This window comes from Nasonia vitripennis, assembly GCF_009193385.2.
Source record: "Nasonia vitripennis strain AsymCx chromosome 4 unlocalized genomic scaffold, Nvit_psr_1.1 chr4_random0004, whole genome shotgun sequence".
Taxonomy (NCBI): Eukaryota; Metazoa; Arthropoda; class Insecta; order Hymenoptera; family Pteromalidae; genus Nasonia; species Nasonia vitripennis.
The window spans coordinates 67,285-139,373 of record NW_022279639.1 but is presented as its reverse complement, the minus strand read 5'-3'; the positions used below and the strand labels follow the sequence as shown (position 1 = coordinate 139,373).

At 37.5% G+C, this 72,089-nt stretch overlaps 1 protein-coding gene and 2 pseudogenes across 1 annotated transcript; 2 read left to right on the top strand and 1 right to left on the bottom strand.

Annotated features, from left to right (window-relative positions):
• Positions 1 to 37,772: 37,772 nt before the first annotated feature.
• On the top strand, positions 37,773 to 41,230 carry LOC116417062 (annotated as a pseudogene).
• A 15,571-nt stretch (positions 41,231 to 56,801) lies between these two features.
• LOC116417061 lies at positions 56,802 to 58,328 on the bottom strand (annotated as a pseudogene).
• Positions 58,329 to 61,139: 2,811 nt separating this feature from the next.
• LOC116417073 lies at positions 61,140 to 65,516 on the top strand. The gene is made up of 4 exons (XM_031928174.1): positions 61,140 to 61,721; positions 62,771 to 62,923; positions 63,349 to 64,043; positions 64,704 to 65,516. The coding sequence occupies exons 1-4, from the start codon at positions 61,679 to 61,681 to the stop codon at positions 65,514 to 65,516; spliced, it is 1,704 nt and encodes a 567-aa protein (XP_031784034.1). The 5' UTR covers positions 61,140 to 61,678.
• The last annotated feature ends 6,573 nt before the right edge of the window (positions 65,517 to 72,089 follow it).

Here is a 72,089-nt window from a genome sequence, read left to right as displayed (position 1 = left end):
GTACTTCGCTTTTTACATTGTCGCAATATGTTAGTTTTAAGTCTTTAGTCTTGTACAAATATTTCAAGATGCTCATGGCATATTTATAATATGTTTGGTCATAGCAACTTTGATAACGACTTAAATAATTAACACTATAATAAGATATATCTGGCCTTGTGTCTGTACTTATATATAGTAATTCGCCAATTAAATTTCTATATTTTATATTTTCATCTATTTTGCTTGCTTGGCCTAATTTTAAATTTGATTCCATTGGAGTATCATATAGTTTGGCATTTTCGACATTATATTTTACAGCAAAAGATTTGATATATTTGGTTTGACTTAACCAGACTCGAGAGTCGAAGTAGAAGATAAATAATTAGTAAGGTTACACACCTGCGTTACTCACGTTTCAGACGTGTAGTTGCCCTGTTGTTCATTTGAATTGTCACCTCTGGGTTGACCTTGTTCTCTGTCTCGACCACGACCTCTGTAGAATCCACCTCTGTTGTTGCCTCTATGATAACCTCTTTGATGATCTTGTTGACCTTGATTGTTTTGAGCACCTCTTCCCCGGCTGCTCTGCTGCTGTGGTCTTGTATACTCATTTTTGAAGTGGCCAAATTTTCCACAGTTGAAACATTTGCCTTTGGTTTGGGCCGCAAAGGTACTGACGTTGGTTTATGTTCATACTCTCGTTGAATCGTGTTTTTCATTTTGATCTTGAATTAAACGTAGTCGATCGTTCGTTGGTCTTCTAGAATAACGGCAATAAAATCCCCAATGTAACTGCAGCTTGGTGGCAAGGCTCTAATCAGATATCTCATCTTTTCTGATTCATCAATTTTTCCACCAGCTACTTTGAATTCATTTGTTACTTTTTCAAATTTGGCCAAAAAATTCAACTGTTTTATAATTATTTAACTTTATTTCTTCGATTTTACCTCTACATATTATTTGTAGAGCTGTTGATTGTGTTAGATACATTTTATCAAACTTTTATATCATCTCAAATGCCGTTGTGCATTCACCAACGTATTCAAATTGTTTATCCGAGATAGTAATAAGTATCATTGTTTTTGCTTTTAGGTTATCTTATTCTAATCTGCTTCTTCATCTTTATAAGTCTCAGTTATCGTACTGACTGCTGGATCTTGCACTCTTTATATTCTAATAAAATTATAAATCTGATTTTCCAGCTCGTATAATTTGCACGATCAAAAACAGGTATCAAAATATCTTCAATTTTTGCTTGTTTAGCCATTTTTATGTTTTCTTCTTGTTTAACACTTATATTTTCATGTATTTGATTTTTATTAATTGATTGTTTACTTAATGCAACTTCTTCGGTTGCTATTTCCAGTTTTACTTTAATCTTATTTTCTTGACTCATTTATACATAATTTTAACCTCAAACTAGCTACGTGCTCTATACTAGCACTTCACCACGTGTCTCACTCGCCGAGTTTAATCCACTAAAATCGCTCTTAAATTTTGGTTAATTTTTAAATATTTTTTTTTCTCGTTTAGTACCTGACGACTTTATCTTCGTCACTGAGTATATATTTGTTTGATTTCAACCCTTTTTGACCGGTTAATAAAAGGTCGGCGATGAAGATAAACCCAGCAACTTATGCAAGTGCCTAAACACGTTGAAAGAGCTTATAGCAGCAAAAAACTATGTTCCTTCAGGATAGCTAGAATAGGTGAACTTACGGACACACCTCCTAGAAGAGCTTTAGTACAGAAACTTAAGGACGTGTTTTAAAACGTTAATATAGCGATAACATCTTGCTATAGAACGTGCAGAGTACTAGCTCCGGAGTATCGTCTAGCCGTGTTAGAGAATTGTCACAGCAGTCTATTTGGAGGACACAGAGGAATGGGTAAGACGTATACACGCGTCCGTGAGCGGTATCAGTGGAAAGGAATGAAATAGGACATAAATGACTATGTCCGAAAGTGTGAAAAATGTCAAGTACAAAAATTGGTTCGAAGAAAAACCCGAGAACCCATGGGTATCACTGATACGCCTTCGGAGGTTTTCCATAAAGTAGCCATCGACGCAGTTGGTCAGCTGTGTAAAATAACTGAAGGGAATATGCACATCCTCACTATGCAATGTAAATTTTCCAAGTTCTGCATAGCTGTACCTATTCTAAATATAAAAACTATCGCTATTGCAAACGCTTTAACAAGGTACTTGTTTGCCCAACACGGAGTACCCCGTATTATATTAAGCGATAGTGGCAGAATTTTTCAAAATAAACTACTGTTAGAGTTGTCCGAAATTTATCAGTTTAAGCTGAATACTACAACTGCATATCATCCGCAGTCGAACGGATCGTTAGAGCGAAGTCACGCTGTCCTAGCGGATTTCTTACGGAATAAAGCATCCTGCAAACAAGATTGAGACAAAGTGATTCCATTTGCTATGCATGAATATAACACATCTATACATGCATCAACAGGCTTTACACCGTTCGAGCTAGTATACGGGTGCCCAGCGAGAGCACCACATCGATTGCTAGACGAATTCGAGCTTGAAACCTACAACGATTACGTACAAGAGCTAACAGAAATGCAAAGCATAGCCAGAAACAACTTGATAAATTCTAAATTTAAAAACAAAGAATACTACGATAAAAAGGCCAGACTCTTAATATAGAGGTAAGCGACAGTTAGAGTTCTAAAAAAACTAAAATACGGAAAATTAGATGAATATTATAATGGACAGTTTATAGTAAAAGAAATTAGAGAAACCAATAACGTAGTAGTAGAATCATCAAATGGAAAACTAATTGTCAAACATAAAGATAAATTAGAAAATTTTATGAAAATGATTAAAATGTTCGACACCTGTAAAGAGAAGCTATTGAGTAGTACGTAGAACTGATTCCAACGCACAAGTTCATAGAGTATTTAAAATTACTAAAGTCTTTAAAATTAGACATTAATGTATTTTTTACAAATCCAGCAGCTGACGCACTTACTCGACTTTCACCATACTCACACGCCCTTGCACAACAAGGAGCCCCGCTAGAATTTGTTAGTTGGGTCAGCAGGCAACTTTTTGGACTATGGACGCGGGAGACGTACATAGATCAACTAAATCAAGACATCGATGCTTTGTACCAGAGGACAGCCAACATATCAGCTCTCGCTGCCAAACAAACACATATAATAAAGTCCGATCTATCCAACTAGATACGGGTCTCGTTGATAAATATACGCGAAGGCGGCCGCAACAGGCTCGTCGCGAAGTTACCTGCGCGACATAAAGGCGAGTCCGCAAGACGCGAAGTGAGCGCGCGCGCAACGACAAGACGGCGAGTCCCGACTTACTTCCTGGCTGACAGAGGCAGGACCTCTAGCGTTGATTCAATAAATAGAGGTATAAGACCATTGCCAATTCAGGGAACATCAATGTAGTACGAGATACGGACAAACGGACTAATCCGCGGGAGAGACATACTGGGACGTGGAGACGACAGTAGACAGTCAACGAGAGACGGACTTACAGTACAACGAGGACGGTCCACGTAACGTACCTCGCGGACAAATGGGACATCTCGGACATCCGGACGTCCGGGAGGACTAAAATGATAAGGTAGGTGGAGAATTTTTAAGTTATAGTAATCTAGTACACATATTTTTATGTAAAAATTAGTAATAATATATTTATTTTTATAAATCGTATAACAAATGTAAAATTATGAAAAGAGACAACATTTAAAATAGTATTTAAAGCAGTTATAACTAAATTTGACAGTGCGACAGACGAACTTTGGGACGAAAGACTTCGGGATGTCCTCAACGATTGGCGGTTCAAGGGTTGACGGTATATCGTGAAGCGACAAATATACGGACCGAGGAGGTCTTGGAATACCTCGACCTACACTGCAAAGCGTTCAGCAGAAATGAACCGGAACTCCTCTAACAAAAATAATCAGTCTATATGCCAATCGTAGAAAGAGATGTCAAAGCAAACCTACAGCCTCTCGTTCATGTAGCGATTATCAGCCCGACAAACCCGCAACGTACTCCACTGCGAGAACTACGAATAACGAAAATAAATTATCAATAAATGCACGTTTGGTCTAGAATCGTCTTTACGCGTTCCCACCTTCCACCTGGACAGAATCTATTGTAACGACGACCGACCCATAGTAATAAATACAAGTAACTTTATGTCCAACCAGATCAAGGTGCGAATTGCGACTGTTGTGAAGAGCAAAAAATCAGAAATTCGGAAAGAACTTTACTGAATAGACAAAAATCATTGGACTCAGCATTGTAATAAGAAACCTCCAGGAGCGTACGGATTAAAATGAATAGCGCAGGACATGAATAATTCCCACTTGTTAACAAATTGAATTTATAGTAAATATAGGGTGTACTCCCCCTGCTCGCTTCGCTCGCCAACGTTCGTTGCAAATTGGTGTGCCAGTGTCTTCGAGGATAACGCGTTTTTTATGATAAAAAAAGTTTTAAATATATATTAAGGAAGCTAATGTTTGTATGTATTTTAACGTCGAAAACGAATTGATTGGTCTCCACGAACAAAAAGGAAAGAAAAGGTTACAATTTAAATGTTTGAAACAACAATCGTATTGAAATAAAAGTGCGTTTCGACCCGAATCTCTCGTTGGACTCGCCAGTCAGATGACGAGAGATTCTATCTTAGACGCAACATGGTAAACCAAAAAGGGAATATATTTATGGAATTTACTAAGAAGAATCACTAGAAGACGAGAAAAGGGTTACTGTCCACCTAGCGGCATTGAGGTAGAACTAATATGTCGTAAGACGACGTAAGATGTCTTGTCATTTTATTATTATTATTATTATTATTATTACTATGAAGGGAGGACCACCAAGATCCCTGGCACTTAGGCTGTAAACCCATTGTACCACCCTTCGTCATGGCATCCCCTACGCAGGTAAGCCTGCCCTTCTCCAGAAGGTCAATATGGCTCCCGCGTCGAGTGCCCTAATCTCTTCATACATGGGGAAAAGCTCCCCCAAGCACTGATGTCTGAGCTGCGCACATTTTGGGCAAACAGTCAGTACATGGGTAGGCGTTTCTTCCGCCCCCTCGCACCACCTGCATATACCCGTAGCCCCCTTCCCCATCTTCAGACCGTGGTACCTTAAGCGGATGTGCCCGGTCACTATCTGTGTCAGGAGTCGGGAGTTATTTCTGCTGCCTCCTGCGATGCACTTGGTCCAGCCGACATCGGTGGCCTGTCCCATTACCGCTTTGGCTTATCTGCATCCTTGCCATTCTTTAGTATGCTCCCTCTCAACCCAGCCCCGGATTTCGCCCGTTAGCAGGCACCTTGCGGTGCCTGTGTAGGGCTCCGGCCCGATTGGAGGGTGTTTAGCTCCCAAAGCTGCAAGTCTATCTGCTATTTCGTTACCCCTGATCCCGGTGTGCCTTGGGCCCAGAGCAGACTGACTTTGTTGTTGTGAGCGGTCAGCTGATTTACAACCACTTTGCATTCCCAGACCAGTCTGGAGGTCGTCCTATGAGCCATAAGTGCTCTAAGTGCCGCCTGACTGTCTGAGCAAATGGTAGTAATTCTATCCCTTGCGCCGAGTTCAATGTTCCTCTGAGCGCAGGTCAGTATAGCGTATATCTCGGTCTGGAAGACCGTAGCATACCGTCCCAGGGAAAAGAAGGTTCCCCTTCCATCCCTTTGGCAGTAGTACCTGCTCTGCCCTCGAGCCATCTGTGTACCAGACGTCCCCAGTTCCTGGTAGACTGTCCCTGCGGGCCTTCCATTCTTCTCTTGTCGGTATCACGACCCCGTATGATTCATAATACACAGACTCGTAGTTACAAGATACTGCAGCAGTGCGTGGTCCCTGCCGTTAGTATCCGAACTGCCCCGAACTATGTGATGAGCATTAGCGTCGCATCCCAGTATAAGAGGAATGCTTCGCTGTCTGCAGTGTTCATCAAGATCTTGTACCTCCCTTGGTGGGGATTCTTTCTGAGAGTCGTATGGGAAGTAGCCAGAGGCCACCACAACCTCCCTCTCAGAGCCCCCTCCTACAGGGAGTTTGATCTTTATTGCCGTGAGGTCCCTGCTGCACCGAGCCGGCAGCAGCAGAGCATCAAAACCTTTAACAAGTATGCACGCCCTGTGAATGCTGCACGTGGGGTCTCTATAGATCCGACCAGCACCCCCCAGACCCCTGATCCTCCCCGCGACTAGCCGGTTCTTGTATTAGGCATATTTCTGTGTGCATCTAAGCCATGCGCCTGACCAGTGCGGCCAAGGCGCCTTTGCTATGATGCAAGTTTATTTGTGACTCAGTCGGCTCAGAACCACTCCCGGCTCAAGCCTGTTTCCAGGCACGCGGAGAGTGGCCTTCGAGGCTTCTTGAGCTCCGACATCCCAACCATGAGGAGTTTTGTGCCCTCCCAAGGTCTTAGCCGGGGTATTATCTCCTCCAGCCAGTCCCTCGAAAAGGTGTTACTAGCTACCACGACGATGGACCATTTTCACGAAGGAGTCATTGAACTGGGGCCATGGTCCATTGGGGATCTTATCGATCTCTATCTGGACCGCCGCGCTGACGAGTGCCAACTGCTGATGCGTCAGCTCCTCGTCAGGATATCCCTCGCACACGATCGCCCTCGTGAGGGGGTCCACCATCCTGGCAGCCATGATTTCAGGCTCCGTGTTGGGTCATTTTCTGGCGGTCTGATTCGCCAGGGAGTCGAGTCGGCGTCCTTGCGCCGCTTAACGCCTGGAGCTCTCTCATCCCCGCCCGCTGACCCGGCCGTTAGGTTCTTAGCGAGAGAGGAGGGGACAGACCCAGAGCTGCGACACGTAGCATCCCTTGCTCCAGGAGCCCCCGCCTCCCTCTCCCGTTTTCGTCTCTGGGCCTCTTTTCTCCGTTGTGCTCCCGAAATTCTCGGTCGCAACTTCAGAAATCGAAGCCCGTCGGTTACTAGATCCGCCTGAGGGTTCTGTGAGACCCCCCCCCCCCCCCCCGGCAAGATCCGTGTCGGAAACACTAGCAGTGCGCATATTCGCCCCGGCCGGCGGTTGTTGCAGGCCCACCCCCATGCTGACCTGCCCACCCTGAGACGGCTCCGGGTTCCCGAAGGTTCCCCAGAGCTTCCACCCGCTACGACCTCTGTTGGGTTCTGCGAAGAGTCCCCAGCAGTTGAGGCCCCAGCGGGGTCACTATTCAGGTTTTTACTGGTGCTAGCTGCCCCAGTAATCCATCGGGTCAGAGTATTATAGGCAGTGTTGCCCTTGACACTCTTCCCCTCCGGTTTCGCGGTGGGGTGCTCCACCTCCAGCTGACTAGGCAGTGCCGCCATGTAGCCTTCAGCTTCACTCCCTCTTCCTCCCTCATCTAATTTTTTTGTGTAAGGTTCCATAAAAAGTCCCACGAGTAGCTAGTGAAGTAAAGGTCCGCCACCACAGAGCCCCGCATGTGGTAGTAATGCTAGATACTCGGAGCTTTCGCCAGGTTTCCCCGAGGCATCGATTGCGACCGACTAGTACCCCAGCGGCCAACTAGTCCCCTCAGCACGATAGCTCACACCTTGGGATTAGGGCTTGCATGAAATACCCATTGCGCCTCCTCCCGAACGCAATGGAGGGCTGCCCTTAGCCTCCGGCCAGTCCATAGGTCGCCCTCGGGAACCCCGAGGCCCGACCTCGGTCAGGGGAGAGGCCTGACAGCAGTGCCCGTTTTACGGGGATCCTGCCAGGAAGGCTACTCTTGAGCCCGAGAGGCGGTATCCCGCATCAGCCCAATTTCGCCGTCACGCCAGGACGACCCCAGTTCAGGACGTCACGCTCCCGTCACCGGAGCCGAAGTGACACTCGACAAGGTGGCAACCCCCGGTGGAGGATCTTGTCATCTTGCTGATGAGCCAAACTAGAGATTCGGGGCAGAACGCACTTTTATTTCAATTCGATTGTTTTTTCCAACATTTAAATTGTAACTTTTTCTTTCCTTTTTGTTATCTTTACTTATTGTTAGTGGAGACCAATAAATTCGTTTTCAACGTTTAAAAAAGTTTTACTGCAGCTGATTCAGAAATTTAAAAAGTAAAGCGAAGGTTAAATAGGAAAGCAAGCTATCCTATAAAACTTTCAGCTTTTATTTAGCTTAGTTTAATAACAAAAAGACTTTACAATTCTTATGACAGGCAAATGAATTCAAGTTACTATAAGTTTTTAATCTGTAGCTGACAATATATAATGTATTACATTGGCCATAGAAAAAAACTTTATAAAATTTTGATTATTATTAACGTTTACATTTCGTAATTGTTTATTAATTTTTACACCATATTTCAAAATTTGAAAACCCTTTTTCATAATGTTATTAAGGATTTGTTCTAATTCATTAAAAATCTTATTTGATTTTACCTTGTCATATATGATTCTTCGATTTGTTGTTTTTGTGATTTTAACATTGATTTATGTAAATACTCATCATATTCTGGCTCTGATTTAATATGTTCATCTATCATTTTTTGATAAAGAATCTCCAAATAAGACTAATTATTATTTTCGTATTCTTTAATTAAAAGCTCTTATTTTTCTTCATACTTTTTAACTTGTGCATTTAAATGACGTTACATTTTTAATTCTGCAACAAAAATGAAAATGTAATATACAGGGTGACCCAATTTAAACGGGCACCGCTCATAACTCGTCAGGGACAGCCACAATCGAAAAAATGGTAGAGACCAAAGTTGTAGGATATCGAAGGGGCAACCCGATGGTGACCTTGGATTTGACCTTGAACGCGTTTTTCAAGGTCATTTGAAGGTCAACTTTGGATTTTTAAATAGGAACCCCATTCTTTTATTGCGGGAATGGAAAGAGCGGTAAATTTTACGTTCAGAATGGTATGTTCGGTTGCGGCACTGAAGGTCATCGCAAGGTCATGCAGCCAGAATGAAACCCCGCCTACGTAATTCCTCTAGCAACGCCAAATTAAAAAAAAGTGGTAGAGACCAAAGTTGTTGTATAGGGGGGGGGGGGAGAATTGTGACCTCGAATTTGAGCCAGTCCTACAAGGTCATTTCAAGGTCAAATTATTTTTTTTCAAACTTTACTTTTACTTTGTATCCGAGATGAAATCCCTTCTTAGATGTTCTCTGTCCAGCGGCCAAGACGCAAATGAGCCCTCGCTAGCGTCCAAACATAAGTCTCGCTATTCCCCGAATGATCCCTTCCGACGGTTAACTTGCGAATGACTCCTCTAGGTGGTCGCCACCTACCTACCCGAACTCCTGATGTGTGAAAAATAAAAATGGCTCCCGAAATAAGCCTTTTAAAATAAGTCCCGCGCTCAGTCTTGCCACCGCGACTCCGTCGAACCTTCCCCTACGACGCTTAACTCACGAATGATTTTCAAGCAGGCGCCCCGGCCCCGCGCCGTACCTGCCGCCCGAACTTTCGATTTGCAAAAATAAAAATAGCCTCCGAAAATTGTCGAAAGAGTCTCACACTCGGCCTTCCGCCAAAAATATTAACGAAAATTTTTATTAAAAAGCCAATCATCGATACAGAAAAAGATTAAGTAAAACATCGAAGTATTGTAGAAAAACGTCAAAGTTTGATAAAAACGTAAAAAAAATATTAAATGTTTTATTTTTAAAAAATCATAAATTGATAAACCGTAATGCCAAAATATGAATAGAATTTTACAATAAAAAGCCATCGATACAGAAAAAGAAAAAGTAAAACATCGAAGTATAAAGTAAAAAAGTTTTTATATTTATTTTACACACATTTATTATTTGAATCAGAAATAAATTGCATTATGTTTTTTTAAATAACGTGGTTGTTTTTCCATTTAATTTATTCATAAATTATTATTGTTTTAAGTATACATAGATATACATACATACGTATGTTTGTATACATATGCTATACACACATACATGTAAACACGCATGTTGAAAATACATATGTATAAGCAGAATTATAAAGTTTGTAATACATACCATGTCGTCACACAGATTATACATACAATTACTGGCAACAGTTAATATAATTATTTAGTGATAATTCCACTGTATAAATATTTTAATTCTATTAGAAATATTTTTGCAGCAGAAATTGGTAGGTACTTAAATTTTTTGCACTTTTCTATTAGATAAGTAATAATAAACAACCAACAACACTAAAAAATGTATGTTCATTATTTAAACTTGTACAATATGTAAGCTGTAAAATATTGTATTTAACACGATAATAATTAATTAATAACATACATATTAATATAAAATATTGCATCTAAAGTTATGTTAATGTAAAAAAATTTTTATCTAACGTAACAGAATATTTATTATTGTTAACAAATGAAGATTGTACTTTTTACATCATTTCATTTAATATTAAAAATAATACGAATATACATTTTCTATTAAAATTTTTGTATTCATGTCTTGTATAAAAAAAATTCTGCAATACGTAATGAAGGTATTTCTTGAAGAATCAATTTACTTAAAATTAAAAAATGTTTGATATAATTTCAAGTCATAGCGATTATTCTAGAAAATATTGTTTAAGAGCTAAATATTCCGATTAATTACCCATATTTTAAATGTATGTATAAGTTTGATTTCACTTCATAAAATTTAATAAGTTAAAATAAATCTTTTACTAAAATAGAATTTTAACTATTTTATAAGTTATCTATTAAAATTTACTTTTAACACTTTTGGAATTACAAAATATTTATTTATTATCTATTTCATAAAAGCTTCCTAATCAATAAATTATTTTATAATAAAAAATTAATAATTACTATTTGCAATTAAATAATTGTTTAAGTAGTTTTTTATTTATTATTTTTTGCCGAAAACAGTCTAAGTTCTAGTAATGCAGTAGAATTTTTTAATTTATTTAGATATTTATCGACTTAACATATTTTCAATTATTAAATTAGTATTTGGAGTCATTTTTTTTATTTTTGTAATATTTATAATCTAAGTAAATATGCCGGACTATAGTCGAAGCAAAATTGTTGATATTTTATTGATTTTGGGAGAGTGTCGAAGAAATTATAATGCAGCAGCACAATTATATCGGAGGCGTTTCCCAAACAGAAATCATCATCCATCTCGAAGTACGATCCAGAGAATTGAACAGCGAGAGAGGCGAGGACCTCAAAGATGGTACGCTAAATGATTAAAATCTTTTCTTCTATTTTAAATTTACTACTTCGTTTAAAGTGCAACATTTTACACGCTTTCAGGATCCGGAGTCGAAAAAGTGGGTGCTGTTTGAAAAAAAATAATTTGACCTTGAAATGACCTTGTAGGACTGGCTCAAATTCGAGGTCACAATTCTCCCCCCCCCCCCCCCCTATACAACAACTTTGGTCTCTACCAATTTTTTTAATTTGGCGTTGCTAGAGGAATTACGTAGGCGGGGTTTCATTCTGGCTGCATGACCTTGCGATGACCTTCAGTGCCGCAACCGAACATACCATTCTGAACGTAAAATTTACCGCTCTTTCCATTCCCGCAATAAAAGAATGGGGTTCCTATTTAAAAATCCAAAGTTGACCTTCAAATGACCTTGAAAAACGCGTTCAAGGTCAAATCCAAGGTCACCATCGGGTTGTCCCCTCGATATCCTACAACTTTGGTCTCTACCATTTTTTCGATTGTGGCTGTCCCTGACGAGTTATGAGCGGTGCCCGTTTAAATTGGGTCACCCTGTATAATGTATTGTGAAAAATTATTATTCATTTATTCATTCTTTTGTAAACTTATAAAGCCGTAAGAGCGACACCAACAGTTCGTGAAACAGACAAAACAGTTACCCTCATTTAAGTTGTCCTGTTCTTCTCGTTCTGTACGCGACGTTTCACGATTTTTTCAGCTCTCTCGGATGGGAGGTCGACGGGAGGTAGACCAGCGACTGTCGAGAGAGCGGCATCGAACACCGCGCGGTAGGCTCGGGCCACGCGTAGCGCGGCGACCCTGCAGGCCCGCCGACAGGGAGCTCCAAAGCTCGCATTCCTCAGCAATGCATCAGCCCAGATTGGGGCTCCGAATAAAATGACGGAGCTCACCACCGATACGAGGAGGGACCTTCGAGGCTGGTTTGGTCCCCCGATATTGGGCATGATGCAAGCAAGCGCACGAGCTACCTTTGTTGCCTTTAAGCCTGCGTTCTGAAGATGTTCTTTGAACGATAGTCGCGCGTCTAGCGTGACCCCAAGATATCGGATGGAGTCTACCGATCGGACTTCCTTGTTACCAACCGTGAAGGTAGCGTACATCCTCTTCTTCGTGCGAGAGATGAGCACCGCTTCCGTCTTTTCTGCCGCCAAACTTAATCCATGGTCTCTCAGCCAGTCCGCTACTACCTGAATGGAGACGTCTCCGAGGTATTGCACCTCCTCAACGCTCTTCGCAACGACGACACGAGTTAAGTCGTCGGCGAAAGCCACCATTGAAACCCCTGGGGGAGCCGCTGTCTTAACAGACCGTCGTACACGACGTTCCAGAACAGCGGCCCCAGGACCGAACCCTGTGGTGCGCCTCCAGTAATGTTATATGAGCGCACACCTGCATCGGTGTCATAGAGCAGGATCCAGTCCCTCAGGTAGCTCGAAACGACTCTTCGTAGGTACAGCGGCACCTTGAGATGTTCTAGGGTCAGCATGATGCTGTCCCATCTAACCGAGTTGAAGGCGTTCCTGATGTCCAGGGCAATGACTTCGCATAGGATGGCTGCCTCCAGCCTGGCACTTATTATCCGCTCAAATAGCTTCCCGGGTATATCCAGCATACAAAGTGGTCGGTAAGAGGATGGCTCCTCCGGGGGTTTACTTCCCTCCGGTAGGAGTACCAACCTTTGTACCTTCCACTGATCCGGGAAGCATCCTTCCTTTAAGCATGCGTTGAAGGTATCTCTAAAAAGGCTAGGGACCTCCAACGCTGCGGTCTTGACTGCCAGGCCAGGTATACCGTCCGGCCCTGGGGCTTTTCTGGGGATGATCTTCTGAGCAGCCATCCTCAACTCGGTTTTTGATACGTCTGGCGGCTCGGCTGCACCGTCCGCTACCATCAGGCCCGTATCTGGTGCCCTTTCCCGTTGTTGTGGGAAAAGGTGGCGAACGACCGTGTCGAGGAAGTCGGGGCATGTGAGCGTTGCCGCACCCCTGGGGTTGATCTTGTTCATGACCGTTTTGTACAGCCTGCCCCAGGCGTCGTTTTCTACTTCCTCACAGAAGTCGCACAAGCACTTTCTCTTCGCAGCCTTGATGGCAGCTTTGAGCCTCTGCCGTTTAGCCTCATATTCCGCGGTCAGCTCCTATGTATGTATGTATATATGTATGTTTTTATTGTTTCTCTCTTAGAGAAAGAGGTATTAAAAAAATCTTAGAAAGACCATAGTTTGCCTTTGTTTATAAACTCGTCGAAACAGCCCCATCTCCAATGTCAACTGTGTGTCGGATTCACACCGACTAAACCCATCCCCCTTACGGCCAGGTAAAAAAACATCCAGCAGTAAAAAGAAACGACCTCTTTGCCTTTATCGACCCTCGATAAAAGTGCCTAGCTCCATCTTTTATGCCCCTAAACCCCGCAGTACTACCGTCAAGCAATGCTTCGCGGGGGGGGGGGGGGGGGGCGTAAGGATTTTGCCCGCTTCTGGTTGATATAGTTGTTGGCAGGTTGGATAAATAAGTGTACACTTGGGTTAATAACACAGCCCCACAATAAAAAAAATTGTAAGTCCCAAAAACTTGACCACGGTACTTATATGTTTTTGGGATCGCTGAATCCGAATCCAGGGTCAGTTTAACCCCATCAGAACTTTCTCAAGGTCAGTTGAAGGTCAAATTATCGAAATACATGAAAAATACACTAAAACCATGGTATCTTGGGGTTTTTGGGGTCGCTGAATCCGAATCCGGGCTTATTACAACCCTATCAGGTCATAGTCAAGGTCAGTTGAAGGTCAAATCATAAAGATTCATAAAAAGTAAAATCAAACCATGACATTTAGGGGTTTTTGGGGTCGCTGAATCCGAATCCAGGGTCATTATAGTCCCATAAGGTTATATTTATGGTCAGTTCAAGGTTAGTTCAAGGTCATGGACGTAAAGAGAGTGAAAAAAATAGTTATAAACTGAAACAATGCAAAAGGTAATGTAAACCATAAAGCAAAGAACAATATACATGCAAGTGCAATCGTATCCTTTAAAACTATATCATAGTTTGCTGCTCCTTCATTTACTTTAAATTTGTTAGAAGTATATGCAATTCAATAAAATACCCGTAAAAATATTAAGCCCATTACTCTTTTTTATGGTAACGAACTATTTTATTGTCAAATGATCTACGAAGTGGGTTACGCTTCCGCTTCTCCGATGTTGATGGTAGATCTCTTTTTAACAACCAACAGTAATCTGCTAACATATTTACGTCCCATCTTCCTTGGTACCTGCGCTCCATTTCCTTGATATCTTGGTGAAATCTCTCTCCCTGCTCTTCGCTGTAATCACCTAGGTTTTCTGGAAACTCATCAACATGCGAATATAAAAAGTGTAATTTTAGATTCATTAGGCAGTCTTCATTATCGGGTGTCTCTCTAAGTGTAAGTCCCAAGACGATTGATGTTGACTATCTTGGGTTTGTGTTAAGGTCTTATTTCCCAAAAGGTTTCCAAAGTCATGTTACAGTAATCTTCATCTCACTTGTATCACTTGTATCACTTGTATTTCCTACTTGATACGAAGGGATATGAATATGCTGTTTGTTTGGTCCCAGGGTACCTCCACTTGGTGACGGTGGGAAACGACCGATTCTTTTTTTCGGTCGGCTAAACCCCTGGGTGAAGGCTTTAGAGCCGTCATGGCAGACAAACAGCAAAAAATTACGATGCAGGGATTCGGAACCCCAGTATCGGCGGCTGGTCAGGGTGAGCAAGCGGGCCCGCAGGCGTCGTCATCGAGCGACCGCAGCTCTTTGTTAGTGGGAAACTTGGCTTTCGAAGAGTATAATACTACAAGAATTTTAATTACACTTAAAATTTTAATGTTATAGAATTAAAAATTAATTTAGAATCTCATAGTAATTTCAATGAGAAATGATCTATTTAATTCATGAATTTTTATTACTTTATTTTGTAACGAGCAGACGCGAAGTCATATTGCGCGCGCTCGTTTAACGATCTCGTTAAGCGCTCGACTAACGACCAGTAAATGAACAGCCATCAGCATTGAAGGCGATAAAAGCTCTTATCGCCTTGGCTCCAGTACTACACTGCCCGTGCTTCGATCAGCAGTTCGTCATATAAACCAATGCAAGTGATACAGGGCTCGGCGTTGTGTTGACGCTATGTTGACTATGGCGTCCTGGTTTTGGTTTTTCATTGCAAGATTTATTCAAAAAGTTATATGGAACAGAAAAACAATGTTTTCAGCTCCCACATCCCCTTAAAAGTAGCATACCAAATAGCAGGGTCTCTTATGGGAAATTGTACTAATCTACATATTCCAAAGCATTAAGGGGATGTCATCGCTAAAGCTTCGAAAATCCGCCACGGGGTTTCTGTATTTTCAAACTTTTAGAAAAACAAAAATTCCGATCGAAATTTTCTCCGGTGGAACGATTTATTAAACGTAACACTAGAGCGCTACAAGCTTGGTTTTTTATTACAAGCTTTATTTAAAAAGTAATATGTAATAGAAAAACAGTGTTTTAGCGACGACATCCCCTTAAAAAATTAGATTTTGTTCAAAATTATTGTAGTTGTAAATGAATATATGAAAAACATTATTTTTCCCTCTAAAATATTGTTAAGAAACTCTGACTTAAAGTTTATTGAATATAAAAAACGTTAACTTTTCATAAATAATTAGGATAGATAGAATCGTATAAATAGAATGCATAATCATTATTTTGAGTAAGTTTATCTGTGCAGCTTATTTAACAAAGTATATTTCACAAATAAACTATGATTAAGAAGGGCACACATTTTGACTAGTGTAGTACCAGTAAAACCTCCTTAAGATATTTTACAGTGTTATGCAATGCCAAAACCTTACGATTCATAGTATCAAACATTACAATGGTGATATAAATTATTTAGAGAATAAAATACTCTCAAAACAAGCAAAAGAGAGAAACACTGCGCATCTTATACATAGACATACTGATATAGATATACTAATACATACGATTTTGTTAGGATTCTAATAACATTTTGTAACAGCGGCGTACGGAAATATACGTAAACGTACACGAACGTATGAATAAAACTTAGAATTATACGGATTATTTGCAGAAATCTTCAACATACACTTGTACGACTTGACCTTGATTTCTCGCCGCTATAATTATCTGAATTCGTAGCAACCTGATAGCTCTTACCAACCAGTATAAAAACATAGCACTTGCAAGAAGAAAAAACTATATGCCACCTAGGGCGGCTCTGCAATTATTTTTCTTAGTTTTTTTTCTCATCATTATTTTTCTTAGTTTTCTACATTTCCACACGTTGACATACGCCTGCGTATAATTACGTAATAAACGCGTTATAATCGCGTAATAATCACGTTATTATCGCGTGATATTTTCAACAAAATTATCACGATTTGATTATCATGTGATGATCAAGCGATTATCGCATGATTTATAATAAATATTGTTAAATATTATTAAAAACGCTGCCAATTCTTTGGCACGTAGCTTCCTTCCATATTATGTATTGCTTAATATCAGAATTGTTTTTAATTCCTATATAATTCTATCAAGTTTTTTTTTGTTTAATGGATAAAATTATTTTGAATCAATTACATACATATAATTAAATCTCTCTCTCTAGAGAGTCTAGACCTCCCTGAACATTTCATCTTCAGGGCTATCACAGAGTCGGACGTGTGTGCTGCAGTATCACACTTCAATACCCAGGCCAGGGGAAGCGATGGCATCCCACAGGTTGTAATCTCCAAAGCATTGCCAATACTCGCTCCTTTATTTTGTCAAATTTTCAACCTGTCTTTGAGCGAGGCACGCTTTCCTTCCGCCTGGAAGTCATCGCTCGTAAGAGCATTAAACAAGATCAACTCTCCAACAGCTGTAACAGACTATCGTCCGATCTCTCTACTTTGTTTCCTATCCAAGGCGCTGGAGTGGCTGGTGCATAATCAAATCTCTGAATACCTCGAAACAAGACTTTATCTTGACAACTTCCAAACTGGTTTTCGCACTGGCCACAGCACGCAGTCCGGCTTAATTAAGCTGACTGATGATGTCAGGCTTGGGATAGACAGGAAGAAGGTCACTCTTCTAGTTCTATTTGATTTTGGCAAGGCGTTTGATACGGTGTGTCACGTCAGGCTACTCGGAAAGCTATCCTCCTTCGGCTTCTCCAAGCAGGTTATCCGCTGGCTTGCATCTTACCTCTCGGGAAGAGAACAGGCCGTCATTGGTGACAACAATGAGATCTCTACCTTTCTACCACTAAACACCGGTGTCCTACAGGGGTCAGTTTTAGGCCCCTTGTTGTTCTCGTTGTACATCAATGATATTGGTTTTTGCCTAGATTCAGATGTGTCCCATCTAATCTACGCGGATGACCTGCAGATCTACAGCCAATGCTACCTCGACTCCTGTTCTGTCAGAATGAGTGCTAACGCCGAGAGGATAATGGGCTGGGTTGCGCTGAATAGACTTAAACTAAATGTAACTAAAACTAAGGCTATCGTCTTGGGTTCCCCCTACTATATAAACGCTCTACCATCTACTGCTAACACCTATATAAATATAGGGGGAGCCCAGGTCAACTTTGAATCATCGGTGCGCAACCTGGGGCTGGTGCTTGACTCCAAACTTAAGTGGAAAGAGCACGTTACACAAATTTGTAAACGTGCTCACTCTTTAATGTACCGTCTCTATTTTTTTCGGAAAAGCACTAGCCTTAGATTGCGCCAACATTTAGTGCAAGCACTCCTGTTTCCCCTCATTGACTATTGCTCACTTGCTTACTGCGACCTGACTCAGGAACTTGACTTAAAACTGCAGAGGCTTGTCAATACGGGGATCCGTTATATCTACGGTGTAAGGAGGGACGAGCACATCTCCCCTTACAGGCGTGAGCTGCAATGGCTTAACACCGCCGGACATAGGAAATACTTCATGGCCTGTTTTCTAGGAAAAATGTTCAACACCTCAATACCTACTTATCTATTAGCCTATTTTGATTTCCACGTCGTGCTAAGGCCTGTGAGGGGTGAGGTGACTCCACTGGACATCCCGTCCTTCAAGACGAAGACGCTGAAGAATTCATTTTTCATCAGCGCCTCCTACCTCTGGAATAGCCTTCCATCTCATCTACAGCAACACACTATCCATATCACACTTTAAACAAGCAGCTAAAAATTACTTCTTCAATCTGGAAGGCACATAAACATCACACAAACATACACACATTCTCATTCATCTCATTTCACTTCATTCCATTTCACTCTCTTCACACACACTAGCACCCTTACACAAAATTTGTATACTTTTTATAATATCCTATAATTGTATACGTACAACACAATGTACAACAATAAAAAAACAATTAAATCTAAATCTAAATCTCTTTTTCTCTCCCTCTCTCTCTTCCTACCTACGACAATAGCCATGTACCCGGACGTTAAAGTTAAAACTACTTAACCCACCCGCCACTCTGAGGACGCTAGAGATATAAGCGATGCAGTTTTCGAATATGCAAAGTATACAGAGTGAGAAACAAAATTTTGAGCTTAATATCTTTGAAACTAACTGATATCATAAACAACCCAAAGAAAGGGATCAAGATGCTATATAGTACTAAGTAAATCCAAAATTTTGAATTGATTATTGCCTTTTTAATCCAGTTATCCAGAAGCGGTCGATCCCAAGGACCAAACGAAAAAAAGTAGATAATTTTATTCTTTTTTAAATACATTTTAGCTAAATTGTTTGTAACAATAGGATGATTGAAAAAAACCCAAAATAGTGTTTTTCGAAAATCGAAAAATGGTCATAAAAAAAAATAGTTGAGAAAATGAAAAATAACTGTTTTCCCGAATTTAGAATCTAAAAATAGATATGCATGTAAAATTTTATTAATATCGACGGAGTAGATCCAGAAATATTACAGTATACATACACTCACATCAACATACACACACGCACGCACACACACCGCAATTGTTATTCAATTATATGTACCAAAAATCGTTTCTAGGGTTGTTTATGTATAAGCGTTTTAAAAACTGTTTGTCACGGTAAAAAGTTGTGTTTTTAAAATATCTACAACTAGTACATTCAAGGTTTTTATGTATATTGTATAGCCTTAAAGTTTTATGATGAATACTGGTTTATGGCTATAAAAAAAAAACGAAAAGCATTTTCACGCTTAAGTGTAAAGATAAAAAAGTTTTATTTCTACGAGATCTACAACTTCTCTACATAACTTTTTTTTGTAGAATGCATAGAATTCGAGTTAGAGCCAAAAAACCATTTTTAGCGATTTTTGGATGTGACCGCATTCTGCGTTTACATGCAGAATCGAGCACACAATAAATTTGGCACCTTACTATTACGAGGGGAATTCGCACACAAATTTTTAGCCCTATTGATAAAAGTCTCTTAGAGATAATCGTGTAACACCAAAATTTTTATTCAAAAAACACGCAAAAATTGAACAAATTGTACCCGCATTTTAAAAAAACGTAGACGATCGGGATGAAAATAAAAATTCTTTAGGTTTGTGCAAGAGGAGGTTATTACTAGAAAGGAGAAAAAGAAAGAAAAAAAGAGAAAAGAGGAGATACGCGAAAGCACTGGTGCCAAGAACAAAAATGGCACTAGAAAACCACGAGAGAGACTCAACAGGCCTGATGCACTTGTTATAAAAGCTGCCGAGGGAAATTTGTACGCTGATATTTTGAGGAAAATAAAAGCGGAATCTAATCTGACGGTGCTTGATAACAGCGTAAATAAGATACGCAAATCGGTGGCAGAAGATCTTTTAGAGCAACGACGCACCAAATAAGTGAAAATGCAGGAACTTCGAGAAGCGGTTAACGCGGTGCTGCTGAAAGAAGCCACAATCAAGAGGCTTCAGCATGAAGTGGTCTTTGAAATAAAAGACCTGGATATGCTTACCTCTAAGCAGGATATTCTAGAAGCCCTGAGTATAGAGTTTTCAGAAGAGAAGGAAGTAGTAGAGAAGACGTTCGTTAAGACTCTTCGGAAAACTTATAGAGATACGCAGACAGCCGTCGTGCAGCTGCCTGCCCAGATTGAACAAAAGGTGATCGCACGGGGAAAGCTCAAAGTAGGTTAATTGCAGAATCAGGGAGATTAGTCAAGAGACACGACTACCTAGATGCTATAAATGCCTGGGTTTTGGCTATATCGCAAAAAAGTGTACAGAGACGTACGACAGAAGAAAATGCTGTTTTAAGTGCGGAACGGAAGGACATGCAGCGAAAAGTTGCACGAATGTGCTGAGTTGCATTCTCTGCCGGGAAAAGGATGGAGAATCAAAGAGTGACCATGCAGTTGGTAGCTTTACATGCCCAGCCTACCGAGCTGCATTAAAAGTACTGAAACAGCACAGGACCTACTCAATCAGTATGTCCGCAAGAAAGAGGTAGACGTAGCTATTGTTTGCAAACAATATAAGGATCTAGACGAACCATCGTAGGAAATGGACACTACGGGTGAAGCAGCAATCTGGGCATGTGGAAACGTTGCTTTCTGTAAAAAAAATAAAGATCCGTGACAAAGAATTTATACGGGCTAAGGTAGCAGGTGTCACTGTTTACAGCTGCTACGCTTCACCTAACGCTCTAATTGAGCAGTTCGAACAACTGCTTGATCAACTCATACAAGACACAGTAGGGAGGAAACCAATATTGATTGCACAAACAGCGATAGAGAGGAAAAGATGAAAGGGAGGAAAAAAGAAGTAATGCGCCAGATGGAGTGAAATGCACGAGGCACTCCGGAAGCAGGATGTGCCCTTATATATAAGAAGGATGATGTCCGACTACTTAAAGGACAAAATCTTATTATTTGACACTGAGGGCGGTACCAAGACATAAAGTTACAGGAGGCGTCCGGCGGCAAGGGTCAGTACTTGGCCCACCGACTTGGAACATCATGTATGACGGGGTACTAAAGCTACAATTACCTGAAGGAGCAACAGACATGGCTGAAGAGTCAACCCGTATAATACACGAATGGCTAACCGAGACGGGACTGGAACTAGCCAGTCACAAAACGAAAGTTATTCTCATTTCCAGTAGGAAGAAGATGGAGGAAATCATACTCACGGTGGATGGACATGAGATCGTTTCTCAACCAACCAACAAATACTTGGGCATCATCATCGATATGCCCAATTACCATCATAAACGGCATCTGAAAATAGTCAGTGATAAAGCAGCAAAAGTTGGGGCTGCTCTATTACGATTAATGCCAAATGTAGGAGGGCAATTTCAGAAGCGAAGGTTTATTTTTTGAAAAGTGGGACCTATTCAGCCACCGGCATTATACTGAAAACTAGCGTGAATCACCTCGCTTCTAACGTCGCTTGGTTAACATATATATTGCAATAGTGATAAAATTTAAGATCTTTTTTCCTAATATCAATACCTAATAAAGGTGGAAGTAAAAATTTTAAATGTTACAAAAGGAGGGTGGTACTCGGGTAATGGACAAGAAGAGCAACTTGATGGTAGTTCTGGTTTATAAACAGAGAGAGGGGCTCCTAATCTGGCGAGTGTCGTCGGTGATCTGCCGGCTCGCTGGCCGTATGCAAACTACTCCACGCAAAGGTGCTATTTATAAAAATATGTAATACGAGGATTGATATGAATAAATGTAAAGTTAGCTTCAAATTACAGTTCTTGAACTGGTATGGCTTAGCTTATAAATTATTTCAAGTCTATTCTGTTATGAGCTTGGCTTTTCATTTTTTCTTTTTGAATAGTTATATTGAATTAGTTATATAATGTTTGGTAGTAGTTTTTTACTTTTCGCGTGTTATTCGCGCCCGGTAGTTTCAGCAGTATTTTCTGTGCGTTAGTGGCATGCGCGGTTCGTTTCTCTTAATATTTCTATTTCTAATTGTTTTTCCTGCTGCTTAATTACCCGGTCGACTGCGTTGCTAGCGCATCGTCGCTTAACGATACACCAACCTATCGTTGCAAAAACTGCGATGGTCACCATGGTTGAAAATGAGTAGTTGAACCATAATGTCCAACTGCTTATATTTCTTAGCTCGAACTCGGTTGCTTTATGCTTTGAGATTTCCCGGACTTTGCTGGCTATTTCGCGAAGCGCTGTGCCTGCTTCTAGCGTTTCTAGTTTTATTCCGTGCTGATTTCCTGCGCGGTTGGCCGCTTCGGTCTCTATCGCAGCTTCTATAGCTACAGTACTTTCGCCTTTTTTAGAAAATTGTTTAGAAAATGTCTGTAGGGATGTGTGTGTGTGTGTGTGTTTGTTCGTATCGCCTCTAACTCAGCTTCTACTCAGTGGATTCTAATCCACCGAGTCTCATTTTCTTTGTTTTTACTAGTACATAGCGGGACAACAGTCTGTTTTTACATTTTCTGGACCCATTTTTATATCGATTTTTCAGTTTTGAGATTTCAGTTTTTTCTAATAAAGTTATTGGAAAGTTCATGAAAGTAAATTGCTTAATATGAACCTGGAAAAGAATGAAATTACCTATCTTTTTACCACGGAAAATTTATATTGTTGTTTGTCGTTTTTTATTACATACCATAAAGCGCAAATTTTTGAAATTGTTTTAACTCGAAAACTAAATTTTAAATCTTTCTAAAAACATCATGATTATTGAAAGTTATTAGGTCTATACTTCACTACAATTTTAAGTCATTTCATGAGGCAGATCCTGAGAAAAACATCAACAACTGAAAAAAGTCCTTTTTCTACGTGACGCAATAACTGGAATAAATAGACAATAATCAATTTAAAACTTTGGATTTAGTTAATATTATATAGCATCTTGATTCCTTTCTTTGGGTTGTTTATGATATCAGTTAGTTTAAAAGATATTAAGGTTCAAAATTTTGTTTCTCACCCTGTATACTTTGCATAATTGAAAACTGCATCGCTTATATCTCTAGCGTCCTCACAGTGGCGGGTGGGTTAAGTAGTTTTAACTTTAACGTGCGGGTACATGGCTATTGTCGTTCGCGGCTACCTCAGACATACTGCTTTTTGGCAGTATGTCTGAGGTAGCCGTAGGTAGGAAGAGAGAGAGAGAGAGATTTAATTATATATATACATATAATTAAATCTCTATATATATATATATATATATATATATAATTGATTCAAAATGATTTTATCCGTTAAACAAAAAAAACTTGATAGAATTATATATGAAGTAAAAACAATTCTGATATAGCATGATAGCAATGCATAATGTTGAAGGAAGCTACGTGCCAAAGAATTGGCAGCGTTTTTAATAATATTTAACAATATTTACTATAAACCATGCGATAATCGCTTGATCATCACGTGATAATCAAATCGTGATAATTTTGTTGAAAATATCACGCGATAATAACGTGATTATTACGCGATTATAACGCGTTTATTACGTAATTATACGCAGGCGTATGTCAACGTGTGGAAATGTAGAAAACTAAGAAAAATAATGATAGTTGCAGAGCCGCCCTAGGTGGCATATAGTTTTTTCTTCTTGCAAGTGCTAAGTTTTTATACTGGTTGGTAAGAGCTATCAGGTTGCTACGAATTCAGATAATTATAGCGGCGAGAAATCAAGGTCAAGTCGTACAAGTGTATGTTGAAGATTTCTGCAAATAATCCGTATAATTCTAAGTTTTATTCATACGTTCGTGTACGTTTACGTATATTTCCGTACGCCGCTGTTACAAAATGTTATTAGAATCCTAACAAAATCGTATGTATTAGTATATCTATATCAGTATGTCTATGTATAAGATGCGCAGTGTTTCTCTCTTTTGCTTGTTTTGAGAGTATTTTATTCTCTAAATAATTTATATCACCATTGTAATGTTTGATACTATGAATCGTAAGGTTTTGGCATTGCATAACACTGTAAAATATCTTAAGGAGGTTTTACTGGTACTACACTAGTCAAAATGTGTGCCCTTCTTAATCATAGTTTATTTGTGAAATATACTTTGTTAAATAAGCTGCACAGATAAACTTACTCAAAATAATGATTATGCATTCTATTTATACGATTCTATCTATCCTAATTATTTATGAAAAGTTAACGTTTTTTATATTCAATAAACTTTAAGTCAGAGTTTCTTAACAATATTTTAGAGGGAAAAATAATGTTTTTCATATATTCATTTACAACTACAATAATTTTGAACAAAATCTAATTTTTTAAGGGGATGTCGTCGCTAAAAACACTGTTTTTCTATTACATATTACTTTTTAAATAATACTTGTAATAAAAAACCAAGCTTGTAGCGCTCTAGTGTTACATTTAATAAATCATTTTACCAAGGGAAATTTCGATCGGACGTTTAGTTTTTCTAAAATCTTGGAAATACGAACAGATGCTTACGAGTACTCACGCGATTGCAGCGCCAATCTTAAAATTTAATTTTACACAATACGAATTTGCGCTTTGTTTTCTTTTTGGGTGTGTCTTCGATGGATGCCAAGTATCGATAGTATGGGCGCAATTCTTTCGGGATGTCGCGATCGCTTGAACATTCTGAGATTTCTGAATTTACTGATTCTGGCTCAGATTCGGACTGAACGTTCGATTCGTCCGTGCGCTCGGTTTTTTGAGTAATTATCGACTGTTCTCTAAATTTTATCGATTTGGCGAGAATACTTTCTATACGACGGCGCTCAGTTTTGCTTAATCCGAGGCAGCTGTTGAATTGACTTTTTTCGATAGCTGTTAGCCATTGTATTTTAATTATATCGTCGTCGTGATAAATGTCGTTTGTGGCGCGGAATAAGTAGAATCCGTCGAACTCATTCAAAACGGCTAGTGTATCGTTTTTACTATAGATTAGCGTGCAGTCGTCACGCTTCTTTTTCCGTGCTTCTGATGAGTTCCGTGATTCGACTGCTTTCTGCTTCCTGCCTTTCTTTCCTTCTACGCGCGTACGAAAAATTTTTCCCAGCGGCGCGTTCGCTTCTTCGTCTAACTCTAACTGGTTTTGTTTTTCGGCTAGCGTGTACAATTCTTTGCGCGGTAATTCCGGGTTTTCGTCAATCGGCCCGAAAACTGGGTTGCGCGATAATATCCACGTTCGCGTTTTTACTTCTGGGTCGGTATATTATGTCGAATTTATATATAGCTTCTGAGAGCGGCTTTTAGCCGATCGAAGCGTAGGTCGGGTTTCTTTGTATTGTGAAAATGCTTTAGGGCCTCATGGTCCGTTATGATTTTAAATTTTCTGCCGTATAAATAATATCTAAATTGTTCTTTCGCGAAAACTATTGCTAACAATTCTTTGTCGTATGTAGGGTAAAGAAGCTCTCTTCCTTTCAGGCAGCGAGAAGCATATGCGCACGGTAGGTCTTTTCCTAATTCACCTTGGCTTAATACCACGCCGAGGGCCCAGTCGCTTGCGTCAGTTGTCACGATAAATTCTTGGGATAAGTCTGGAGCTTTTAATATCGGTTCTTTACACATCTCGTTTTTTAATTTGTCGAAAGCCACCTGCTCCGCGTCTCCCCACTTAAATTTTGTACCTTTTTTGAGTAATCTAAATAGTGGATATTCTATGTCTGAAAAATTTTGTATGAACCAGCGGTAATAGCTAAAGAGGCCGAGCGCTTGTTTAACTTTTTTCGCGTCTGTTGGCGCGGGGTATTCTGCCATCGATTTGATTTTATTGGGATCTGTTTTTATATATGCCCCGCCCACTATGTGTCCAAGAACTTGCGCTTCTTTCTGGAGAAATTGGCGTTTTCTTGGTTCTACGGTCATATTGGCCCAGAATAATCTTTTTAGAACGCGCCTTAATCGTACCTAATGTTAATCTAGCGTTTCACTAAAAATCATTAAATTGTCTAGATAAACTTCTACTTCGTTGCCCTGCAGCCCTGTCATTGCCAGTGACATGGCTTTCCTAAAATTTATGGTCGCTTCTTGTAGATCCATAGCCATACGATTATATTGGAGCAGCTGATTACCATGCTCCCCGTCCGGCGCGTGAAATGCGGTTAAATAAGCCGAATCTGGGTGCATCTCAACTTGATAGTAGCCTTGTTTTAAGTCCATGACCGTTATGTAATTTGCCGCGGCGAGATGTTTGAGTATGTCACTCGTGAAGAGGGGGTGGATGGCAGCTGCCTTCCGTCTCCTCATTTAGCGCGCAATAGTCCGTTACTAGTCGGAATTTTTTATTGCCCTGTGTGTCGGGCTTTTTTGGAACTATCTATAATGAAGAAGAGTAATTTGAATTTGACTCTGTTACTATGATTTATTCGCGGAGCTTCTGTAACTCGCGAACCATCTGCTCTGTGAGCATCGGGGGAAATCTGAATCTGTGATTGCGGATTACTTTATTTAATTTTAATGTTATTTTATGTTGAATCAGGTGTGTAGCCGGCAACGGTTATCCTTCGAGTCCGAATACGCCCGCGTACTCATCGATTATTTCTCTTATGCAAAGAACTTCTTGTTCGTTATATTCCCCCAAGTCTGCGAGTTTCATGATTTTTTCGACGCGTTCGCGTCTTTCTGCTTCGTTCACGCGCAGCCTATCATTGAGGTTTTTTACCTCATTGTATTTTTCATCCACTTTTTCTACTTCGTAGATGCGTCGGATAGTTGCGGCGAATTCTCAGATTTTTTCTGGCGAGCCGTCCCCGTCGGCTTGATAAACACGATTGTCTGCGATTGTTTCGCATTCTTTTAATTCGACCATCGAACTGTCAATTGATACCTTCGTGTCGCCTATATTGATGCATACAGCGTAAACGCGCCCGTTTCTATTCACGCCTATGAAATTGCCGAACAGCAAGTTTGGGTGAAGGTTTGTCAGCTCTGCCCAACCTACTTCTACGTTGTTGCTCACGCGCGCCTATGACCAATTCAACTCTCGGCGGAATCGAGATTCTCTTGTCCGTCTCAAAGGGAATAATTCTATTTCCTAGTTTGAGTGTTTTACTGGCTGCATCGACGCACCAGCTGTGCTTTTCGATTGTGCCCCACCCTATTATGCCTGCTTCGCTTATGGGAAATTCGTTTGGGACAATTTGCACTTTACATAGCATGGAATTGAAACTTTCGATTGCTGTAACTTTTCAAAAAGCATCGTTTGCCCTATCAAATTTTTATTTCCTTGATTTGTATTATGATTTTACATCATGACCTAGTTTTTGAAAAATATGTCATAATATTAATTTCCGTCATTCCGACCAGTTATTTCCGAGTGTTTCGAACCAAAATCGCAACGGTAAAGACGCGAGCCAAGCTGATATAACAGAATAGATTTACAGTAGGTTGATCGAAATGCTGACTGCGGCGGTGATGAACAACGTGACGGCTCTCGGGATGGCTGCGACTGCGATGGGTAGCTGCGACTAAAGTGGATGGGGCTGCAAATTCGCGCACGCCAACGGCTGGTCCACGCTGGCGGCTGGATGCGCGTGATAACTGGTCCTCGATGGTCCGGGCAGGTTTAGGTAGTTGATCTTGGCTTTATGGGGTCCGTTGGTCATAGTGATTTTTTTTTGTAAGGTACGTCGGCGGTTGCTTGTTGCAGTTTTTCTCTCAGCTCCGATGTAGGATTCGGAGCCTCGACAGCACAGGAGTTCTCTCTTCACAATTATGTGTTTCTTTGCCGGCATAAATTCTTGGGAATGTGTAGACGTTAAGTCCTGATCCTCTTCGAAGATGGATAATTTAGGTTAGTTTTCGGTTATTCTTTATAGGATTCTGTTTATGTTACATCATGAGATATAAATGTGTAAGTGCCGAAATGGCTAAGGGGTCAAGTCATTCGTCTACTATTCAAAAGGTCTTGGGTTCGAGCTCAGGTCTCGGCGATTTTTTTTTATAATTTTCAACCCTGATTGAACCCTGAAATCCAGCACTGAATTCAGTCTGAAATGAAACTAATTTAACTTTTATTCAACGTGGATTCAGCATTGAATCAGTATGGAATCAACGCTGATTTCAGAGTAAAATCAGTATTGAAATCAGCATTGATTCGACGTTGATCGTTTCGACGGGGGTTCAACGTTGAAATAATGTTGATTTCAATACTGATTTCAGTCTGAAATTAGCGTCGATTCAATACTGAATCCGCGTTGAATCAACGGAGATTTCGACAACGTTAGCATCCTACGTCAAAACGATCAACGTTGATATAATGCTGATTTGATATTGATTCCAGTCTGAAATCAACGCTGAATCCGCGTTGCGTTTTCGGACAAATTCAATGTTGATTCAACGTGAATTCAGTATTGAATCAATGCTAATTTCAGACTGAAATCAATATTGAAATCAGCATTGAATCAACGTTGATCGTTTTGACGGGGAATAGGCTGTTTCCAAATAAAGATAATTTACGCATATCTTTTAAGCAAGTACAGTATCAGACTAATTATCATGATTGCGATGTTTTTGCTATAGCATTTGCAGTCGCTATTGTATTTAATATTTGCTCATGCAATGTTCAATTTAATATTAGTAAAATGAGAGAAGAATTGATTAGAATGTATGATACAATAACCTTATCATTTTTTGCAACATCGAAAGATTATGAACATAAAATTTATTTTGAAAGAATTGCTGAAATCAGAATTATAAGAAACGTTACCCACGCAATAAAATTTGCTGAATTTTAATTAAACTTTAATAAAATTAATATTGAGGAACTGAAGGTAATATATACAGTAATCATTAATTAACTCTTTTAGAATTAGCCAACACAAACAAAAAGTAACTGCTAAAGATAATCAAAAAAATAATATGGATAATAAAATAATAAGTTTAGCTGATAAAACAACTAATAATTGTATTCATCATTTTGAAAGAGTCATACTGATGGATGTGGATAACAATGGCATTGTATATTTATCAAATAAAATAGAAAAAAAAACTTCATTAGAACGAAAATTTGTTTAAAACAGTATAGTATTTTATAATATCTTATTGATAACATATCAATAGATAAGATATTATAAAATACACAGATAATTGATTTGTTTTTTCATATAGCCCATATTTATTATTAAAATCACATTAACGTTGAAGTGTGTTCAACTGTATACTGCGTTGAATATTTATTTAAATATACATTTCTGAAAATGAGTTATATTGATGTGATTTTTAGTATAAGATGTATAAAATTGTATATAATTTTAAATATTTTGATATTTCAACATTAAAATATGTTCACACACACACACACATATATATATATATATTCTTTCTTAGTTTTTTGGTATATATTTTTGAAATTCAATGGTGGCTCTTTAAATTTTGCGATTCTGGAAATAACGGACATCCTAATATGTATATATTTATGTATAAGAAAATCTTCAACATTATTTACAGTTTAAGAATAATACTTTTCAAACTTTTCAAAATTTTTAATTATGAATTATTTATTGATTAATTTCTGATTACCTCTTAGGAGTACTTCAGCAAATATATTCTGCTCACTTCCTATTTATTTTTGTTATCTTTTCGGCTCATTGCTGGTTATTTTCCGGTCAACTTCCGGTCTACTTCCAGTCATCATTCGGTTTTGGCCAACCCCTAGGATGGGGGTAAAATAAACTTTACCCCCAAGGATGGGGATAAAATAAACTTATAGCTGAAGACTACCAGACACATTTTAATATAATAGAGGAGGAAGAGAAGGATTTTTTTCGATTACTTCTGGTTCACTTCCGGCTCACTTTCGGTTTACTTTTGGTAAACTTCCGGTGCACTTCTGGTATACTTCCGGTTTACCCAAACTCCTAACGCGGGGTGGTCTTGGGGATGAAATGAACTTATAGCCGGAGACTACCAGGCACATTTTAATATAATAGAAGATATTTCAGAGTAATCATCTTCTTCTTTTCGATGCAGCGTTTCTATGCACTCTTCACACACAAATAGCTTTGTAGCAGATGTGAATTTCGCAAATCTCGTTGCTTTTCGAGCCACAAAGCCTGCTACATAGGCTAAAACATAATCCGACGTTGAGCATTGAAAGTCATGATCTTCCATAATACTGGCAGCATCAGTCATATCAGCGCACAAGCCTTTATCCAGAATCGTATCGATTTACGCATCCCATTACTCTCGACGATCATAATCATTTTTTATATCCTTGATGTTGAGTAATACATCTATAATTTCTCCACCAGAAACATTTGAACCTTTACGAGGCTCAATTAAGGAGTAAGTAGATACTAGTTTATACATTTGTATGAATAACGTCGAATCATCCCAAAAAACCGCTGAAATGTTATATAATTTTTAAATAATCCCCAATTAAATATATGCTGTAATGTAATTGTTTTTAATCATCGCCATGCATTATACACTGTACTACTGTTATATAAATTAAAAGGGTTATAATAGTAAGTTGCGTAATAGTATAACTATTAGACAATTCCTGCTCTGAAATTGGGTTTCATTAAGAAAAATTTTTTTAAATTATATCGCAGTATTATAATTTACAAATTTGATAATCTGCTGATAATCGTGTCAAAACGTCAGCTGAATATCAGGTGATGTCAGCTTAATATTCTTATTTAAGCTGATAGTTACAAATATGCGTTTATATGAGATAAAATACTAATGATTATCATCAAAAAATTTTTAACCTTCAGTATATTTTTTTGAAGTTGTTTTAAATTAATAAAATTTATAAAATTCATATAATGAGGGCCAATACGGTTTTACCATCCAGATGATAACACCAAATATTTTAAAAAATTTTTGTTCAAATCAAATTATTAAAAAATATAAATTTTGTAGCTCACAGTCAGTGTTTTGGTGTTACCATCTGGATGGTAAAACTGCATTGGTCCTCATTATGTGAATTTTATAAATTGTATTAATTTATAGCAACTTCGAAAAAACATAATGAAGGTTAAATAAAAATATTATGCTGATATCATCTGATAATCAGCTGACGTTTTGACACGATTATCAGCTAATAATCAGCTGATTGTGATCAGATTCTTTTCAGTAGGGTTTATTTCTCAGATTATTGATCTTAAGTTTCAATGCATCAATCTGCAATGAATGTAATTATTTTATATAATAGACAGTGCATTATAGTAGATAATTATAATTCTAGTTTCATTGATTTTAATATTGTGTAACGAGGCGCGAAATCGGGAAGATTCGCGCATCGTATAAACGCGACGTTGCATCACTGAGGGATTTGCGATCCGGTCGTTCTCTCTCAGATTTCCCGAGAAAAGCAACCCCGTTACAATTGTAAACAAAAAAAAAAAAAAAATATGTACAAATACGATAAAATAATCTTCCAAAATTTCTACCAGGGTACATTCATCGCATTAACGTTCCTTTTTAGTGAGTCTATATTTCATTTTCTTAAAATTCTTATTTCTTAATGTCTGCCTCTTGTGGCGTTCTATTATCTTGCGGATTATATTGATAGAAGGAACTCTTTTTAACAAAGTAGCTCTCACAATACTGCATTCATTACATCGGCTTTTTTTAGGACCAGGTGAATATTTCCCTATAGTAATGTAGCCTACCCTGGCGAGAAAAATCACGTGATTTATCACACGATCAATCACATGATCAGTCACTTGATTTCTCACATGAGTTATCACGTGATTATTTGGCGTGATACCTCACGTGATAAATCACGTTAAAAATCACGTCAGAAATCACTCATAAAATTGAAGTATTTCTTTTAATTAAAATAAATGATTTTATTTTTACTAAACAATTGTGTATAATAGATTTGTTGATAATCCAAATAAATTGACCGCAAAAAAATAAAAAAAAATGCCCTAACTTAGGATCGAATCCCGGTCCTCAACTTCCCAATCCATTATCTTACTGCCTGAGCTATTTGTGCTGTTGTAAGTATTAAAATTCTATACTGTTTTTACCTAAAAATATGTTTGATTTATGACTTTGTACAGTTTACACGTATACTTCAAGATAAAAATTGAAAAGATTTAAAATATTTTAGAAGTTAAGAATATTATAATTTTTACGTTGATACAAATCCATACAACCCAAAACCCCTGAGTAATGGGTTTCGAGTCGCTATGTTACAATTTCATGTGAAACTCTCGGAGACGATGTTCATGCGATCTACTCTGGGCACCAGGTACCTCAGAGGCCGTTATCGATGCCATATTCGTGTTCAGCGACCCCAAAAACTCCCGAGTAGCAAAACTGGACTCATTTCCATCAATATTTACCGAGTTGTAAATTTTTTATTCAGTGTCTCCTCGGAATGCAATTTTAAAATGCATATTATTTATGCAATAATGCAATTTCAAAAAAGTAATTGATCACACTAGGTCGCAAAATTTTCTGATGCTCTGACGAATCAAATCCAAAAAACCGCATTACGATCCGTCTTACTGCTCAAAAAATCGACAATCCATTGCTTCATTTCCTCGACTACACGCGCACTTCCAAAATACTCGAACGTCAATAACCTCGGTTTTGGAACACAGAGGCACGTCACATTGGAATTGAAATAAGTCAATTTTTTGGTTTCTACAAATACCGAGATTTCTTTGAATCAAGAATTTGCAACCGTAGAGGTGTAGCAGTTCAAAATTTATTTCCGTGTACGTAGTTTGGTCTCCTTCTCTCTAACTTCATGAATTGACGGGATGAAAACTTGGGGGTCAGGTATAGTATGTTATAGGTTTCTCCGATACAATATTAAGGGGCAGCTATATAGTTCATTTCTAAAAGGGAGATTGTGATAGTATTGAATTGAAGCTTTTACAGAGCCAATTCAAATCGTCGTCAAAAAATATCATTGGTAGGTACAGTAGAAATAGGGAGCAACTTCAGAGAGTTTAACAACAACAAATCAACGCGCGCGGCACGCGCACTATGCCAATTTTCAGTGTAGTATATTCGATCAATCGGGTCCTGCCAGAGGCGCTGGTGTTGCTTCACTAAGTGGTTTCTGGAGGCAGGTTTGAACTGGAAATTTATTCTACATATTAGAAATTTAGTGAAGATGCAAACAAAATGTCGAAAGCAATTGTAGACATTTTTGAGCCTATTAATTACATAAATGGAGGTAACAGACCTTTTAAAGAAGGAAGTAGAATACTGAACTCAAATCATATTTTACTATGTGGATTTTGCGGTGCCACAAAATCCAATACTTATGAGGGATATTATAACATTATTTAATCAATCATTTGTTTATTTACTCACAAAAATTTGTATAATCACTTGATTAAAAATGTAATCCACAAATTAACGTTTGCTCCGAAACGACGCTTACACCAGTTGAGCCAGTTGAGAAGCATTTTCTGTTCTCTAGGGAAACGATGCATTGGTATCTCAGAGCCTGCAGTTGTTGTACATCCTTTAATTCACATTCTCTTTTCTCCCACACTTTTCCTATTTTTTCTTTTACGCATATTCTCTCAACTTTACTCGCTCAAACAGTTACGCGCAGGGCAGAGATGTTATTCCACCTTGCGTAAGTATACTATACGTATACTATACGTATAGCATACGTATAAAACAGATATAATAAACAAGGCACAGTATAGTTTAAAAATCAAAAAAATAAATTGCTGTAATCAATTTTGAATATCGGGCAACTAATTAAGTACTAAAAGAATAAAAGTTACTGTAAAAAAAGATTTTTTAAATTTAATAATAGTTATAAACATTCATTGAACATTTTACGTACTTTTACCCGAATCGTGAAAATTTTCAATTTCAGCATTACCGGCGGTTGAAAACGGTTGAATAATAAACTATATGAAAAGTAGACATAATTAGAATAATCTAAACGTTTAAACAACAATATTAATGTAATAAAACGATAAAGCCCCTTTTACACTATGTACTAGAATTGTAAAATAATTCAATTACGCATCAACCTATGAATTATAAGGGGTTTTTGGGGTCACTGAAATCTGATATCAGATTTACAAAATAATTTGTTTAAACAACTTTGTTTGTGCAAATTACTGCATAATTTGAGAGAAACCTATGTACTCTACGGGGTTTTTGGGGTGGCTGATTACGAATCTGCTATCAGATTTGCAAAATGATTTGTTTAAACAACTTTGTTTATGCAAATTACTGCACAACTCGAGATTTGTAAAAAAGCTATGTATTACCAGCGGATTTTAAGGTCTCTAATTAAAAATCTGTAATTAGATTTGTAAAATAATACATATAATAACTTCATACGAAATGCATTACAAAATTCAGTCCTTAATTTTTGTTAAACCAAAATCTTGCGTACTAACAAGGATATCGGAGTCACCGATGATAAATCTTATATCAATTTTGCAACAGAATGCAGCAAGCTTTAGACTTAACTTCGGATAAGGCGAGGCAAGCATGAGGAGAGAATAAATAAATCTAAAACCGAAATGAATAAACTTATTTAACCTACGCTCTCTAATTAAGCCCAATGAATTATTTAAACTGCATGTTGGCACAACGAAGGAAGGCGAGCTAAGCAAGTATAAAATCAAAAACATAAATGCACAAACCAAGCTACCCCGTGCTCCCCGAGAGTAATAATTTATTTAAACAACTGATTGCGATCGGTCAGACAGATATGAGTGGAACCATCTGATGACATTCTCGGAGAAGTTCATCTCCCTCATCCTTTGTAATAAGACTTTGTGGCTGATAGAATCGAAAGCTTTTCGAAAATCGAATAAGATAAGGATGGTGACTAGGCCTTTCTCTATGCCAATTCTGATGTCCTCGACTATTTTTATTAATGCAGATTGCATGTTAAAGTATTTTCTGAACCCAGATTGGTAGCATGTGAAAAGATTGTTCGTTTCGAGGAAGTCGTCACTGCTGCGCCCTTTAGCTTTTCCTAGATATTCAGTAGCAGTTTGAAGTACTAGAGAGTAGTCGAGAGGTACGAATTCAAAAATAGGTAAGCAGTCAACCAGAGGGATTGCCAAGATGTTTTGTAGCTCATCCAGCGAGCATGGTGGATGACATGTGGCAACAGACGCATAAAATTCCTGTAACTCCTTGGCTTTGAAATTACTAAGGGGAGTGGTAGTGCGCGGTCTGATAATTACAAGTTTGGACAGGAATAGCCATCTTTTTGCATGGTCAGTGATTTGGCTTAATTTATCGTTGATAAATTTCTCACGCGCAAGCTTAATCTTAATCTTTAATTCTTTCCGAATCTGGCGATATTTGACAAGAAGAGCGTGGCTATTATGGCGCCTTGCAGTGTCGTACAACTTATCGCGAGCCCTGCATGTCGCCCGCAAGCTCGCGTTGAACCAGGGGGCAACACGTTTGCGAATCGGGCGCTCAAGAAAAGGGGCTAGTCGATCTAAGATTTGCAGAGCATGAGAGCGAAAATCTGCGAAGTTGGATGTGCCAGATATATCGATTTGTTCACGAATATAGTCCATTTGTTCAATGAAGCTTACAGGGTCAAAACTGCGAAAGTCACGGTAACGACGCACTGCCTTAACTGGTCCAGGATTGCGTAAACGAAGGTTCGCAATTATATAATCGTGCCCACAAATAAATGGGGCAGATGACTTTTCATAATCTATGAGAATGTCATCATTATTTATTAAAATTAAATCGAGCCAGGTATCCGAGGAATTGACGTGATGCACTCGGGATTGATGTGGATAAGTCAATTCAATATTTAATTTAAATATTCGCTCTCTTAATACATCTTATAGACTCGAGTAGTTATAGTAATCATAATAGAGTCTAGCTACAGGTACTAATTGCCGGTGAGAGAATTGCTCGTTCTGTATTGGTTCCACCTTGCTCCGAAAAGGTTCTAATCGCGACACTCGCCCTCTCAGCTCAAATGTATAGAGTATTAAATATAAACTAGAAGTATAAGTTATAAAGTATCTTTATTTATTCGCCATTATAACGGACAACTGAAAAAGTTATCGTTGCCGAAACACGAACGGTACGAAGACGCCGTGACACGCAATTTTGGAGCGCAGACATTTGGAGCGTGAGTGCCGAGTCATGGCGAGTCGCACTAGGCACGTGGCAGAATCATCCTGGCTGTCAAACCCGACCTCTACGCCTATTTACAAAGATGCAGCATCAGCGAAGGATGCCTGGGATGCTCTCGCCAAAACCTTCGACGATCCTGGCGTTAGCCGCAAAGTCAATTTGCTGATAGAAGTTTCAACAACCAGGTATAATAACTGCAAGTCCATGGAGGACTATGTAGCACGCATTATTGGAGCGTCGCAAAGGTTTAATGCAATTGGCACCCAGATACCGACTGATTTGATCGGTGCATTGATGCTGGCCGGCTTGCCGACGTCATTCAAGCCTATGGCCATGGCCTTGACAAATTCCGGTAAAGATTTGACCGCCGATTTCGTCAAAACGAAGCTTCTTGAAGCACAAAATTCCGGTAACGGTCAACCGTTTGAAAATCAAGAAGCGGGGTTCCATGCGCAGGCGCATTCGAGCGAAGTCCAAAATACGCTGCTATAACTGTAATAGATTATGCCATATCTTCAGAAAATGTAAAGGTCCGAGACGCAACAATTCAAGTGCATGCACAGACGCAGCAGACGACGAGAGCGCAGACGAGGACGTCGTGTGTGCGCTCTTAGCCTCTTCAGGCGATACTCACTCGGCAACTATCGACGCGGTTCTCGTCGACTCAGTGAGTGAACCATCGGCTGGCAACGTCTTCCTCACTGTAAACAACAAGAGCAGCAATCAGTTGGCTCAGAAGGATGAGTGGATTTTAGATTCTGGAGCTTCACAACATATGTGTTCGAGCCGTCAAGATGTGGTCGAATTTTTTGAAATTTTTGGAAAGACTAACCACTGCAAATAAAGCTAAAGTGGCAGTTCAAGGTGAAGGAAAATTAATGTTGCAATATTCTGGTCCAAGTGGAAAACGCCTAGTCTCGTTAGAAAGAGTGCTTTATGTACCAAGTCTCAATGCAACTTGTTATCTGTCAGTGCCATCACCAGAAGAGGTGGAAGAGTAAAGTTCTTGGGAACGAAATGCCAGATCTATGACAACAAGAATCAGTTAGCATTTGAAGGTCAGCTGTCAGTGAATAATATATTCGAAGTCAAGTTAATTCCAACATCATCCCAAGCAGAAACGCTCAGTTCAATTGCTATGTCAGCATCCACCCCATGTGGATGGGACAAACAGTTATGGCACAGAAGGATGGCACATTTGAACGTCAATTATCTAAATCAATTAAGAAAAGCAGCTACAGGAATAGATTTTAACCAAGAACCGCTGTCCAAATGTGAGATGTGTGTGGCTGGCAAACTGGTGCAACAGCCTTTTAAGAAGAATAACAAACGTGCTTCTGCGATGCTTGAAATTGTGCACAGTGACGTGTGCCAAGTAGAAGAGTTATCCATTGGCAAATCAAAGTATTTTATAACCTTTTTAGACGATTATAGTAGACAAATTTTTGTATATTTCCTCAAGCAGAAGGACGAAGTACCAAGTGTTATAGTGCAGTTTATAAAGTTTGCTGAGAAGCAGAGTGGAATGAAAATCAAGAGACTCAGATCTGAAATGGAAGTGAATATGTGAACTCCAAGTTGAGATGTACGTTGGCTGATATGGGAGTCAAACATGAGACCTCGATAGCTTACCAGCCTCAGCAAAATGGCAGAGCTGAAAGAGTGAACCGTGTCTTGCTTGAAAAAGGCAGATGCATGCTTCAGGATGCTAAATTACCGTACCAGTTCTGGGCTGAAGCCGTAGCTACTGCATGCTATCTTTCCAACCGTAGTCCCAAAAGATGTCTTGGAGGAGTCATACCAGAAGAATTCTGGACAGGAGTTAAACCGGACCTGTCGCACCTAAGGGTTTTTGGAAGCAAATCTAAAGCCTACATTTCCAGTCATCAAAGAAGAAAGTTCGAGTCCACGTCAAGACCAGCTATATTCGTTGGTTATATTGAAGACCAATGTTGATACAGGTTATGGAATACAGTAGACAAGAAAGTGTTTGTGGCAAGTATTTGATCCCGGTGCTCACGGAGAGAGTTTACATTGATGTGGGCAACTGAAGAAGCGTCAGGGTTTTTAGATGAAGATTTCGGGATACTGGGCTCTGAATGGCGTCAGATCAATTTATCGAGGTCGCTTTCCGTGACAATAGGTATGATGCGAGAGTTATCAGATTCACGGACGAGTACATTATTATTTTTAACCCACACATGTTTATAATTGCATTCCCTTGCACGCGCTTTGGCCTGAATAGGAAGATCATTTATAAGCGACGATGACATTTCGTACAGATTAATTGGATCGGACGGGGCTCCCGGGACGACGATATCGGAGAACATTAAATGACGTCATTATTTTCAACAGGGTAATCTCTCTAAAAAATTAAAGTTTTCAATCATGAGTTTTCAAAAGTTTTAGATTCTAATTTTTTTCACTTATGTTGTTGTTTAAACATTCTTTTTAGTCCAATAATATGCCCGAATAGTTATTTGGCGTTGGTTGAAACTATCGCGAGGTGTGAATGCGGTATATTGTATATGCAGACTCATTAATTCTTTGACCCATCTATCTATAAATTATTAACATTCAACTATATTTCATTAATGAATGATATTAAAAATTAATAGCAAAGTATTTTTTTTTTTACAAAAATTTGGTATCACCTTTAACTTTCAAAGAAATTATTATTATCAGATAAATTATTTTTTGTCTATTTTGCCTAACATAATATGTTTAATATACAAATGTATAAAAGTAATAATAATAAAGGAGTAAATAGCAGATCTAACCTAAGTTGCTTTTTCTTTTATTACATGGAGTCAACGAATATAGACTTGGTATAGAAGGACGGTCAGTATGGGCAGAGATTAGAGGAGAGATTGCCGATGCCGTGTTAAAAATGCGTGGCGAATTCGATCATGACGCCACTTGCGGCCTGCGATAGAACTATACGCATCTAGAAAAGGAGCGTAGGGGAAGCAGGGATGGCAACCGGAAGTGCAGAAAGTTGCACCGAATGGCTAGCTTCAGACCACGGCGCGTAGAAAATAAATTTCTATAGTCCGTAGCACGAGAGTCGCTGTTCTGCAGTGCGTTCTGCTAGGCGCATGTAAACAGCTGTGCATAAATCCTCGCAGTGTACGCGTACTTGTTGCTCAAACCCCTTCTCGTGCTGCTTGCTAATAGTTGTAATAGTGTAGTGTTGTAAAATGTGCGAACAAAAGCAGGGATTCCAGCAGTTGCGGATGTACGGGAGATGCTACTGTTTTGTGAATTGCCAAGTTGTAAAATGTGTGCTGCAGCAGTCGAGCTCATTGCTTCAGATGTTCTGGACCATCGCTGTACTTATTCTCTTGTACAGAAGCTATTGCACACTTGAACAAAACTGTCGAGTGAACAGTCTGCCTTTCACACAGAGCTCCAAAATCAAGATGTTAGGTTAGGATGGATTTAATATTTGCAACGGTTGAGATGATGACTGAGAAGAGTTTATCGATTATGTTGTGACTGCCAAAGTTTCATTAGACGTGCAACCTGATGCCATCCCTGGTGTCACAGAGACTTCATGCGAGACCAGAATCCAGAAAAAAACAACGTTGGATTAGTCATTCATCAGTAAAGCGTATGTATAATACATGTATAGCTGGATATTTTTATACTTTGACATAAATTTTGCTTCTTTAATATGAAATATTTATTGCAGTCATGTATGCACCTACCCTATCTGACTCTGTTGAAAAAATTTGGTCTGGAAATCCAATTATTATACGCATAAAATGGTTCACCACTGCCTTGAATCGCTCATTAATGAGATGGGGCATGAGTTTTTCAAAATTCTGGTCACTCTGGTACAATGCAGGAATGGTCTCAACAATTCTACTGTTTCCAATATCGATAGTAGTCATTTTAAAAGTGACACTTAACATTTGGCTGTACAATTCAGCATCGCTAAATGAAAAGAAAGAACAAGTATTGGAACTTATGGTAAATTTAATTGTATTTTTATTACCATTCTATTATTAGTGTTCTTGAAAGTTATAAAAATAATTTAATCGTCACCAGGTTCCAGGAGTTGGCATTCCTTACAATGAGATGGGATACTACGTGCTCTCATTAATATTATGCAGTGCTGTGCATGAGATGGGACGTGCTATGGCAGCAGTTAGAGAAGATGTACGCTGATTTTTCTTGACAAATGCTGGTGTCTTCATCAAAGATATCTCACTGGTAAGTTGTAATACACTTTAGATCTTCTTGTTATAAACCAGTAATTGCATACTTGAAAATGTATTTCAGTAATCTCCTCTATTAGGACCTTCTGGACTTTTAACAGGAGATGTAGTACACAGAATTCATTACTGTTACGTAAAGAATTCAACAAATTGGAGAACGTGTATTCTGCAAGCAACTCAGGCTACTGTGTAACGGATAAGATGGTGCAGGTATTTTCTTAACTAAGCAAGCTGATCCTTAAAATTAATCGATGCAGATTTTAATAAAGTTTAATTTTTAGGAATTAGATAAATCTTTTCTGGCTCCTGACAAAAACAATGGAGTCCATAACTGCTGTGATCAGCACAATGTAGAAAAGGGATATTTATGTTTTGAGCATTTAGAAGGGTTTGACATTCAGGCTCTCAAAGCTGCCATGCACTTTTGCCTTCCTACTCGAGCAATTGTACAAAGCTTCCATAATTTGTGTCAAAACAATGACTTGTATGTTAAGACCTGTGTTGGACAACAAAGGTAACTTTTTAGTTTGAAAATTTATAAATTTCTTTATTATTATTTTGACTGATAAATATCTCATTTACAGATTGTACAAATTTTCCAGAGGCCTTCATTTTACTCTGCAAGTGAGACTCCCTTAAGAAGCAAGATACAGCATCAGAGTGCACGCTCAATGATTACTTTGGCCATAACAACCACATTTACATTGCTCCTCGGGTTTAATTTGATAAATATGTACCTGCATAAAATGTAGACTATGTGACTTATTATACAGTTATTTTGATGTATAAGCTAGGGCAACTATATAAAAATGTACAGATATTTACTGCTGATGAATTTATAAATATAAAAACAGGAAAATAAATATAAGAGAATATACATGCACATAACAAATATTGTGACTCTTAATTACACTTTATTACGTGATGAAAAAGAATATTAATATGCATAATTAACTTTGTATAATTTTACCTATGTTTATGTATGTATGCTTTATTTATTTATTTATTTATTTTTTTTTTTTGCAAAAATTGAAATGATATAAGTATAGATGTAATGGAATTAAAAAAAATTCTGATTCGAACAACAAAATTATACTTTTATATCGTAGTACACAACACGTTCTTGTTCAAATGTACAGTAGATATTGTAGTGTAGAGGATAATTGTTACGGTTAATTGTTATTTTGACGTATACATATGTATACCGATGAATGTGAGTAAAATGACCGATGTATGGTTATTCCTTTAGTGTAAAATCCTTTTTGTATTGTTTACAAAAGTGTTTCGTATAATATTCCGTACAATACTATTGTTTATTGAAATAAACATCGACCATTTCTTATAAGATTGAAGAGGCATAAGTTCGCGAACAAAATAGCATATATGAATCTAATGTATATAACTCCAAACAATTAGCCTTAATTGCATACCATTCTAGAATACCGTCTCACTCCCAACCGAATTTCTGGGCTTAACCGGTAATTATCCTTCGTTTAACTTTCACAGTCTCGTGCGCCTAGTTGCCCCGGAGAATAAAAATAAAAAGGTAGAAATCCACGTGCTATGCATATGTCCTCGAGTATTGTACACTCCTTTATAATTAATTTTATAATTTATAATTTTTTCTCATTGTAGTCCGTCCTTATCTTTGTACAGTATGAGCACACACAAATAAAATTCTTTTTACTGTGTTCGACCTAAATTCTTTTTTCTTGCAGCGATTATTAGGAAGCATTAGAGTCATTGACTAAAATAATATTCATTTAGCCAAATTTATCTTTTCTATAATATTGATTTTACATGAATTATACAATCGTATAATTTGGTGATATTTACAAATAAATTTGAGTATTTCATTGTGACTGCTTTTTTCAACTTCGATAGGGTTTTAAAATCTGCCAGACTAGCTAATATATTGGAGCATATTTTAAAGATTAAAAAATAAATATTTGTACAATTCATTATGGAATATGTTTCGAAGATGTTATTTTAAAAATGTGACTTATTCGCCATTGCATGCAACTGACAAAGGTTTTTATTAAATAATACACTTTGTTTTTTATTATGAATACAATTTATTATTACACATAATAAACATAAAAAATCCACTGTATACTCAATGCTTGTAATAGCGTTGACGGTTTCTCTTTACTTCCCGTGCAGCATCTAAAAAATAAATTTCATTATAATTAACATATTAATGTTCGTACCCTGTTGGAAAAGGACGATTGAAGTCAATTAGATCACTTATCGACTTGAATAGTAATTCTTAGCGCATGAGATAAATCGATATTATTATTTATGAACCTACCCTATCTAAAACGATTCCTCCTTACTTGCGAAAATAATCTCCATAAGAAGTTTCACTTGCGGATTTCCCGTTTTCCATTTACCAAGAAAAGAAAATCGCTGATCCAGGTGCGGCGCTAAATTTGTATTTTCCTATAACTATACAAAAAAATCGTTAATATTAATATTTTTGACACGAATTGATTTCTCCTCATTTGCGGATTATGTAGAAATTATCATTATATGGATTACCTGTCAGAATAAATCAAAAATAATGTTATAAATTTTCACTCTTTCCGAGTGTATCTCCGCGGCCGATATCGCGATAACTAAAGAAATCATCCATATGTGTCAGCATACTTAAATGGGGATGATTGCTTTAGTTACAGTCACGTAAAAATTCCTTACCACTAAGAGTTAAGCTTACTTTTATTATGCATACATACATTTTTATACGTAATGATGTTGCTTTCGCACACGCTACAAAAGTTTCGCGCACGCTAAATTTGCTTTCATGTACGCGATATCGGCCGCGCAGACACACTCTTACCCGAGTGCAAATTTAGAACATTATTTTTTAATTATTTTGATGAGTAATCCATATTATGAGGATTTCTACATAATCCGCAAATGAGGAGAAATCGATTCGTGTACAAAATATTAATATTAACGATTGTTTGGTATAGTTATAGGAAAATACAATTTTAGCGCCGTCGTTTTACATATAGGTAGGTTTATAAATAATAATATTTATTTATTTCGGGTGCTAACTTCACAAGTCTTTTGCATTACAACTTGATAAAACGTGATAAAATACGATAAAAATCGATATAAGTCAATAAAACTTGATATGAAAAATTACAATTGAAATCGATAGATCATGATCTTGTAGAAATTCGAAGTTGTATCGACTTATATCGATTTTTATCGTATTTTATCACGTTTTATCAAGTTCTAATGAAAAAAATTGAATTAAGATTCACTATTCAAGCCAATTGAAATCTTATCGAGTTAAATAGTGAATTCTAATCGATTTCTATTCACTTTTTCCAGCGGGATATGTCAAGTATGCGCATAATTGTACTTCTTATAATACCTCTTTCTTCTTGACGAATGCGTTCCTTTTCAGTTTCATGAAGTCTTCTTGATGCTTCTTTGTTCAGCTATTGCTCATGCCTTTTGACAGCATAATATTGTCTGCGCCTGACCCACTTTCCACCTCGTTCTGCAATAAATATTAAATAAATACATATTAATCAAAGACTCTAATGCTCGTTATCTTTTTAAAATTATAAAGGATTGAAATAATCACTACGAGCAAGTGCAATTTTTACAGAATTTAATAGCCAATGTTTCGAAGGATTCATCCTTCCTCATCAGGGCATCTAATAAAACATTATTTTACACTAGTCACAATTTCAAAGAAAAATGCACATGTCATACCTATAAAAAAGCACAGAGAAACTTTGTTGTCACATATGAGTCACAAGTATACGTGTCCAAAAGAGTTACTAAAAATTTAAATAGTCAAGTGTTAGAAAGATGAAAGTTGACTGTCATTCATTCTATTGATAGTGTTGTCATGATAGTGTATGTTTAGCATTTCTGAAGATTTTAATGTGTCATCTTTCTAACACTTGTCTATTTAAATTTTTAGTAACTCTTTTGGACACGTATACTTGTGAGTCATATGTGACAACAACGTTTCTCTGTGCTTTTTTATAGGTATGACATGTTGATTGTTACACGTTTAAGTTCCGTCGCTGTGCGTTTTTCTTTGAAATTGTGACTACTGCCAAATAATATTTTTGTAGATGCCCTGATGAGGAAGGATGAATCCTTCGACACGTTGGCTATTAAACTCTGTAAAAATTACACTCGCTCGTAGTGATTATTTCAATCCTTTAGAATTAAATAAATACATTTATTTCTTGACAATTCTTTTATCAATTCTGTGGCTGGCCGGCAAAATGACATAAGTCCGCTTTTCGGTTTCAATGTTCAGACTTATATTTAATTTGATTGGAGCAAACGAGGTGGGACACGTTGCGTTACAGGTCAATTCATACATTCAATGCATATTTCCAACTATCGCTATAACCAGATTATGTTTTTTGCTTTGTGGGATGTCGCAAAAGTATTGAGATTATGGCGTTGCTCCGTCAATTTTCATAAACTTCCGCGAAACGCGTATTGCAAGACTTATTGCGAGGCGATCGGCACGCAATATAGAATGCCTTGAAACGGGTTAAAAGGTACTATTTTGTTGTAAATAAACTAAACCACGTCCCAGAGTAGCCACCAGCCCGTAAAAAACTCATTTTAAAATTGACTATTTTTATGTTGGGTACAGGATCTGAGAACCGCACTTATGAACTTATTTCTTGGGTATACAACTAATTAAATAATGAAAGGAGTTTAATATTTAATCATACCTTGACGTCCAGCACGCTTATCAGGAAGATTGCCTGCTTGTTTTTTACCTACTGAAATAATAAATGAAAATTAATTATAACAAAAACATATTTATACACGTTACTTTAAATAACAAAATAAGATAAATCATATTTACATTCAGCCTTCTCCTCTTTGCCTTCAGGTTTTTCTGCAAACTTCTCTGAAATATCAGTATTAATTATTAACAAATCCTTGAATAACATTAACGTTATTATACTAGATAATTGCAACTATGTCGTGGTTTATTATAATTTTGTTATTATTATTTATTATACGCAAATTAGTTTCTTTTATCGTTTGCTATTTGTGGAGTAAAATCGATTTGAATCGACTTTCGGACCCCCATAATAACTGTAATATAATACCTTTCAATTTTTCGATGGTTTCCATGGCCTCAGCTAACTTCTTTTCCAACTCTTCCACTTTCTTCTTACTGTCATCTGGGCCTCCCATTTTCTACGAAACAAATTAAAAGATTAACTTTTTAGAAATACTATTTTAATGAATTTTTTGTTTTTTAAAGCGCGCTTAAGGGGGTCTCAAAGTCAATTCAAATCTAGATTTCGCGACACAAAATAGCAGACGACAAAAGTAACTAATTTGCTTATAACAAACAATAAAAGCAAAATTATGAAAAACTAGGACATCAGTGCCCTCCGCTATGTAATTATCTACCATTTTACTATGTTTGAAACTTATAAATAAATATCTCGCCGAATGGCATTCGAATAATGTCTCAAAATCATCTAATTCGAATGCCATTCGGCGAGATATTTATTTATATTTTTATAAGTGTCAAACTTTCTAAAATTTCTTTCATAATTTTGCTTTTATTGTTTGTTATAAGCAAATTAGTTACTTTTGCCGTGTGCTATTTCGTGGCGCGAAATCTAGATTTGAATTGACTTTGAGACCCCCTTAATTACGTCAGGGATAAGAAACCTTCGCTTGCTCTCGAATGTAATGAATCCTAATCCATATTAGAGACTTCAACTTTTTTTCAACTAATATCCGTCTATTATCTTCAAAACATTTTGTATTATTGCGCAATTCTGGCTTCAATGTAGTTTTATGTTGAGTAAATCTTTGTATTTTTGTAGTAATAAAATATTTGTCATATTGACTTCTAGTATGACTAGATGTTGAATAATTGCATTATAAAATTTACATTTCGCATGGAACTATATAAATTTTAAAATTATAATTTATCAAATGTTTCACGTATATCGCTGCTTATCACGCATCAGTGGTATTCATTGTGCAAACTACCATCGCTATTCGCTCATACACTCGCTCATACGTATTGCAATACGCTCATACATTTTTATTTGGTACATCAGCTCATTATTTATATATAGACCCATGATTCTAATCGTACTATTATTATATGTGTAACATTATATGAGGGTATCATATTATAATAAAAGAATGACCGCATCACGAAAGATGTGCGGCGTTGATCTGATATAGTATGTTGCGTGTACATGTATTCTGAGTCAAAATTACTCTAATACTTCTATTAAGTCCAATTTTTACAAATTCATGCCTTGCAAAACTTAGAAACATGTACACCAACAGCACGGCGCAACCGCCTTTATTATTCAAATTGAAAATGCTTAGCTTTACATTACTTAACATACATAATTTGTCGAGTGTTAAAATATATGCAACAAATTAATATATTATGTAATGCGGCGTATATTCCGCCGAAATACATTTTCTAATTATATCTTTTTTTATTTTGTTTGATTGACTTGATCATTGTATTTTAACCGATTTCGTCTTGTAAGCACAATTTACATGCATATGATGTTGCATTGGTCGGAATAACAGCACGACCCTGATGCATTAAACATCGCACATGTGCAAACCTTAGGCACGATATGCAAAATACAGTTTCAGATCTTCTTTGCGAAAAGCAGTATAGACACACATTTTTCATACTCTGCGATTCTGTAATCAATAAATTAGCCACTTCTTTCCTGTATAACTGTGGATCAAAATTGTCATCAAACTGTTTTTCGTTTCCTATACAATCCATATAGTACATTACATACACGTCACAGTTATACGCGTCTTTTTGTAATGGCTTCTCAATTGTAAATGCCTCGTAACTCCAATTTATTTGCAAATTATTGGTAGTCATATTTTTTGACATATTTATGTATCTTAGAAAACTTTTGACGCAAAGCATTGCTCGTCTACTCTTTTTATTTTTATTTTCATTTTGCAAGGGGTCAATGTGAAGTAACACATGTTTATCAACATCAACTACAAATAAGCACCAATGCTCCTGGGTTTCATAAGGCATTAATATTTTCCCTTTAAATTCGCCTTGCAAATGAAACATAAACCAGTCAGGATCAATTTCTTTCTCTGAAATTTCTTTCAGCACAATTTTTGTATGTTGCGTAGGAACCGATACACAATTTTTCCATTGCTTTTCTTTTATCATACTAAAAGCATCTACTACATCGCCATCAATATATAAATCTTTGGCGTTTCCAGGTTCCATTCTCAAAGACTTATATTCATTAATGAAGAGCAGTACTTCATGATCTTTCGTGCAGATAACTGGCTATCTATTATTATTATCGAAATCTCTGTAATCTCTGATTGGATGATCGATTATTCCTCTGTATTTTCCTAGTGTACGGTTTTCATTTGAAGCCATGTAATAACTCATGTCGTCAATTAAACCATTAGGTAACATCATTTCAAGTCTCAATAACGCAACTTTCTTACACAGGGTTGAAGATACACGTACCATGGTATCTGCTGAAACGTTTTTTTCTTTAATGTTTTGTGTGTCTTCGTTAAAAACATTCTCAGTAACTGTATGATTCGTCTCCTCATTGTTCTCTTCAAAGTTTTCTGATTTGACTTGTAACTGATCATAATTATTATTATTTTCGATTGCATTTGAAAATATATCATATTTGTTTTCATGTTCCACCTTCACCTCATATTTTCCTTTTTTACAGTCTGGCATTTCATCATTGTCCATTTCTACTTTAGTAGCTACTGGAACGTGTTCTCTTTTACAGTTTTTCGTTTCTTCATCACAAAGCAATTGATCAATTATCGTATTTTTTGTAATGTCATAGCATTCATCGAATTTCATCTGTAACTTATCATAATGATTGTTGTCATTATAATCAAAAAATGCATCATCCTCCTCGTTGACCACAAATTTGCCTTCGTTTATTGGCAACATTTCATCCTCAAAATCTGTAAAAAAATCTTCATCCTCATCAAAAAGGCTCATCTTGCAAATATCGTTAGAGTCTGACATATCAGAGTATTTTTTTTTAAACATTAGTTCTTCGTTGATACATGTTTTTTTTTAATTTCATAGATAAATAAACGCTATCGTATTCACTTTGTTCTAAATTATTTGATTTACTTGATTTTCTTCTTCCGATACGCAAACTTTTCATGGATTCTATCATATCATCCGTGGGTACAAATTTTAACACACCTATGTCATTTACATACTGTCCTGCTAATAAAATAGCTCTTAAAACTTCAAAAGATAATTTGTTACATAATTTTGTCTTAATTAATCCTTGCACACTCCATAATCTTTCAGGTGCGGCATTTGCATTTGGAATGCAAAGAACACTCAGCGCAAAGTGAGATACATTCTCAAACAATTTTGTACCATTTTCGTCAGCGCAATCACTGAGGATAAACCAAAATTCATCAGTTCGTTCAGCAGTTTTCAATTTATATAAAATTTCATCTGAAAATTTACATTCTGTGATCAAACGCCATTCCTCATTAATTTTTAATCTTGAATTAGAGTCCTTAGTTACTCTGAATTGCGCAAATGATTTGAAAGCAACTTCAAGATTGTAATGCTCCTTCCTAAAATTGATATCTAAAGCATTTTTTTCATTGAACAAAAATTTCTTATCTTCTAAATTGCATTTTATTTTCATTTTCTGGCAAAATTTCATCAACATAAGTTGACATGTTTTTCTGAAATTGAGCTCCATTTCTTTAATGTCGGTATTCCGCGTGCCTTCTACTTTGTTTTTATGCTGGTCAAAATATTCAACAGTCTTTTTGCCGATATAAACATCGGACAAGTTTAAAAATTGACTTTCTTCTCCTGGATTTACATCTTCTATTTTAGTGTTGTTGACATATTCTTCTCTCATATACATTCTCAAAAAGTCATCGTAAACTGTTGTCATTTATGTTAACATCTCCGTTATAATTGGCTTCTCACTTTGTAATGTTTCATTCGCGTTTATTAATCTGGAGAGAGTGGCTTCTAAAAAAAGTAATGAGGCATGAATGAGGGGATCTCTCAGTTGCTTATAAATATTTGAAGCTTCATCTGATTTCTTATTGTTCATAATAACTTCATTTTTTAAAAATGTAATCAAACATGTTTTCCTTCGTAATATTCGCAATATACCTAAATATAGCGATGAACATCTAAGAGGATTGTATTTCAAAACCTTTAACAAAGGAACGTTTATGTTCATTTGGCATGTGTACCAGTTCGTAACTCGGTTTGAACTGCTCATAATATAATTGTGAAGGCTCGACACAAGCTCCGCAATCTCGGATGCAAAAAAAATGGATTGCCTCTTCAACAATCAAATTTTGAATATGGCAATCGCACTTCACAATACTAATGTTTGGTGACAATTCCTTAAATCTTGTAGCTACCGAATTCTTTTCACCCATCATCAAATTGCAAGTGTCCGAACAAAAAGCAATTATGTTTTCTAAAGGCACATCAGCTTCTTTGAAGCTTTGTATGATTTTATCAAATACGTGCCCAGCATCCATTTTAATCTTTTTCCCTTTCTCATAAGCAGGAATCACATCCCATAATGAATCGTGAATTTTTTTATTTACTTCATCTATATACCTAATCATGATGCATATTGAAGAATGAATCGAAATGTCTGTTGATTCATCGATGCATACAGAAAATTCTGTATGCTGCAGAATATCTCTTAAGCGTTCTTTATGTGTCGGAGAAATAATTTTTTCTACTATAGCACGAGCTTTTTTCTTCCTACATTCATATTCTTAAGAGTATCCGAGTCAGGTGCGATACTTTTCAAATCGCGAAGAATATTCTCAGCTTGTAAGAAGGATAGGTGATTTTCTAGCATTGTACCGGCATACCTGATTTCTGCAGCTGCAACGTCTGCTTTGAAAGGATCGGGAATAACACCAGTTTTAATCAAATGATTGGAAGTTCTGAAATGATTTTCGATGATGTTGTTTCTGGCACGTAAAACTGCTTTGCAAGGGATACAAGTAACTTTATCCTCCTTTATTCTACTCAAATCAATATTTTTTTTGTAATCCTCGTCCTTGTTCCACTTTGTGATTACTGCCTTTGCATAATCGTATCCCATTTGTCCTTCAACTGGTTCTTCATCCACCATGTCGTTCCTAGTAGACTGATATTCATCGAGTACCTCGCTATTTAAATCTTGACATGATGATGATTCCTTAGATTCCTGGAAAACTTCCTTCTCCTTGATGTTGTTGTTGTTCTTCTTCTTCTTTGACCTCGCATCATCTTCAATCAGTAATTGCGGGTGTGCACGACTAGCATGCCTTTTAATAGCAAATTCTTTGTCTGACATTTCAACCCCGCAAAGCTTACATCGGACTACATTGTCCGGAAGCTTGTCGACCCAAGAAAAATTTGTAGCCATGTTGCTGTGTAAGTCAATAAATTTTATGACTCGACGAAAACAGGCATAATACATACGCTTATACATATAATATAATTGGTTCGACATGTGCACAAAAAACGAATGGAAAAATCTAGTTTCGCAAAGAGAGAGAGAGAGAGAGAGAGAGAGAGAGAGAGAGAGAGAGGCAAAGTACTTATTCATCCGTTGCTTAAATTTTTTGAAATTGTTAATTAATAAAGAAATAAGTTTGAGCTTTAATAGGTTATACTGAACCAAGCCTCAATTACAGCAGAAAGCACCCAAAATTGCAATAAATCGTGAAAAATGAAACTTAATGAAACAAACTGTGAGGCTTAAACTAAATAAATAGTTTTAATGGCTTTAGTTATTTGATATTAATAGAGTAAATCATACAGTTTTAAGATATAGTGCGTGCGCCACATTACAAATACCTAGTATGTTAATGTACGCATCGCAATTTTTTAAAACTTTCTATCAAGAAGCGCGATAGCGCCGCGCTTACGAGTAAAATTACGAAGTATACGACGCGATGACGGCGCGAGTCACGTCCCTATTATACTTTGATAGTGGGATCTCTATAACTCCAAAAATTCTCAAAACATGTTCCTAAGAAGTTTTAGTGAAACTGAAAATTTTACTATTACAAAGAAACAATGATTTTTGGTTATACAGGGTGTACAGGGTGAGAGAAAAAAATTTGATCCTTAATATCTTTTAAAATAATCGGTTTCATAAGCTGCAAAAAGAACTTAGCCGAGGTAGTCAAAAGATTTGCGCATCTTTTTGACCTAAAATTAGGGACTAAAGCAGTCGTTTTCCGACCGGTGGGCGAAAAAATGCAGCAGCGGGCGTAAAAGTATTTTTACGCCCTTGGTACACAATATACTATTCTTCTTTTTTTTTAGTTTTCAATATCTAGCTCAAAAACTAGTCGTCAAAATGGCTTAAAATTTTTACAGCAAATGTATATTACTTTTTTTTACTGACACATTATAACATTTGACAATTTAGTCTTGGAGATACAAATGTTAAAAAAAAACACCTTACTCATCATAACAATTGAACGGAACGGTCAATATGGAAAATCTTGCGGGAAAAAGTAGGCAATTTTATGCTCTTTCAGGAAGACTACTGCAGATTTTATAGTACCAATTATAACATTTCAAATAAAGCTAAACTATTTCTTCAAAAATCGAAAAATGGCCAAAATATGACCATAAAATAGATTACATTTTCTCACATGTATGTATGTGTATATATATAACGTATAGTCCGAATAACTTTCAATGATCGTGTTTTTTTTCTACAGGTTCTACACTTAGTTTTCGATTTAAAACGGTTTCAAAAAATTGCGCTTTATGGTGTGTAATAAAAGAACGACGGACGATAATATAAATTTTCCGCGGTAAAATAGTATATTGTGTACCAAGGGCGTAAAGTGGGCTTTTCTAGGCCGAGAGTTGATTTTGCAGTACGAGTCAAGGCGAGTTAGCCCGAGCCGAAGGCGAGGGCGTTTACGAGCCGCAGACGAGATAAGCCTCACCCTGCTAAAAATACTCTATATACGATACAAAATATAGACTATTATAGTGTTTTTAGTACATTTATCCATTCTCTTCAGTTAACTATATTCTCACTTCATTTTTCATAAAAACACTTTTTTACTGGAAGTATTTATCTTACTAAAATAATAAGCTTTGTGCGTTCGTGTGTGTGTGTGTGTGTGTGTACCGTAATATTTTTGTTTTGAGACCATTTTTTTTAATTTTTCGAAACTATAATATTAGCGATTTTGTATATTATCTCATTGTTACAAACAATTTAGCTGTAACGCATTTGAAAGAGAATAGAATCACCTACTTTCCCCCCTTTGGCCTTCTAGATCGACCGTACTGTTCGCCAGCAAAAGCAAAAAAGGTGTTTTTTTTAAATAATCCATATCTCCTGTATTAAATATGGGAATTTCGCAAGGCGTTTTAAAAAGCGGAACCCTTCGTTACCCTATCAAACTGGCAAAGTAGTATATTATGTGCCAAGGGCGTAAAGTGGACTTTTTTACGATGAGTGTGGATTTTGCAGTACGAGTCAAGGCGAGTTAGCCCGAGCCAAAGGCGTGGGCGTTTACAAGCCGCAGACGAGTACTGCAACCACACGATGCCAAAAAACCCACTTAGCCGTTGGTGCACACCATATTTTTTGTAACACAAGTATGTATTTTTGATTTTTTTTTTTTGACATATTGAGTGGAACTGGGACCGGGAGTTATGGATGCATCTTTTTTCAGATGCGGTGACCACGCAATCTTAGAAGATTAATTTTTAATAGTATATTGTGTACCAAGGGCGTAAAGTGGACTTTTTTACGATGAGTGTGGATTTTGCAGTACGAGTCAAGGCGAGTTAGCCCGAGCCGAAGGCGAGGGCGTTTACGAGCCGCAGACGAGTACTGCAAACACACGAGGCCAAAAAGCCCACTTAGCCCTTGGTGCACACCATATTTTAAGCGAGGCTGACGTAACTAGTTTTTGACATAAAATGCATCAAAATCAACTATTTTTTTTAAATTAAAAAAAAATAATTTAGCGGGCAGAAAAGACTTTTTAACGGGCAATCAAGGTCTTTATTGCCCGCATATTCAATAAGCGGGCAATAAAGGTTTTTATTACCCGCTGGTAAAAAAAGAGTCACTTTATTCCCTATTAATAGGTACGAAAACCGCGAAAATCGTTCGCGTGTTACATAAATAAATAAATGAATATATATATATAATTTTCCGAAAAATTTTAGCCGGCGTTTTAATTTTTTTTCGCCCGGCGGGCGTTTTGAAAAAAAAATAGAAAACGCCCGCTTCTCGAAGCAGCAGGCGTTAAAGAGTCACTTTAATCCCGTTAAATAGGTACGAAAAAAGCGAAAATCGTTCGTGTGTTACAAAACTTATTTTACATTGAAGCTTTGCTTCTTGATTAGCTATATGTAGTACAAAAAATATGGTTTAGATGGGGCGTTCTTCAAGTTGCCAAGATAGAGCGTTCTCGAAGCAGCAGCCGAGATAGGGCGTTCTTGAAGCCGCCGCCGAGATACGGTTTTATTTCAGTCAGCCGTCGATATTATATAAAATAATTAAGTAATTGCTACATTTATAGAGGTACCCGCGTTAGCTATACTACGGAAATACTTATGTCATCCATACTCGGGAAAATGAAAAAACAAATTTCTCGCTCGAATTTAGCGTATAATGATTGCTAAAAGTTCTACCACGTCCCAATCGATTCGGGAAGATATACATAGGGAAGAAAGGGGTGAGCCTTCCCTGCTAAAAATGACCAATAAAAATACGAAATTGTGATCCGGAATTACAGAATTAAAACCGATTTTTTCGATTTAAACGATTATAAAACTTAATCGGTTTTAATTGTATTGAATTTATAATTTTTGATCAAATAACAGCTTAAACCAACTCGATTTGTTGCCCAACAATTATGAGAATAAGAAGGCTTGATTCGTATAACATTTTTGGAAATGGTGGATTGTTTCATGTTTTTTTTTTAAAACCTCCGTGGTTTACGAGATATCGATAAATTAATTTTTTTTCAATTTCATTCCATCCAACTTTTAGATAAACTATAATTGAACTCCCGAATAGTGCAAAAGTTGAGATCTCGACTGTATACGCGCAAACACTTCCGTAGGCGCGAACGCATATCCGTAGAAAACTTTGCTAGTAACTAGCAACTGTAAAAGCGCTACGCCCGTTCTATGTTTTCTCCGTTCCGTTCATCATTTTCATGTGTTTGTTCATCAAACGGGAAAAACGAGTTTTCTTTGTCCAACGTTTACGAGAGTAAAAAGACTAAAATTCATCTACAATTTCGGCAATTTTTTTTGTTGAAAATAGACAGTTAGCTAAGGAATAGATTGATTACCATGGCTTTTTTAGAATGAAAAAATTAGAATAGAATGAGCCACAAATGTTACGAATTGTAAGGAATTTTAAATTGCTTCTTCCTAGAGGAAGCTTTGTAATAGTAAAATTTTCAGTTTCGCTAAAACCATGCACATACACACGCTGAAATGCAAGCACGCCTAACAGAAGAAACGCGGCGAGAGGAGGGGAGGGGCTCGCAGGGGAAAATCACCGATTTGTTTTTTTCCGATCGCGCAGTTCCGAGAAATGAGCATGTCGACTGTTTGAAAAGGACAACAAATGCAGCAGCTTGAAAAAAGATGCCATAGCTTGGGCTCTATTGGGGTTTCGGAATTATTTCATCCGACATTATTTCTGCCGGCAGAAATCACTTGTCTGTTAATGAGACAACTACAACACAATTTTGATGCTAAGTAACGACGATATCGCGCTATTATACGTGCTATGAACCGAAGCCTGTTCAAAAGACAGCACATCAGAAGCACGCAGCGAATATTTATTACACATGTCTAAATATATATACATATATATATATATATATATATATATATATATATATATATATATATATATATATATATATATATATATATATATATGTATAATTTGAAATGAATCGCTTACTTTTCACGAAGTCAATCCTCAACAGCTCGAGCAAATGTATCCTCCAAATCCTTCAGCTTACGGTGTGACAGCACGTACAAACGTATGCTGCAAGTCCTGACTGCAGTCCGGGTGTGATGTATCTGCGCTTACGATCCACCAGCTCGTATAGAAACGTATCCTCCAAGTCCTTACTCCTGATCTATACTTAGCTTATCTCACAAAATACAAGTTTTTTGCAATGTACTAGCGGCGAAGCCCAAATGACAACTGAGCTGTCTGAGATACAATGCACCGAGTTTGTTAGATTGGCCAATCAGTACCAGCATTAGTGAAAAAAATGATGGCGGGTAATTAGCAGTGGTTTCAAATTTCAAAAACGCTATCGAAGTTGAAAAAAGCAGTCACAATGAAATACTCAAATTTATTTGTAAATATCACCAAATTATACGATTGTATAATTCATGTAAAATCAATATTATAGAAAAGATAAATTTGGCTAAATGAATATTATTTTAGTCAATGACTCTAATGCTTCCTAATAATCGCTGCGAGAAAAAAGAATTTAGGTCGACCACAGTAAAAAGAATTTTATTTGTGTGTGCTCATACTGTACAAAGATAAGGACGGACTACAATGAGAAAAAATTATAAATTATAAAATTAATTATAAAGGAGTGTACAATACTCGAGGACATATGCATAGCACGTGGATTTCTACCTTTTTATTTTTATTCTCCGGGGCAACTAGGCGCACGAGACTGTGAAAGTTAAACGAAGGATAATTACCGGTTAAGCCCAGAAATTCGGTTGGGAGTGAGACGGTATTCTAGAATGGTATGCAATTAAGGCTAATTGTTTGGAGTTATATACATTAGATTCATATATGCTATTTTGTTCGCGAACTTATGCCTCTTCAATCTTATAAGAAATGGTCGATGTTTATTTCAATAAACAATAGTATTGTACGGAATATTATACGAAACACTTTTGTAAACAATACAAAAAGGATTTTACACTAAAGGAATAACCATACATCGGTCATTTTACTCACATTCATCGGTATACATATGTATACGTCAAAATAACAATTAACCGTAACAATTATCCTCTACACTACAATATCTACTGTACATTTGAACAAGAACGTGTTGTGTACTACGATATAAAAGTATAATTTTGTTGTTCGAATCAGAATTTTTTTTAATTCCATTACATCTATACTTATATCATTTCAATTTTTGCAAAAAAAAAAATAAATAAATAAATAAATAAAGCATACATACATAAACATAGGTAAAATTATACAAAGTTAATTATGCATATTAATATTCTTTTTCATCACGTAATAAAGTGTAATTAAGAGTCACAATATTTGTTATGTGCATGTATATTCTCTTATATTTATTTTCCTGTTTTTATATTTATAAATTCATCAGCAGTAAATATCTGTACATTTTTATATAGTTGCCCTAGCTTATACATCAAAATAACTGTATAATAAGTCACATAGTCTACATTTTATGCAGGTACATATTTATCAAATTAAACCCGAGGAGCAATGTAAATGTGGTTGTTATGGCCAAAGTAATCATTGAGCGTGCACTCTGATGCTGTATCTTGCTTCTTAAGGGAGTCTCACTTGCAGAGTAAAATGAAGGCCTCTGGAAAATTTGTACAATCTGTAAATGAGATATTTATCAGTCAAAATAATAATAAAGAAATTTATAAATTTTCAAACTAAAAAGTTACCTTTGTTGTCCAACACAGGTCTTAACATACAAGTCATTGTTTTGACACAAATTATGGAAGCTTTGTACAATTGCTCGAGTAGGAAGGCAAAAGTGCATGGCAGCTTTGAGAGCCTGAATGTCAAACCCTTCTAAATGCTCAAAACATAAATATCCCTTTTCTACATTGTGCTGATCACAGCAGTTATGGACTCCATTGTTTTTGTCAGGAGCCAGAAAAGATTTATCTAATTCCTAAAAATTAAACTTTATTAAAATCTGCATCGATTAATTTTAAGGATCAGCTTGCTTAGTTAAGAAAATACCTGCACCATCTTATCCGTTACACAGTAGCCTGAGTTGCTTGCAGAATACACGTTCTCCAATTTGTTGAATTCTTTACGTAACAGTAATGAATTCTGTGTACTACATCTCCTGTTAAAAGTCCAGAAGGTCCTAATAGAGGAGATTACTGAAATACATTTTCAAGTATGCAATTACTGGTTTATAACAAGAAGATCTAAAGTGTATTACAACTTACCAGTGAGATATCTTTGATGAAGACACCAGCATTTGTCAAGAAAAATCAGCGTACATCTTCTCTAACTGCTGCCATAGCACGTCCCATCTCATGCACAGCACTGCATAATATTAATGAGAGCACGTAGTATCCCATCTCATTGTAAGGAATGCCAACTCCTGGAACCTGGTGACGATTAAATTATTTTTATAACTTTCAAGAACACTAATAATAGAATGGTAATAAAAATACAATTAAATTTACCATAAGTTCCAATACTTGTTCTTTCTTTTCATTTAGCGATGCTGAATTGTACAGCCAAATGTTAAGTGTCACTTTTAAAATGACTACTATCGATATTGGAAACAGTAGAATTGTTGAGACCATTCCTGCATTGTACCAGAGTGACCAGAATTTTGAAAAACTCATGCCCCATCTCATTAATGAGCGATTCAAGGCAGTGGTGAACCATTTTATGCGTATAATAATTGGATTTCCAGACCAAATTTTTTCAACAGAGTCAGATAGGGTAGGTGCATACATGACTGCAATAAATATTTCATATTAAAGAAGCAAAATTTATGTCAAAGTATAAAAATATCCAGCTATACATGTATTATACATACGCTTTACTGATGAATGACTAATCCAACGTTGTTTTTTTCTGGATTCTGGTCTCGCATGAAGTCTCTGTGACACCAGGGATGGCATCAGGTTGCACGTCTAATGAAACTTTGGCAGTCACAACATAATCGATAAACTCTTCTCAGTCATCATCTCAACCGTTGCAAATATTAAATCCATCCTAACCTAACATCTTGATTTTGGAGCTCTGTGTGAAAGGCAGACTGTTCACTCGACAGTTTTGTTCAAGTGTGCAATAGCTTCTGTACAAGAGAATAAGTACAGCGATGGTCCAGAACATCTGAAGCAATGAGCTCGACTGCTGCAGCACACATTTTACAACTTGGCAATTCACAAAACAGTAGCATCTCCCGTACATCCGCAACTGCTGGAATCCCTGCTTTTGTTCGCACATTTTACAACACTACACTATTACAACTATTAGCAAGCAGCACGAGAAGGGGTTTGAGCAACAAGTACGCGTACACTGCGAGGATTTATGCACAGCTGTTTACATGCGCCTAGCAGAACGCACTGCAGAACAGCGACTCTCGTGCTACGGACTATAGAAATTTATTTTCTACGCGCCGTGGTCTGAAGCTAGCCATTCGGTGCAACTTTCTGCACTTCCGGTTGCCATCCCTGCTTCCCCTACGCTCCTTTTCTAGATGCGTATAGTTCTATCGCAGGCCGCAAGTGGCGTCATGATCGAATTCGCCACGCATTTTTAACACGGCATCGGCAATCTCTCCTCTAATCTCTGCCCATACCAGAGATTAGTAGAGAGATTGCCGATGCCGTGTTAAAAAGGCGTGCTGAATTCGATCATGACACCACCATACGGTGCGTACTCGAACTATACGCATCTAGCAAAAATCTCCCACTCTCGCGTCTGCGCACTCACCAGCTGCAGTCTCGCGCGCTGATTGGGCCACCGAGCTCGCGCGCTGTTCAAAAAGAGATGAGGGGAAGAGCTATTCGGGAGCCGATAATGCGCAAAGCTAGGGTTCAAATCTTGTGCAGGGATTTTTTTTATTCATAATATTATTTTACATTAAGTGTAATAAAGTACATGTAGCCTCAATATAGATATTGTTTGATGATTTTTATTCTTATTATGAAATACTCTAAAAGCCAAAGTTGAAAATCTGAAAGTGGAAAGTTAAAAAGGTACATTTTGAAATTTATGAAAAATTGAAGTGCACCTATATTAATCTTTAAAAATTGCCCGATGTTCGGAAAAGATAAAAATAATTTTTTAACATTTTTGTGGGTTTCATCGCACGATTAAATTTATCAAATTACACTTTCGTGTGTATAAATCCTTATTTCGACCTCTTCAATATTATTATGAGTTGAAAAGAATGAGGTGATAAACCAGGCTGAGTATTGATTATTCATGCACATTATTATGCTAATAAGAATGTTAAAATAACAGAATGAACGAATGTAAACAAAATTTTAATTATTTTAAGTAGTTATGATTAAACCTAAACAAAGAAGTTAAGCTTAAGCTTAAACAAAAATAAATCAAACTAACAAGCCACCCCACCCTATCGATAAACATATGCCATTTTCGATAATCTCACTCCAACGACGTTCGTGGCGGCGCGGTCAACGTCGTAGCTCCGTATTCTTATGCAGCCGGGTTCAAGTCCGATACCCGACAAGTTTTTTTTCTTTTTTCTACTTGCTTAAAAAATATGTACAATGTGTAATAATAACGAATATCTTATTATTTTATTCATTTTAATTATCTCTTTCATATGATATCGGTTTCATAAATACATTTAAAACCAAAAATAATCAAATGTTTATTCATACAATTTAGGAGTTTCATTTTTTCTGTTTTTCTACTAAACAATTAAAAAGTTAACAATCGTACTTATATTTATTTCACCCCCCTTCCATACTATACTTATATAAATCAAAAAATAATAGAAGCAAAATGTCACATTGCATTGTAATTTTATTAAATTTCATCGTTTTACTTATTAATTCAGAGTAATATATATTAATTATTAATTATAGAATTTTATTAAATGCATTATAATATATATTCCTTATTTTTACATATTATATAAATTTATGAGCAAGTAGAAAAGATAAAAACAAATTGACAAGTATCGGACTTACTGACTGACCGCACCATCACGAACATTGTTGGAGTCATTCAATTGAAAATAGCATATGTTTATCGAGAGGATAGGATGGCTTGTTAGTTTAATTCAGTTATGTTTAACCTTAATTTATTTCGCATTTTTAACAACATTTGTTAATTTTTTCGGGTTAGATTTATGAAGACGACCTCTTCTGTGTCCATTTTCAGCTTGTGCTCTTCTCTGTATATCAGAAAATTCTATTTTTTTCACAACAAATGAGTGTTTTATTTATGGGTGAGGGTACAAATTTTGAAAAATAAAAATTTGAAACGGTGAAGATTATAAATTTAAGATTTTTAAACTGAGATTTTGAAATGAAAACATTTATAAAATAAAAATGTTGAATGAAAGTATTGCGAAAGATGATATTTGTGGTCAAAATATTAAGTAAGGGATATATTTATAAATTCCCAAATTTAAGTTTTCAAAATTATACTTTTCTAATATTTTGGAACTCAGAATTTTATCTTTCGTTACATATCAATTCAAAATTTTTACCCTCAACTATTATTTATTACAAATTCAGGTAATGTGAAAAATAATAAAATGCATGCATCCTTTTTATGATAATTTATTTATAAGGTCATTTAATTTTCATATAATATACATATATGTGCATATATATGCGATTCTTTAAAATTTCATAATGATTCATTGTACAATTTCAGTAATTATCGGAATCTCGGATATCCTAATGTATACGTAGTAAAGAAAATATAATAAAAAGATGTTAGAATATGTGCACGATCTCCCCCGACACCGACGGCAGATCCCTCGCGTCGCAGCGACTCTAGAAGCGCTCGCCGCCAAAACCACGTGATACGGCGCTGAGCTCGGCGGCGCTCTCCGCTCGCCGCCTCACTCTCTACGAGATAGTCGAGCTGCACGCACGCCTTCGGCTCTTGTCCCGCGCTGTCTAAGTTTAACCTTTAATAATAAAGATACGCTACGCTCTATTACTTGATACACTGTATTTTCTTCTTTATTTCGTGCAACCTTATCGCGTCCGGATCCTTATATACCGACAGGTTATGGGCCCAGCACGCTTCCACTGCGCGAATTAGTGAAAAGTGACACGAAAAAAAAAAAATAGAAGAAAAGCCAAGAGAAGTCGAGACGAGTTGACACCTGTACAAAGACACGAGAACGACCTAAGCTGAGAGACAAAAGAAGGAAGTCACGCAGCCAACAAGCAACACGCCCCGCTGTCCAGAGCCTGAAGGTCAGCACTCGATTCCCTGGTAAACGGTGAACAAAACAAAGGCAAAAGTCACGATGGCCGGAAAATCCTACAAATGGGCAAACCCGCAAACTGCACGTAAGTACGCATAAAAATAAAAACGTGCTTATGAAACTCGTGAAGTAAAATCAGCGGTACGCGAGTGTATAAGAAAAGTGAAGTGAAAAATAAAAATCGCGGGATAAAAAGCCGCATTAGAAAAGAAAAGGCGCGAAAATCGCGGAAAAGAGAAAGGCGCGAATCAGTGTTGCATCAGTTCGGCGTGTCAGAACTCGAAAATCCGAACGCGCTTAAACAAAGAAAGTCGACCAAAACAAAAACGCATTTCCGAGAAGTTCAAACGAACAGAAACGCGCGGTAAAATTCCCGGTACGAAGCAACAGGCGAAAGAAAGGGGGGTTGCTAGGCAACCGAGCCAACATGGCCGCCTCATCTCTCTCCTGCACGTAAGCTATACGGAACGGAGGGAGAGCCGCCGTTGCCGCGCTCTCGGCTCACGACGACGACGCGCAAGTTCAGGCGCACGCAGAAAAAGACGACGCTAGTTTAACCTGGCTCGTAATAGGTTAACACGCGCGTGCATGAAAACGGAGGGAGAGTTGCGGTCATTACAACCACACGTAGCGGAAACGATACACGGACGCGCACACATACATACGTGCACAAAAAGTTCGCGCTGAGTCAACTCAAACGTAAAGCGAAGTCAATACAAGATTGTGCGCAAGCGCACACGAATTCACGTGACCGCTCACTTGTTGCGCGGCAATTTTTGAATTTCTTAAACGCACACCTATGCATCTAGTGCAAGTCTGCCTGCATGCTGCACTGTTTACAGACACCGCGCAGGTGGGGCTGCTGATGCATGGGTAAACTAAGCAATCATTTAACGTATTAAACTAGCAGAAAATCATCTATAAAGAAATTTAACGCGATAAACGCGAACGTCGGCTTTCGCATCTAGTGTAAGTCTGCCTGCGAGCTGCACTGTTTACAGACACCGCGCAGGTGGGGCTGCTGGTGCGCGAGCTCACTCTGCAATAAATTAAGCGAAGAATTAATTCAAAACAACGACTCTGGTTTATCAAAATAAATTAAGTTTGAATATTAATTACAAAATCTTTCGACAGCACGTAGCACAAGTACTGACTGGGATGACATACGCGCCAAGATTCTGGAGTACTACGACCTGAAGGACAAAGAACCAAATGAGAGTTTCTATCTTCAACTCTACGGCGGAGGCGTTTGGTTAATGAATTCTAGGGACGAAACACTCCAACTAGGTAATGAAGTAAAGTCATAAATAACAATATATATATGTAAGTCTACACTTGTACGGAAAGTTTGACGGGCTACTAGCCAACGTAACGTACGACACGAAGTCTGTGCGGATCTGTGAGAGGTTTAACACGAACCCACGAATGTGACTTGGTACGTGCGCACGTACAGATACTTAGTCAGTGTCCCACGCTCAAAAACTAGACCCTCACACAGATCTGCCAAACCTGCTCTCGTGCTTAGTGGGTCTCGGACTGTGGGAGCCGTGCTTAGGCACACATTCCGCAAAAAGAGACTAAGTCGGTTTGGGAACTTTGTCGAAAAGTGACTGGACCGACAGCAAGGTGGCCCGATACTTGTGCACAAAGTATAGGGAGCTTTGCAGGGGTATCCTCTCAACCGCAGACTAACGTTTTTTGTATATTTACAGACATGAACATCCTCAGTTTGGAAGAAGCAGCCAGACTCCTGGAAGTGTTGAAAGCTACAGAGGATCGAGTGGTAGGGTTGAGAGGACCCGTAAGCCACTACAGCGACGCAGGGAGAGCAGGAGCCACTACGTCCACGCCCAGGGATGACGACCAGACATACAACATGAATGAGATCACCAAGCTGTTGCGTGAGAGCACCATGACTCAAGTCAAGCTCAGCGAAAGGCTGGTAGAAGGAATGAAGTCCCTCGTGGAGGAAAATGCTAAGATGAATCAAAACTTCGAAAGGTTCACAACCAAGATCAGCGGAGATGTACAGCAACTGATGAGGTCCATTGATAGTCTGAAGCTCAGAGGGCAGGATGGACAGGCAGTAAAAGATTGGCAGGAGAAGCCAACTCTTTCAGCCAACAACAAGCCAAGCATCGTCAGCTGTACACGCCCGGCAGAACCGACCAAGCTGCATCCACGAGGACGCGGACGTGGCTTTCGACCAGCAAACCGCAATCCGCTCACGCTTTTGGCTCCTGGACCAAGGGAGTTCGGACCTGCTGAACCCAGGTGCTCGTCCACACTAGTGGCCGACTCGTACGAATGGAACGAGAAAAATGAAGTAAGGAGAGAACAGTCGCCATATAAAGATTGGCGCGTTGAATCCGCCGAACGTCTTGGAATCGCGCTCGACGATTTGAATGTAAGTAGACGTTTTTCTGATCAAGACTTAACGCAACTGAATAAGCTGAATTTGTTCAAGTCAATGAACTCAGGTAACACGAGTATAAATGACGCAAAATTGAAACAGATTAACATCACGCGAATGTACAAGTTAAAATTAGATTCGGAATTTGCCCCCTTTGAGGATTTCTTATTCTCAGAGCTAAAGTCGCGAAAACTGTTCTACGTCTTCGAAAAGAACAATCAAAGTCTGATCTGTCCAGATGAACTCGAACACGATAAGAATATCATACGCGAGATAATTCTGAACAGAATTGATGATAAGTATCACCTATACACGATGAACATAAAAGATCCAGTTGAATTACTGGATAAGATTAAAGAAATTAAAAGGAATGAATTGAGAATTAATGCTCATACAGCCCAGAAACGACTCTTCAACTTAAAGCTCAACAAAGATAAAGAAACGGCCTTTAACTTCTGCTTGAGGTTTGAAGACCTCGTAAGAAAGTATGAAAGTAATGAAGGCATAGAAAAAATGAGCGATACGGCAAAGAAAAGTCTACTGTTCAACGCAGTAGAGCAAGCCTACCCAGAGATCATTACGGCAGAGAACGTTTCAAGCCATGGTACGGGTAGGAAATATACTTACAATGAACTAAAAGATTTAATTTTCCAGATTGACAACTCGAAGCAGAGAACCCCCGAAAAATCAGCCCTGCTCGGATTCGCAGAGGAAAGAAACCGTTCCTCTGATGAAAGACCCAAAAGTAGGGAAAGGCCCAACAAACGGTGCGAGCGATGTGGTAGCACGGCGCACTTGTCCAAGGACTGCAAGCACGACGAGCCTAAGTGCTTTAACTGCAATAAGTTCGGGCACATCGCCGTAGACTGCAGTGAACCATGGAAAGGGCCACCACGAAAGAGAGCGACTGATCGCAACAGAAGTATCTCTCCAAAGAGAAAGCAGAGGAGAGAGCATAGCAGATCTCGATCAAAGTCACCTTTCAGACGACCTGGCACTCCTGCAAAAGGTACGACCAATACTGATTCAGTATGCATGAATGTGAGTCTGAATGAATGGGACGACGAGACGCAAAAATTTATCGTAGATTCAGGCGCGACAGATCATATGACAAATTCTAAATTCATATTGACTCAGCTGCACGAAAAGACTGAGCGCGTAATAGGCTGTGCCAATAAAGACAAACGATCTAACATAACCGCAACCAATCAAGGCCAAGTTAAATTCGAACTATCTAACGGTAACGTAATAAAACTAGATAATGTTGTATACGCAGAAAATTTGAGAAAAAACCTGCTGTCACTCAAACGCTTTACAGATCAGGGCCTGTGCGTGTATTTAGATAACAAAACGATAAACGTTTACGAACCAAATACGAGAGAAAAGATTCTAGAAGGAAAGTTTGAGAATCCATTCTGGATAATCGATTTAAAGCCAAAATTAGATAACATACAAAAGACGCATTAGGAATTTCAAGCGTAGAACATTAGACTTGTCGCTAGATGCCCTACGATTTTAACTGCACCTATTGTGCTCTGAATGCCTAAGCGAGTACTTATATCCAAATCTTTGACAAATATAAAGTCTATTCATTGTCTACCATCATTCGACAAAGCAAATGAAACACTGTATGAGGCGATTATTGTCGTAGAAGCAACCGGGAACTAGACAATCAAAGCTTAGAATATTAGACTCGTTGCCCGATTCGCTACCATGTTTACTGCACCTATTGTGCTCTGAACAACTAGGCGAGTGTTTATTTCGAAATTTTTGACAAATATAAAGTCTATTCATTGTCTATTATTGTTTATGATAAATATAAAGTCTATTCAGTGTCTACCATCATTCCAAAACGCAAATGTAACACTGTATGAGGATAAATGCTCATGAAATCATTTTTAAATAATACCGATCTTGCGTGGTCAGTTGGATCTTATTTATAAATTTTGCTAAAAGTAGTTCATTTTAGCCTTAAATGGGACACCAGAAACCGAATCGGACGCTGTATGAGGCGATCATTGACGTAGAAGCACCCGGGAATTAGGAATCTAAAGCGTAGAACATTAGACTTGTCGCTAGATGTCCTACAATTTTAACTGCACCTATTGTGCTCTGAATCCCTAAGCGAGTACTTATATCCAAATCTTTGAGAAATATAAAGTCTATTCATTGTCTACCATCATTCGAAAAAGCAAATGGAACACTGTATGAGGCGATTATTGTCGTCGAAGCAACCGGGAACTAGACAATCAAAGCTTAGAATATTAGACTCGTTGCCCGATTCGCTACGATGTTTACTGCACCTATTGTGCTCTGAACAACTAGGCGAGTGTTTATTTCGAAACTTTTGACAAATATAAAGTCTATTCAGTGTCTACCATCATTCGAAAAAGCAAGTGGAACACTGTATGAGGATAAATGCTCATGAAATCATTTTTAAATAATACCGTACTTGCGTGGTCAGTTGGATCTTATTTATAACTTTAGCTAATAGTAGTTCATTATAGCCTTAAATGGGACACCAGAAACCGAATCGGACGCTGTGTGAGGCGATCATTGACGTAGAAGTACCCGGGAATTAGGAATTTAAAGCGTAGATCATTAGACTTATCGCTAGATGTCCTACGATTTTAACTGCACCTATTGTGCTCTGAATCGGTAAGCGAGTACTTATATCCAAATCTTTGACAAATATAAAGTCTATTCATTGTCTACCATCATTCGAAAAAGCAAATGGAACACTGTATGAGGCGATTATTGTCGTAGAAGCAACCGGGAACTAGACAATCAAAGCTTAGAATATTAGACTCGTTGCCCGATTCGCTACCATGTTTACTGCACCTATTGTGCTCTGAACAACTAGACGAGTGTTTATTTCGAAACTTTTGACAAATATAAAGTCTATTCAGTGTCTACCATCATTCGAAAAAGCAAGTGGAACACTGTATGAGGATAAATGCTCATGAAATCATTTTTAAATAATACCGTACTTGCGTGGTCAGTTGGATCTTATTTATAACTTTAGCTAATAGTAGTTCATTATAGCCTTAAATGGGACACGACAAACCGAATGGAATCAAAGCGTAGAATATTAGACTTGTCGCTAGATGTCCTACGATTTTAACTGCAACTATTGTGCTCTGAATCCCTAAGCGAGTACTTATATCCAAATCTTTGAGAAATATAAAGTCTATTCATTGTCTACCATCATTCGAAAAAGCAAATGGAACACTGTATGAGGCGATTATTGTCGTAGAAGCAACCGGGAACTAGACAATCAAAGCTTAGAATATTAGACTCGTTGCCCGATTCGCTACCATGTTTACTGCACCTATTGTGCTCTGAACAACTAGGCGAGTGTTTATTTCGAAATTTTTGACAAATATAAAGTCTATTCATTGTCTATTATTGTTTATGATAAATATAAAGTCTATTCAGTGTCTACCATCATTCCAAAACGCAAATGGAACACTGTATGAGGATAAATGCTCATGAAATCATTTTTATATAATACCGATCTTGCGTGGTCAGTTGGATCTTATTTATAAATTTTGCTAAAAGTAGTTCATTTTAGCCTTAAATGGGACACCAGAAACCGAATCGGACGCTGTATGAGGCGATCATTGACGTAGAAGCACCCGGGAATTAGGAATCTAAAGCGTAGAACATTAGACTTGTCGCTAGATGTCCTACGATTTTAACTGCACCTATTTTGCTCTGAATCGGTAAGCGAGTACTTATATCCAAATCTTTGACAAATATAAAGTCTATTCATTGTCTACCATCATTCGAAAAAGCAAATGGAACACTGTATGAGGCGATTATTGTCGTAGAAGCAACCGGGAACTAGACAATCAAAGCTTAGAATATTAGACTCGTTGCCCGATTCGCTACCATGTTTACTGCACCTATTGTGCTCTGAACAACTAGACGAGTGTTTATTTCGAAACTTTTGACAAATATAAAGTCTATTCAGTGTCTACCATCATTCGAAAAAGCAAGTGGAACACTGTATGAGGATAAATGCTCATGAAATCATTTTTAAATAATACCGTACTTGCGTGGTCAGTTGGATCTTATTTATAACTTTAGCTAATAGTAGTTCATTATAGCCTTAAATGGGACACGAGAAACCGAATGGAATCAAAGCGTAGAATATTAGACTTGTCGCTAGATGTCCTACGATTTTAACTGCAACTATTGTGCTCTGAATCCCTAAGCGAGTACTTATATCCAAATCTTTGACAAATATAAAGTCTATTCATTGTCTACCATCATTCGAAAAAGCAAATGGAACACTGTATGATGCGATTATTGTCGTAGAAGCAACCGGGAACTAGACAATCAAAGCTTAGAATATTAGACTCGTTGCCCGATTCGCTACCATGTTTACTGCACCTATTGTGCTCTGAACAACTAGGCGAGTGTTTATTTCGAAATTTTTGACAAATATAAAGTCTATTCATTGTCTATTATTGTTTATGATAAATATAAAGTCTATTCAGTGTCTACCATCATTCCAAAACGCAAATGGAACACTGTATGAGGATAAATGCTCATGAAATCATTTTTAAATAATACCGATCTTGCGTGGTCAGTTGGATCTTATTTATAAATTTTGCTAAAAGTAGTTCATTTTAGCCTTAATTGGGACACCAGAAACCGAATCGGACGCTGTATGAGGCGATCATTGACGTAGAAGCACCCGGGAATTAGGAATCTAAAGCGTAGAACATTAGACTTGTCGCTAGATGTCCTACGATTTTAACTGCACCTATTGTGCTCTGAATCCGTAAGCGAGTACTTATATCCAAATCTTTGACAAATATAAAGTCTATTCATTGTCTACCATCATTCGAAAAAGCAAATGGAACACTGTATGAGGCGATTATTGTCGTAGAAGCAACCGGGAACTAGACAATCAAAGCTTAGAATATTAGACTCGTTGCCCGATTCGCTACCATGTTTACTGCACCTATTGTGCTCTGAACAACTAGGCGAGTGTTTATTTCGAAATTTTTGACAAATATAAAGTCTATTCATTGTCTATTATTGTTTATGATAAATATAAAGTCTATTCAGTGTCTACCATCATTCCAAAACGCAAATGGAACACTGTATGAGGATAAATGCTCATGAAATCATTTTTAAATAATACCGATCTTGCGTGGTCAGTTGGATCTTATTTATAAATTTTGCTAAAAGTAGTTCATTTTAGCCTTAAATGGGACACCAGAAACCGAATCGGACGCTGTATGAGGCGATCATTGACGTAGAAGCACCCGGGAATTAGGAATCTAAAGCGTAGAACATTAGACTTGTCGCTAGATGTCCTACAATTTTAACTGCACCTATTCTGCTCTGAATCCCTAAGCGAGTACTTATATCCAAATCTTTGACAAATATAAAGTCTATTCATTGTCTACCATCATTCGAAAAAGCAAATGGAACACTGTATGAGGCGATTATTGTCGTAGAAGCAACCGGGAACTAGACAATCAAAGCTTAGAATATTAGACTCGTTGCCCGATTCGCTACCATGTTTACTGCACCTATTGTGCTCTGAACAACTAGGCGAGTGTTTATTTCGAAATTTTTGACAAATATAAAGTCTATTCAGTGTCTACCATCATTCGAAAAAGCAAGTGGAACACTGTATGAGGTTAAATGCTCATGAAATCATTTTTAAATAATACCGATCTTGCGTGGTCAGTTGGATCTTATTTATAAATTTTGCTAAAAGTAGTTCATTTTAGCCTTAAATGGGACACCAGAAACCGAATCGGACGCTGTATGAGGCGATCATTGACGTAGAAGCACCCGGGAATTAGGAATCTAAAGCGTAGAACATTAGACTTGTCGCTAGATGTCCTACGATTTTAACTGCACCTATTGTGCTCTGAATCCCTAAACGAGTACTTATATCCAAATCTTTGACAAATATAAAGTCTATTCATTGTCTACCATCATCAGAAAAAGCAAATGGAATACTGTATGAGGCGATTATTGTCGTAGAAGCAACCGGGAACTAGACAATCAAAGCTTAGAATATTGGACTCGTTGCCCGATTCGCTACGCTGTTTACTGCACCTATTGTGCTCTGAATAACTAGGAGAGTATTTATTTCGAAATTTTTCACCAGTATAAAGTCTATTCAGTGTCTACCATCATTCAAAAAAGCAAATGGAACACTGTATGAGGATAAATGCTCATGAAATCATTTTTAAATAATACCGTACTTGCGTGGTCAGTAGGATCTTATTTATAAATTTTGCTAAAAGTAGTTCATTATAGCCTTAAACGGAACACGAAACACTGAATCCAACGCTGTATGAGGCGATCATTGACGTAGAAGCACCCGGGAATTAGGAATCTAAAGCGTAGAACATTAGACTTGTCGCTAGATGTCCTACAATTTTAACTGCACCAATTGTGCTCTGAATCCCTAAGCGAGTACTTATATCCAAATCTTTGACAAATATAAAGTCTATTCATTGTCTACCATCATTCGAAAAAGCAAATGGAACACTGTATGAGGATAAATGCTCATGAAATCATTTTTAAATAATACCGTACTTTCGTGGTCAGTTGGATCTTATTTATAAATTTTGCTAAAAGTAGTTCATTATAGCCTTAAATGGGACACCAGAAACCGAATCGGACGCTGTGTGAGGCGATCATTGACGTAGAAGTACCCGGGAATTAGGAATTTAAAGCGTAGTTCATTAGACTTATCGCTAGATGTCCTACGATTTTAACTGCAGTCTAATGTTCTACGATTTTAATTGCACCTATTGTGCTCTGAATCCCTAAGCGAGTACTTATATCCAAATCTTTGACAAATATAAAGTCTATTCATTGTCTACCATCATTCGAAAAAGCAAATGGAACACTGTATGAGGATAAATGCTTATGAAATCATTTTTAAATAATACCGAACTTGCGTGGTCAGTCGGATCTTATTTATAAATTTTGCTAAGAGTAGTTCATTATAGCCTTAAATGGAACACGACATACCGAATCGGACGCTGTATAAGGCGATCATTGACGCAGAAGCACCCGGGAATTAGGAATTTAAAGCGTAGAACATTAGACTTGTCGCTAGATGCCCTACGATTTTAACTGCACCTATTGTGCTCTGAATCCCTAAGCCAGTACTTATATCCAAATCTTTGACAAATATAAAGTCTATTGATTGTCTACCATCATTCGAAAAAGCAAATGGAACACTGTATGAGGCGATTATTGTCGTAGAAGCAACCGGGAACTAGACAATCAAAGCTTAGAATATTAGACTCGTTGCCCGATTCGCTACCATGTTTACTGCACCTATTGTGCTCTGAACAACTAGGCGAGTGTTTATTTCGAAATTTTTGACAAATATAAAGTCTATTCATTGTCTATTATTGTTTATGATAAATATAAAGTCTATTCAGTGTCTACCATCATTCCAAAACGCAAATGGAACACTGTATGAGGATAAATGCTCATGAAATCATTTTTAAATAATACCGATCTTGCGTGGTCAGTTGGATCTTATTTATAAATTTTGCTAAAAGTAGTTCATTTTAGCCTTAAATGGGACACCAGAAACCGAATCGGACGCTGTATGAGGCGATCATTGACGTAGAAGCACCCGGGAATTAGGAATCTAAAGCGTAGAACATTAGACTTGTCGCTAGATGTCCTACGATTTTAACTGCACCTATTGTGCTCTGAATCCGTAAGCGAGTACTTATATCCAAATCTTTGACAAATATAAAGTCTATTCATTGTCTACCATCATTCGAAAAAGCAAATGGAACACTGTATGAGGCGATTATTGTCGTAGAAGCAACCGGGAACTAGACAATCAAAGCTTAGAATATTAGACTCGTTGCCCGATTCGCTACCATGTTTACTGCACCTATTGTGCTCTGAACAACTAGGCGAGTGTTTATTTCGAAATTTTTGACAAATATAAAGTCTATTCATTGTCTATTATTGTTTATGATAAATATAAAGTCTATTCAGTGTCTACCATCATTCCAAAACGCAAAT

Excerpts from the sequence above, each read along its gene's own strand:
- LOC116417073 (XM_031928174.1), top strand. The coding sequence starts at position 61,679 with ATGGCCGGAAAATCCTACAAATGGGCAAACCCGCAAACTGCAC. Across the intron at positions 62,924-63,348 it reads GGACGAAACACTCCAACTAG|ACATGAACATCCTCAGTTTG; the intron begins GTAATGAAGTAA and ends GTATATTTACAG. Across the intron at positions 64,044-64,703 it reads TCGCGCTCGACGATTTGAAT|ATTGACAACTCGAAGCAGAG; the intron begins GTAAGTAGACGT and ends TTAATTTTCCAG.